General features: G+C 30.6%; 5 protein-coding genes across 9 annotated transcripts; 3 read left to right on the plus strand and 2 right to left on the minus strand.

The window, feature by feature from the left end:
- Nucleotides 1-13,275: 13,275 nt before the first annotated feature.
- LOC148575622 (uncharacterized) lies at nt 13,276-13,671 on the plus strand. The gene is made up of 2 exons (XM_088501674.1): nt 13,276-13,476; nt 13,570-13,671. Exons 1-2 carry the CDS (start codon nt 13,282-13,284, stop codon nt 13,669-13,671), a joined length of 297 nt encoding a protein of 98 aa, XP_088357800.1. The 5' UTR covers nt 13,276-13,281.
- Nucleotides 13,672-14,640: 969 nt separating this feature from the next.
- Nucleotides 14,641-20,146, plus strand: LOC107611237 (uncharacterized). 5 transcript variants are annotated; one of them, XR_015902199.1, is made up of 9 exons: nt 14,641-15,243; nt 15,820-16,539; nt 17,582-17,677; nt 17,755-17,838; nt 18,186-18,420; nt 18,501-18,661; nt 19,059-19,337; nt 19,418-19,598; nt 19,741-20,146. XR_015902199.1 is itself a non-coding variant. In XM_088500928.1 (8 exons), exons 1-8 carry the CDS (start codon nt 14,920-14,922, stop codon nt 19,466-19,468), a joined length of 1,950 nt encoding a protein of 649 aa, XP_088357054.1. In that variant the 5' UTR covers nt 14,753-14,919; the 3' UTR covers nt 19,469-19,614. The 5 variants fall into 5 exon arrangements, 1 of the variants encoding a protein (XP_088357054.1); XR_015902200.1 differs by having other exon boundaries at nt 14,753-15,243; nt 17,809-17,838; XR_015902202.1 differs by having other exon boundaries at nt 15,130-15,265.
- Nucleotides 20,147-22,342: 2,196 nt separating this feature from the next.
- RBCX2 (Chaperonin-like RbcX protein) lies at nt 22,343-27,535 on the minus strand. The gene is made up of 5 exons (XM_016313281.3): nt 26,989-27,535; nt 25,947-26,038; nt 24,211-24,268; nt 23,590-23,655; nt 22,343-22,704 (listed from the first exon to the last, which is right to left on the minus strand). Exons 1-5 carry the CDS (start codon nt 27,268-27,270, stop codon nt 22,582-22,584), a joined length of 621 nt encoding a protein of 206 aa, XP_016168767.1. The 5' UTR covers nt 27,271-27,535; the 3' UTR covers nt 22,343-22,581.
- A 16,359-nt stretch (nt 27,536-43,894) lies between these two features.
- On the plus strand, nt 43,895-44,432 carry LOC148575623 (uncharacterized). Its single transcript, XM_088501656.1, has 2 exons — nt 43,895-44,090; nt 44,164-44,432. Exons 1-2 carry the CDS (start codon nt 43,895-43,897, stop codon nt 44,430-44,432), a joined length of 465 nt encoding a protein of 154 aa, XP_088357782.1.
- Nucleotides 44,433-49,939: 5,507 nt separating this feature from the next.
- Nucleotides 49,940-52,864, minus strand: LOC107645174 (uncharacterized). The gene is made up of 3 exons (XM_016349145.2): nt 52,343-52,864; nt 50,756-52,234; nt 49,940-50,155 (listed from the first exon to the last, which is right to left on the minus strand). The coding sequence occupies exons 1-3, from the start codon at nt 52,862-52,864 to the stop codon at nt 49,940-49,942; spliced, it is 2,217 nt and encodes a 738-aa protein (XP_016204631.2).
- Between the last annotated feature and the right edge of the window lie 19,225 nt (nt 52,865-72,089).

Here is a 72,089-nt window from a genome sequence, read left to right on the forward strand (position 1 = left end):
GACAACATTAATATATTCTATCTAATTACTCTCCTACATCCTTCTGACTGTGTGACAGAAATTGTGTGTGACCATAGTACTCATACGCGTCATTCATTCAATGACGACACATTAGTTCCTTACATGCTAAAAAATTTTGCTTTCAGCACGATAATATTCATAAATGGCTGTATGTATAAAGTAAAATCCGAACGTCCAACACACATAAAATTGCTTCTAATATCAAAAAGAGAAAAGAAGAAAAAGAGTGGGGTGTTTCAATTTTGTCAAAATAGAAAAATAATTTTTAATAAATGAAATACTCAAGGTTTTGAAAATCGGATCGGATCGGTCGATCTGACTGGTTGAACCGCGAATCGGAATTCAATACGGTTTAGTTTAACTTATAAAATCGCTAATTTTAAAATTGCCTAAAAATCGTTGAACCGGCCGAGAATCGGTCGGTCAGACCGAACCGGAATCCGGCCGGTTTTGCTGAAACGGTGCCGTTATGGGTTTCGGATAAAAACAACAAGGGAAAGCATTCGGCGTTCAGTCTCCTCCTCCTCTCAAACTCACTCTCAAACAAAAAACAAAACCCTAGCAGTAGCCTCCACCGCCGCTGCAAGGAAGGAGACACTACCGCCGTCCGTCGCGCCATCGTCTTTCTTGAGCTCTCCAACCTCTGTTCACTCCAACTCCTCTCAACTCTCACTCTCTTAAACGAAGCTATCTTCCCCCAAAAAGAAACCCTAGCTTACAATAGCTTCCGCCGCCGTCCGTCACGCTCAAGAGCTTTTGTCCTTGTCTGGTCATTGTCGTCGTGATCCAAGTCTCCAACTCCTCTCCTCATTCACCAATCACAGCTTCTTCCTCGTTCTTCGCGTCCGTCGTCTGGTCTACCTCTGCTCAGCCACGCTTCTGCCTCCGTCTGTCATCGTGCTTGTCGGCTGGTCACCGTCGTCCATCGCGCTCAACCACTTTTCCTCATACTCTGCCCAGACTGCTCAGATCGAAGAAGGCAATGGCTTCTCTTCTGCTAATGCTTATTTTTATTTTTCGTTCAGATATTATATTGATTATTGAATGTTTAATTGATTATTGATTAGCTTTGCTCAATGCTGTTGTGATATACTCTGCTGTATTTTGTGCTTTGTTATGTTGTGATTCTGTGTTCAATTAAAATTTTGTTTGAGAACTTAGCTTTGCCATGCTTGATAAGTTATGCATTTCTTGAAATCTGATTTTGACAATTTGAGTTGTTTATGAAGCATAGTTCACTGTTATTGAGGAGTGTATGAAGCAGATTACTTGCTATGTTTGGAGCTGTGTATTAACTAAATTAGTTAATTTATACTTGACAAAGGGTACAAAAGATAGTGAAATCACTTAGTAAAATCAAGTTCTGTTAGTTATAGGAAATATATATCTGGTATATCAATTCAGATTAGTTTTGTTAAAAAGGAGTCTTGGAATGAGTCTTGAACATATATGTGCAAACTCAATAACATTGTTACTATATTGATTTTCTAAATAGCAATTACAGTGTTCTAGCATTTCAAGTTTTCCTCTTTTTTTGGTTTTTCATCCTGTTTTTTAGTAGAGTTTGTTCATGATCATCCACTAAAATCACTTCAGGCCATGTTAAAATTGTGAAACTATTACTTGTTCATTATAATCAATCTTATGTTTACTTTTATTAATTTTTGTGTTAACAATTTTGTTATTCAGAACGTTGCTTTGTCCCTGTTAATTAACATACTTACATACATGATGAAAGATCAAAAACAACCAATTGGTTTTTGACTTTGTTATTAGAAAATCACTGCTAATTAGTAGACGAATTGAAACTTGAAAGTGCTATTGGCTAAGCTCAATAAACAGTAGCGGAAAGAGTGCAGTGTGTGATAATTAATGCTTCTAATACTCGGTCCAAAAAATAAAAAATAAACCCATATATAGTATATGTATACGGAATTTAATATCATCTGTAAAGATGAAAAAATAAATGTTATTAGTCTGAAATCCATTAAATTTCTGGTATTTTATCACAAAATTAATCTGAAATTCTTTTTGGTTGATGATTTTTTGTGTAGTATTTTAAATTTGAAATATATTTTAAGATATTTATTTATAATTTATATATTATTTTTTTTAAAACAGTTTTTTAATTAAACTACCGATTAAATCGGTTGGACTAATAAACCAATAAATCAATGACTAAAGCGATTTGATGATCGGTCCGGTTTTCAGAACTTTGGAAATACTGCATTCTAGATTCTACTAAAAATTAACGTATATATATTAAGCGATAGTAATTTTGAATATATTCTTAAGTCTTAACGATAATAATTTGCACCAAGTTTTTAATTAAGCGACAACATGGCATGTATGAATGTGTAGTATGGATCATGGATGTACTTTATAGTACTCAGACAAAAAAGAAATGGTGACAAAAAAATTTTTTGGGCCTTTTCTCTACTTTCTTCAATAAAAAACAACATAAAAGTTTTTTAGAATAATACATAAATTTTGAGGCTAATTTATTTAATAATGAAAAAAAATTATGTATAATCAAGTATCATGGTTAATTGATATGTTTTTTTTAGATATGATTTAAAAAAAAATCGGACTCTCAGATTTTTCAAATGTAAGGGTCATATTTTCACCGTACATAAATTGGACTTTGTAATAAAATAAAAATTTTTTGTTGTAAAATAAATCGGAGAATTCGATTTGCATATTTTAAAAATTTTTCAATACTAAAATTTAAATTTGATCTTTAAATTTGTATATTTAAAAAATTTAAAATAAAATAAAAACTAAATCTAATTTTTAGATTTGTAAATTTTAAAAAATAAAAATAAAAATTACAAATCTAACCTTTAAATTTGTCGTATCTATACCAAAAAGAAAAATACCAAGTTTTTACATTGTTAAAAAATACTACTTGAACTACAACACAAAAAATAAAAAGTAAAATTTTGACAAAAATAACACATTATTAAACAACATAAGAAATTAGTGAAATCAACACTTTAGATATTCAAAATAAAATATATATTATTTTCTCCTAAAATAGAAATATTGTGTAGATGCACTTTATCTGAATCACACTTATTGAATTCCCTACCATAAAAGAAAAAATGAGTAGAATGGGATACAAGTAAATTTGTTTGAATTAATTAAGTCATGATCAGATTCAAAGTAGTATAAGTCGAAGTCCTCCTGATGATTGAGATGAGAAATTTTTAAGCCATATCAAAAGTGAGTGAAAGACTTTTTTTTATTTAAAATAAAAGAACTCAACACAATAAGATAAAGTAATAATAGAATAAAAAAAATTAAACAGTAAGTATCACAAATTAATTTATGATAATTTTTTGTATTGTTGATTTAGGATTAACTTCTCTCTATTTTTTTTTGTAGTTTATAAGCGATCCATTGATAATTTTCGTTATTCTTTTTTCTTAACTTCTAAAAATTCTATTATTTCTTTCTATTTATATATGCTAAATAATAATAAAAAAAATTAATTAACCACATTTTACGCTCTTTATTCTTTACCAGCACTCTTATTCAGTTCTCAAAGAATAGGTGAGTGAAAGCTGATAGCTTTGGATAAGTGAAGATTAAGATATTCCACATCTTAAGCATAGGTTATAATTTAATTAAAGTGGATGTAGGAACAAATGATGTTTAATCATAGGATGAACCTGTGAGGAAAGAGAAAAAGAATCTATGAGGGAAGAGAAAAAGAATCAACTGGAATAATATGGAATAACCAGGTAAAGATATGAATCTAGTAATTGATTTGAATGATTAATCTATCAATTCTGGAAGAGGAAGCCACAACCAATTGAAGAGGAATTAAAAGTTCTAGAAACAGAACAACCTATCTATTTAAACTTGGTTTGAGTAGATGGTCGACCAGAATCTTGCCATATAGGTTGCGTTACACAAAATCATGTTTAATGAGACATAAAAACATTGTGGTTAAAGATATTGATCAGTGTATTTTATATTTATTCTTACAAAAAAATATAAAAATATTAATAAAAAATATAACTTATTTTTTTATTATTTTTATTAATTTTTTATAATTATATTTTTTTATTATTTAAATAAAAAATAGAATAAATCAAATTTTTTTAATTTATTCAAATTTATCACTAAATAAAATAATAAGAATACTAAATTTTGTGTTTCTATCATTTGTATTTTATTCTTAATATCTTATCTTATCTTATTCTTGGAATCAAATATAACTATAAAGCTTACAAATAAGCCAGAGAACTCAAGATATTGTTAGGGGAAAAAAATGGAAGATAAGGGTGATAAACTAAATATTTCTTTTAACAAGAAACATATTAGGAGAGGTGGTTGAAATTGATGAGCCTAAAATCCCTTTAAAAATAAGTGATGATGTGGTAAATCCACTTAAATGATAGAAAGAACTATGAAGAACATGATCTAAACTGCCATCCAAATGAAGCAGTCTAATTATGAAAATTGAAAAATGTGTGGTTGCTTTAAGAATAAGTAGAAACGATAAATCACGCATTTAAGTTAGAGAAAGTTTAGGTGGTCAGTATTTTTATTTTACTTAATCAAAATGAATAATTTTATACTATTAGATATCATCTCATACCATTAAAAATATTAATGATGGTTAATTGATAGTTACACATCACAAATTCTGCTGGATCCATAGCACTCCTCTTTAAGTTATGTTGAGATAATTTGCCTTTTTTTTTTATCAAAGTGAAATAGAAACAGTAAATCATGTATTCTTCGTTTATCAAAATCCTGAGCATATGTGGATGAAAACTATGAGTGAGATATAGAATTTGATAGTATATGTTCTTGACTTCGCTTGCTTGCTCTTGATAGCATTGCTCAAGGGAGTAGTAAGTATAACTTGTGGATTAATTCTATCTTAGAACCTAGAAAGTATAGTTCTATTTTGTCAAGAACTTTTAGAAATTGAGATATTATTTTATGCTTATTAGTTGTGGTATTAAAATGTATTTAGTTATGGGTAAAAATGAGGATCTTGTTCTATGCTCTTGAGACATGGTAGTTGTGGTGTTGGAATGTACATGGTTATATATGTTTTTTTTTTTAAGTACATAGTTATATATGGTTGATCTTTTGTATAAGGTGTTTATTTAACTGTTGATTTATAAATTTTATAGTTCAATGTGTGAAAACAGAGTCGAATTTTTTTGGTTTGAAAACAAGTACAACGTACTAAAAGATGGAAGAATTTTAAAGTGATGGAACTTTGTAAAATTTGTTCATGAATCAATTTATATGAAGTTGATGTTTATCAATTTGATGAATATCAAATCGAAGACTCGTAAAGCATTATGGCATGGTGATTTATATACCACTTGTATGATAAAATTTCTAGTCAAAGAATAATGTTACATTTTGGTCAACTTAAAGATTATATAAATTTTGGCTTATAAAAGCTTCAATTTGGTTAATCATATGGTTACTAAACATGCAGTTTGATAAGTTTAGAAAAAACAAGTTAATAAGATATGATTTGGATAAGTAAGCTAGTTAAGTTATAAATTTTTTTTTAGTCCCGCTAGGAAGACAATGAGGTATCTATACAATATGTACAATGGGCTGTTTATTTGGCCCAATATGTATTAATAATGTAAATTAAATATTATTATCCCTAATTTCTAGTTGCTTTTTGTGATTTCTACCACCAATTTACTTCAAATTCTTTTACATTAACCCTTCATCACCTACCATTACCTACCTTCCAAAAAATCCTATTGTTTGTTCCGCAGAAAAATCCCCTTTCTTCGCCGCCCCGCTGTGTGCGCAGCAACCTGCGTTCTACTGCTCTGTTTCTGTGTGACGTGTAGTTTCCGTTCCTTCCGACCGGAACTGTCGCGCTCTGCCTCCTTGCGCCAACGTCCTCACCGGAAGAACCTCCGTCACTTCTCACGCGGCCGAACATCTGTGACCTGCAACTGTCAGTGTCCTCGACGTGAGTTGCAGCCCAGAACCCCACGCTCACATCATCCCAGCACTGCTGCCTGGGTCTCGTTGAATTACTCGAAGAATAAACATCCACGAAATTTGAGAAAGTGAACATCCAAAATCATACAAAAACGAACATCCAATGTGAACCGTGTATAAATCATAACCAGCAATCATCGTCTACAACTAAGCACCCAAGAATAACCATCCACGTTCACATAGAAAGTGAACATCCGACGACAAGAAGAAGGCACAAATCGGCTGTGATGGAGGCGCTGGACGTCCGGGTTGCTGCGGTGCTGCGAGCTCGACTCACACAATATGCGCGTCCTCCCTACGTACGGTGGCCTGTGCGGACGACGGCACCAGTCGAAAGAGTGTCGGCGCGATGTCCGATGGCGACTGGTAATCGTAGCGGCACTGTACCAGTTTTTGCTTCGAGGAGAGAGTGAGAGAAGAGTTTACACCGTATTGAGAGAGGGAGATAATCCTAATTTGATTCTGACGGGAATCATAATTTGATTCAAAATTTAAATGAAAAACTACTCAAAATTAATTAATTGCTATAACCAAGGTAGTTAAAATCGCGTTTCAACTCGTGAAAACGCACGATTTCACGTTTTTGCATCTTCTCTCCGTGTCGATTTCGCTTCTCGTCCAAAACTCACCTGTATCTTGTGGAATCGCCGTGCAAAAACGAAGAGCCGCCAGAATCGCCGATTTTGCCGCGATGTTGCGTTCAAGATGGAGGAAGCTCTTTTCTTGGCCCTGATTGCAGCCCAATCCAACCCAATAGCCTAATCTGAATAGAAGACTATGGAAGATGGGGAGCCCTAGCAGACTAGCAGTAAATTCCCTAATCTCTTAACCTTCCTCATCACTTTACAGTTTATCTCCATGGCAAAAATTGCAAAATTTCACCTTTCTCAAGTCTCTCAATCTCTGACTCTATCTCTCTATCCCTCTGAAGTTTGAATTTTTCGCGACCAAAATCCCCAATTTGGAGTGTCACCGACTTGCCATAAGGTTTGCTACTGTTGTTGTCGAATCAGACTGGTGGTGGCTAGGCTGTGTGAGCGTCACTTTGCGATTGCGATTTACGAGATTCTCTAGCTCTGCCTCTTTGTCTCTGGTTCTCTGGCCCTACCTCTCTAGCTCTGGAATTTGGATTGCTGCTCATCTTCTCCTCTCCTTCACTGGTAGTTCAGGTAAGTTAAAAGCTCTTTTTTAATTTTTATCCTCTTCAATGCTCAATCTGTTGTTGTGCTTGTTTATTATTGATTATGTTGCAGGTTGAATTGATATTACCTATCTTTGTTGGCTTATCAATTATATTGCAGATTGATTATATTGTTCAATCTGAAATATGGTTTTATGTGAATTATAGTAGGTTTTCAAATTGAGGTTAACCTATGTGTTCATGTTTATTGCAAGCAAGTATTTCATATCAGTATGCTGTATGTATATGATATAGCTTTTGTATTGTTTATTGATTTTTCTTCTTTGAGATATGCAATTTTAATGATTTAGTAATCTAAAGATATTATTATTGTATGCTGTTTTTGTTTTATCTATTAAATAATCTTTGAATTCCTTTTTGTTTAGTTGGTTTATTTTAGATATAGAACATGAAACTCCTATTATGAAAGTTGAGGCTCATTTTTCCTTAATATGCCTCAGTTATTTTTTAGTTAAGGATAGTTCAATCATCTTTATTTTGCATTAAAGAATGAAATCCAATTTAGTATTTTTCTTGTTAAAGGTGCAATTTCATTAAGAGAAATTTTGCTGTTAGAATAGAGTTCTCTATCAAGTATCAACACATAAAAGACATGAGGTGTGAATTAAAAAGAAATGTAAAGGATACTATGTGAATTAAAAAGAAATAATATAACCTGTAAATTAAAAGAGAAGCAATTTTGCCCAGATAGAGGTTCATAATTCAGATTGATTGTGTTTTATTGAAAGAAAAATAAAAAAACAATGAGAATAAGAATAGATAAAAAAAGTACTGCATAAAAAACTTTGAGTACTCAATCTGAAACCTTTCGTTGCACACTTGCACCAATAGAAAAAAAGTGAGAGGTGATAAGATATTGTTCTATTTTGTTGAATTACTTAAAATGCTTTATTGAATTTTATTTGTTGAATTTTTTTTAACTGAATGATTAAATTATTGTTGTGACATTGAAGACAATTCTTGAATTTTTGTTATGCTAATATTTTTTGTTTAAATTGGATTGTTAAATTTTGTTGTTGAACTTTAGAAAAAAATTTGCTTTGCTCTATTTTGTTTTGAATTACTTAAAATTCTTTATTGAATTTTTTTGATGAATTTCTTTTAATTGAATGATTGAATTGTTGTTGTGGTATTGAAGACAATTTTTGAATTTTTGTTATGCTAATAGTTTTTGTTCAGATTGAATTGTTGAACTTTGTTGTTGAACTTAGATGGTTGTAATTGGAATTAAACATAATTTCATAAATTTTGTTGTTGATGAGGATGGAGAAGAAGAAAATTTGGTGCTCTAATTTTAGATCCTGATTTGAATGATGAAGCAAATGGTAATAAAGTTATTGGTGATTCTAAGGATTCCTTAACAATTTCTTATCTTGATGATGATGAGTTTGAAAAACTTCTCCAAGGACCTCTTCCTCCTGCTCCTGAAAATGAAGATGATAATGCGAAAGATTTTATGATTAATGAAGAATAGAAAGATTATTAAATGACTTATTTAGATTTTAGTTAATTAGTTGTTCATTGTTACTAGTTTGGTTAATTTATTGGCTATTTGAGGTTATTTTGGTATCGTATAAATTCGTGAGTTGTGAATTTGTATTTTAATTTGTGAGTTGAGTTGTGAATTTGTGTTATGACTTATGAATTGTGACTTTTAACTTGTTATGGTATAATATTAGTTATAGTCTTTTAGGTAATTTGGTTTATTGAGATTTATTTTATTATTAGTAAAATAAATTTTTGCTATCAAATTTTTCATAATTTTTATATTTTACGAGCCACGTTTACGTTCCGTCTTACGATTCAACGAGTTACAATTCTGAATTAAGTTAACGAGTCGAGATAAAAACTACGAGTTCACTACCTTGGCTATAACTACTCAAAATTAATTAATTGCCATAACTAACGGGAATCATGATTTAATTCAAATTTTAAATTGAAAACTACTCAAAATTGATTAATTGCCTCTAATCTATTCTTAATATATAAAAGTAGATACATAAGCATGCACCACATTACTTTTGAGACATTTTTTTCCTCCTACTAATGTCATGTCAGCAATATTGCTTACTTGGCACAACTTTAGAATCAACCACTCAATTCTTGCCAAATCAACTATTATTTCTAAATCAGCAAAAAAATAAAATATACAAATAAAAAACTAAAAAATAAAATCCAATAAATTTGTAACCTCCAAATACATTGAATTCATATTCTTATATTTATTATATCTTACCGTTATAAACAATACAATAAATTTATAACCGCAACAATTAATTTATAAATTAAAAGTTTAAAAAATGAAAATTATATTTTATTATTATAATTATGTTTATTATAATCATTTTAATTTTTGCTAATGAGTTATACCTCAAATGGCATAGTCTCTCATATTGATCGTGAGTTCGAATTTCTGTATCTTTGGTAAAAAAAAATTATTTTAATTTTTAGAAGTAACACTAGGTACAAAGAACTATTATTGTAGTTTTTACTTATTATTAAAAACAAATTCTATTTTATTTTACCAATATAAATTTTGAAAAGAATATTTGAAAATTAAAAAAAAAAACAAATTTATTAAAAGAGTATCAAAACGAAACCAAAAAATATATGATATTAGACATACATTTTCATATTAGATACATTCGTAGTATATAAGATGCATCATGCATACATGTTTACCTCAAAACACTAATTAACTATTTTCTTTTATTTTACTAAAAATGTTTAACTTTTAGCTTTTGTTGCGTATATTTGTACACAGTAGCGGAACTTGAAACAAAATTTTGGGGGGGGCCAAATAGAAAATAATTGTCAAAATATTTTTTTATATAGACCTCATTTAAGATAAGCTCGTCTAATCTCATCTCTCTGGTTTGGGTGATACTGCCAAATTTAAAGCCCTTTTTCAAGATCTCGTTCCAAAAAGTTAAAGTTAAAGTCATCAGATATAACTTTTTGAACTTTTGAAGGTTATATCTCACTTTCTTCGTGATTCATTAAAGTAGAAGAACTATCTACATGTGTTGATATTGTAAAAGTTATATGTTCTCCTTCTTAAATATTAGTCTTCCTCTTAAAAAATATATCAATTCTTTGATTTTTTTATTATTATTTTATATAAAAATTTGAATATATATCCTGTAAAATATATAAAAAAGAAGTTAGAAGGACAAATATTAAAATTTATAATATTTATTGAATTTTTTTATCAATTTATACAAATACAATAATATTAATACTTATTGAATATTCTATTATTTTTTATCATATAAAAAATTAAATCAAATAAATAGTAAAATATAAAATAATATTAAATTAAATAAATAAAAGATATCTAATTTTTTATATTTGAACCTAAAGATAGAGAGAGTGTTGTTTATTGAACTTATTAGATACTTTAAGTCATAGTAAAGTATTTAAGTTAATTGAACTATTTTTTATCTTTTGAAAAAGTACTACTAAGTTTTTTATAAAAACTTTGGGGGGCCATGGCCACCCCTTGTCTGAACTAAGCTCCACCACTGTTTGTACATATAAGATGCATCATACATGGATATTGGATACAAATCTAAATATATAATTATTACAATAATTATGTTGACCGCAACTCCATAAGTTTAGGCCATTGACTACATCAATTGCATTGCCAACTTTAGAATAATTATTATTTGGTTAGAATCAACCACTAAATTCTTGCCAAATCAACTATTATTTTTAAATCAGCAAAAAAATATATATATACAAAAAAAACTAAAAAATAGAATCCAATAAATTTGTAACCTCCAAATACATTGAATTCATATTCCTATATTTTTTATGTCTTGCCGTTATAAATAATACAATAAATTTATATTCGCAACAATTAATTTATTAATTTTTATAAATAACTCACTAAAGATAATAAACATCCATATTACAAATGTCATAATAATATTATTAATCATAATAAATTTTACGTTATAAATATTTAAATTCTATACCATTTAAACTACATATATAAGTCTCTTATCACTATTCCTTCACATAACATCAAATTTATCACAAAAAATTTATTTCCGAACTGCACATCTCAAACTTACTCAATAGAGCATCATTCCTTCAGAGCAGATCAGCAGAACGATTAGAAATCGAATAACTATCCAAGATCTAATGGCCATACAATGAGAATCTGATGATCAGGTATGACAAAAAAAAATCACAACATGCATCATACATTCATACTTACTCAAATACCATATACCTAATGATAACATAAATTGAATATTGGAATAGGAAAAGATCTTCACAATTTTAGCAACTATAAACAAAATTGATGACAAATTAGGATGGAACTATGTTAAATATAAAAAGTGTCAGAAGAAAGTATATATAAAAAAAAAGAAACAACTACATTTGCGGCACATGTAATCGAACACTACGATAACCAACAATAATGTAACTTTATATACTTTTCATAATCTCATCTATCAAATTATTAGTTGCTAGCCCAATACTTATTTTAGGTTCAGAATTCAATTAAAGGTTTTAGATCAAAGTGTTACAACAACTTTTATACTATTTGATGGCGACGCAAAAAATTTATTGCGCACAACTGCTTCAAATCTAATGACATTTCAGAAAAATAATGACATTGAAGCATCACCCCATCAAGAGATTAAGGAGAAAAAAAACCATACAAATTCAAGACACATCTTCGAAAGAATAACGTACATACAAAGATAGAACCAAATAACACAATATAAAGTGCATCAAACTCAACAATTCATAAAGAACATGTCTTCACAAGAACCTACGACAAAAAGAAGAAAGCACCAACTCTAACAATCAACAAAAAAAAAGGAGGACGAGTGTCACATAAGATGACTAAGTCCATCAACTAAAACAAATGCAAAAATCAAACCACCAAATAAAAATGTCACTTTATACAACTCCAACATCTAAATCTTTTGTACTACAAATTATTTAAAATAAAACACCTTTTAAATTTAACTTCAATTTACACATATTTAATTTATTTCTACAAAATATAACAATTTTTAATATTTATTATACACTATCATTAATTTACCGTCCTGCGCATCGCACGGGTCTCATTCTAGTTTAATTCTAATTTCAATTTAATCTCATTATACACATTGTATAAAATATACATTGGCTCCTCGTACTTTTTTTTTTTATTTGATTAAAATTGGATGAGTTAGCTTAGTTTAAATTTTTGATTTGGTCAAAAAAACAAGTTATTAGCTAATCATGTATTGAAAATAAGCTGTAGAAGATGATAAAATTAAATTCATATTTAATTTTTATAACGAAAAAACAAATCTAATCCCGTTAATGAGTGAAAATAATATGAGTAAAAATTATTAAGATTTCTGATATATCTAATCCCGTTACATAAATTTCTATTATATAATAGAGTATTATAGACGGTTTTATATCTTTTTAGGAATTCTAATTTTACAACTTAATCATATTATTTCTATTATTATTGCATAAACTATTTAGTTTAATTTTATTTATTTTTATCTGTAAATTATAATTGTGTTATTTTATCTCGTTAATTCTCATAACCTAACACAATGTAATTTGTAAGAATTCCCTTACTAATGTTTTATATTTTATAACGAAAAAACAAATAATTAATTCTTTTGTCCCGATTAATAATGAAAAATAGAATTCTAACTAATTGAAAAAAAAAAAACGGAAGTAGAAAATTCTAACCTCTAACTTTAGAGTTAATATTTAAAATCGTCCCCTGAAAGATACCTCGTTCTCCATATAAGTCCCTGAATGATAAACTTAATCAAAATCGTCCCCGAAAGGTGTCGAGCATAACCACGTTAGTCCTTCTGTCAAATCGTCTGCTGAGCTGGCTAACGTCGGGTAACGTGTACCGTGAAGTGCCTGGGTGGCTGAGGTCTACGTGTACCATGGGGTTGCTGACAAGGTAAGTTCGTTTAAAGAAATCAAATCAGTCCCTCAATTTGATGAACCCTAATCCTAAATGCGATGATAAATAAGTCGCATTCTGAAATTGTTGGGTGGCTGGGAGGATGGAGACGGAAAATGGATGTCGTAGTGATGGGATATCTCTTCGGTCACACGAGAGTAACGGTTCCAGTGCTTCGATGCGAATGAGGAGGAAGAGTCATGAGGAAGCATGTTTCTGCGGGTTGAAGGCTGTGATAAAAAAATCTGGGACAGCAGAGAACCCACACAGATTATTCTACGCATGTTCAAGGTACAGGGTACGTTGTTTTGAAAGTGTTGAAGTTTTTCCATCTTCTTCTGTGTTATTGGGTGTGATTCATTGTATTCTTGTCTGATTTTTGAATTTGCAGAAGGACAATCACTGTAATTACTTTAAGTGGGTTGATGGTAATGACTGTGAAGCAGTGGTTGAAGCAGGTGCTAAGGAAGATTCCAAAACTGAAGGAGGGTGAAGAAGGAGGCATGGAGAATAGATAACTTTGAAGCTGAAGTTAGATATTTGAAACTGTTAGTAATGCTGTGTAAATTCTCTTTTTTCTCTGCTTAATGGCCTAAATTGTGCTCACTAGTGCTTTCATTTCTCTGTTTCGTCTCTGAACTTAGTTCAAGATATGCTGAATTGAATCAGAGATTCTGCTCTTTGTTGTTATTGTTTGAATTATGAATGATCGGTTCTTCTATCCTTTTTCATTTTCAGGTTTCAAGAGTCGGAACTAGGATTCTCTTAGCAGAGTTTTAGGCCTCAGAGCTGCAAATAAATTAAGGTATGAGACTATTTTGAACTGTGAATCTGTTGCTGTGCCTTTCAATTGGGAGCATGTCCCCGGAAGGCGCAAGGGTAATAGTGCTAATGGCAATGGCAAGAAAAACGATTCATCCTTACCTATAAAAGTCGAGATGGCTTCCTCCATTACCAATGCTGCTCCAGGAGACGATCACCGCTGTATTCAGTACCAATACCTCTTCCAGGCTACCGGTCTTCCTACGTTGACGAAGGTTAATGGCCTGCTTCAAGTGTTGGGTCGAAGGCTTAGGGCATAGCTTGACGCAAACGACAAGTTTTGGAGCGAAACAAGTGAGATGCTTGTTGGCAGAGGGGGTCATGGGTTGCAACGTTTTGAATCTCTTCTGGAGACCAAACGACGTCGTCTCAGCTTTTGGAGGCCATTGATTCAAAACGGCGTCGTTTTGTTACTGTGCCACGCGGGCACTTAATGGTACACATCACCCGACGTTAGCCAACTCAGCGGACGATTTGACGAAAGGACTAACGTGGTTATCCTCGACATCTTTCGGGGACGATTTTGATTAAGTTTATCATTGAGGGACTCATATGGAGAACGAAGTATCTTTTAGGAACGATTTTGAATATTAACTCTCTAACTTTAACTAACGTGCTTCAAACATTATGCTGCGACTGCGACCACTGAAATGTTCCCCCTCAATCCATTGTTTGTTTCTTTGTATCATATGGAAAATGGAAAATGGAAAATGGAAAATAATAAATATACATTTTTTTTGTTTTCTGATAACATATTAAAATATATATACAAAAATAAAAAATTAAAAAACTCTTTCTCTCTCTCTTTCTGCCATCATACTTTCTTGGCTGTGGAAAGCGCAGAGCCACCACTTCCAACTCCTCCCCCGTGCATGAGCTTCCGCCACCGATACCGCCACCGACCTCCGCCACAGCTTCCATGCCAACTGCATCCGCTTCCTCGTCCGATCACATTCTAGACCGCCTGGCCTCCTCCGATGGAGAGGTAAAGCTTAAGGCTGTCAGAGAGGTGAAGAACCAGATCATCGGAAACCGCACCAAGAAGCTCTCGTACATCAAGCTCGGTGCAGTCCCCGCCGTCACCGCTGCCATCGCCGACGCCGACTCCGATGACAGCCTTATCGTCCAGTCCGCCGCAGCGATTGGAAGCTTCGCCTGCGGCGTCGACGCCGGCGTCCGCGCTGTCCTCGACGCCGGAGCTTTTCCTCATTTGATCAGGCTCCTCTCCGCTTCGGATGTGAAGGTCAATTCCGATGATCGGAACGGTTATTTCTTCAATTTTATTTTTATTTTTATTTTTATTTTTATTCATGAATTTGATTGTTTCATCCGCAATTTGTTCGATCACTATATTTCGTTTCATTCCAGATTTTCAGTCATTTAAGCTCTCTGCCAGAATTACTTATTTAAATTGCAATTTCCTTTTCTGGAGTTTAATTATGGTTTTGGGAATGTAATTAATGCTTCCTAATTCTTCTTGAGTGGTAGAATATATTTTTGGAATTATTTCTCTATTGTGACTGTTTTTCTCTTCCTAATTGTGTGGAGTTGGGCTTTAAAATCTTCCTTGTTATTTGTCACTATCATTTTTTAGTATATTCTCGGATCAATTAAATGCTTGTTAGTGTTGCCACAGTGAAAATTTGTCTTTCTTGGTTAGGGGATGGTAGTTTGGAGTGAAAACGGAAAGGGAGTGAAAATGGAAGGCAATTGAGTGATTCCAGTGCGTTGGGTTGAAAGATAAAAACAGGAAATGCTTGTGGCTTATTGATTGTTGATTTTCTCTTGAATCTTGATAGCCTTGTCCCTCCTGTTTCAGGTTGTAGACGCTGCTGCCCGATCTCTACGAATGATTTATCAATCAAAACTAGCTCCAAAGTATGATTTTTTTAAAGAGGAGAACATCGACTTTCTTCGTTCACTGTTGAAGAGTGAGAATGAAAATCTTACCGTACTTGGTGCAGGCATTGTTATTCATTCTTGTGAGACAAGTGATGAACAAAATAAATTATGTTGTGCTGGCATTTTGGAGAAGCTTATTAGCCTTCTCGATGGCTCTCTGAGTCAACGAGATGCTAGTTTAGAGTCCTTAGCTGCAATCATTAAAAACGACCCAGAAGTTATCTCAAAGTTTGTTGACCTTCATAGTGGAAGAGCATTAAGTTCTGTAATTGAATTAACTAAGGACAGATTTCCTCGGACAAGGTTATTAGCTTGCTTGTGTTTGATTTGTGTAAAGAATTCTTCTTCCTGCTATCTCCAAGACATAGGAACCAAAACCAAATTAGTGTACATTTTGCTCGAGCTCCTTGATGACTCTGGTCAAGTTGGAGATGAAGCTTCTTTTGCTTTCTCAAGTTTGATTGCAGATAAAGAAGATATGCATAAGTTAGCATTTGAGGCAAATGCTATTGATAAGTTCTGTAGTACCTTGCAAAAGCATCCTTTACCTCCAAAGCGCCTTGAAGGTGTATTTCTGGCCTTGGGTAATCTTTGCTCAAAATTAGAGTGTTGCAGGTCAAGTTTTATTTCATTGCAGGTAAGTTGTTTCATTGACACTATTAAGAAAATCTCTTATATTCATTGCTAGTCCCCATTTCCTTTTCTTGCAATGTTTTGTTATCTGCAATGCCTTTGCTGCTGCAAAAGCAAAACTTTAATTACAATGCTTCTGCTAGCAGTTTCCATAGGAACTTGTTTGTCATGTTACTGGTTTTTTCAGTTGGTAAAAAAAAAATTAGCACCATTGGGAGGGTGTATCAAAGGACTAATAATGGGGTAGGAAGCAAATTATTTTTCCAGAAAATGATGTTATTTTTCCTTTATGCACTCCTTTTCCCATGGCATCATTTCATCCTGGAATATGTCACTGTGATATCTATATTTTGTATGTAAGGTGATTAAGATCTCTCTATCGTTTTCATTTTTGGTGCCATGCATTTTCATCCATGTATATATTTTTTTTTTGGGTGACTTTTCATCCATGTATATGTGTACTGCATTTTTTTTCCCAGAACTATTTTTGTACAATGGAAATCATTTTTAAATTTAATTAGCTCATATTATTTTCTTTTTAGCAATAATTTCTTAGGTTATGTATATTAGAGTTTAGATATAAAGTAGTAGTAGTTGTTGTTGTTTTTAGTTTTTATGTTTTTTACTTCTTTTTTTAATTTTTGTTTAAAAAATATTCCTGGCATTGTTGCTGCCTTGCTGGTAAAGACTAAAGAAACTTTTACCCCATTGAGTTAACTACCTTGCAACCATTTTTGGCAAAATACAGTGAAGTCTAACATAAAGATTGGAACTTTTGCATCTTTTAGACAAACTGATGAATTTAATTATTTAGAAGTGATAGTGAGTCTGTATACTTATACTATTGACGTAATATTTTATACCATCCCAAGCTCCCATCTATTTTCTACTAGAACCAATTTTGACGTTTCTTCTCAGGCCATAATAGATGAAGTTATAATGCAGCTTTCACTAGATAACTGTTTATTCATATATTAAGTACACATTTTTAATCATCATTTTCTTTCTTTTTCATTTTTATTTTTTTAAAACAAATCTGAATATAGGTATTGGATCTAGTAGTCGATGCCTTAACCCATGATGACACCATTGTACGTGCTGCAGCTTGTGTTTGCTTAAGAAGTGTCTCTCGTTCAATCAAGGTCTGTAAATGAGATACATTTGGTACTTGAAGTCTTTTATGCTATGTAAAGCTCAAGTCTCATAAAATTTTATTCAGACTCTGAGTGCAGGTCATTTTTTGACTGAAAAGGCTGCCATTTCTCTATTTCAGCTTCTCTCTGATCATTCTACTAATGTCCAGGTATCCTGTTGTATCTATAATGTTTGTTTGTATCTAGGTTAAACTGAATGTTCATCTATTGCTCATTAATCAATATGTGACAGCGTATGCTGTTCTGATGATAATTCAGGTGTTATTTTATTTTGGTTTTAAGTCTGTCAAATACACATTGTATATGTTATCGTATGACCTATTATTAACCATAAATAGGCGTTTGCCTTTAATTAGACTCAAGGTGTCATGTTCTTTTCACAATCCCTATTCTTTGAAGAGAAAAAATTGTTCTCATTTCCCATAACTAAACACATATAGCCTCATTAATGTTGTTTAAGGCCATCAAGGTGGAACATTTCCTTTCTTATCTCCAGGTTGCAGCCCTTGGTGTCATCAGTAACATAGCGATTGGATTTTCATTGCATAAGTCAGTATTCATGCAATATGGAGGCATTAAAGAGCTTGTGCAATTGACAAAGTCTATGGATTCATCTCTAAGGTTAAATGCTATATGGGCCTTGAGGAACATGGTATTCCACGCAGATAAAATATGCAAGGAAGTAATTTTTGTGGAATTGACAGCATCAGCAATCGCTAGCCTTATCTGTGGTATTGACACTCAAGGTCTTCTTTTTCTGATTAATTCATATCTACCGAGTAAGTTGTCCTTGATTATGTGTATTCTGCAGATCCTGAGCCTTCTGTTCAAGAACAAACTATGGGCCTTGTCCGCAATTTTGTTCACGGATGTATATACTCTGTTGAATATGCTTTTGCTGAAGATGGTATCATACTAGATGCTATTTTAAGGCAATTACAAAAATCTTCAAAAGTTGAAATTGGTATACAGGTTGGAGTATCTTTTGTACCTAATTATTTTTGTATAGAGTAGATGATGTAAATTTCCAGATTCTCTTAATATCACTGTGTAGCGATCCACTTAATGGGATAAGGCTGTTTTGTTGTACTGATATCACTATGCTGTAATATTTCAAATATTTTATATCTATACCTTAAGGACTGGGGTTGTGGTCAATTTAGTTACTGGCTTGTTATCTATAATTTGTCATTCTTTCCTAAATGGCATTGTCATTTAATGTCAATACCGTTATAGAATAACACATCAATATGATAACTAAGCACAAGAAAGAATTTCTATTTATTAAAATAACAGGTATGGACTAATTTTATTGAATGGTTCTTTTCCTTTAAGCTGATTATTATGTCTTGGTTCTTTTTCCTTGTAGGGGATGTATGTATTCGTCAATATTGCTAGCGGAAATGAGTTTCATAAGGAATCTGTAATGCAGCTACTTTTTCCTCAAGCAGAGAATGAGTCTCACTCTTTTTTCAACCAGTTTCTGCAGAGCAATAACTGGCATTTACGCTCAGCTTCTATTTGGGTTATAGTTAATCTCACTCTTCCTGAAAGTCCCAATGCATTTGGTCGAATTATGATTTTGCGTAGGCTTGGCATAGTTTCTCAAATACAGAGGATGGCCAATGATTTTCACATGGATGTGAAGGTTCTTTTATTCTTCATCCCAAACTAAATTCGTTTTACACTTTCGTTAAGTATTATGTTAATTTTCTTCTATTGCTGCAGCTTCGTGCAAGACATGCACTTGGGCAGATTATTACTTTTGGTGATAGCTAAATCTAATCAAATCCTTGGATACAATCCCTTTGGCACAGGCAAAGATGGGAGATTTCAATAGAAATTGTTTCCTTTTGTATTCACATCTTATGTATGTTGCATCCTGCATTCAAAATCAGCTTTCAATATGGTATGTTAATTTTTTTCAGCAGATGATGTTCAATAGGGCACTCTGTTTACTGATTATGGGTGTCCCGAGAAGTTTCCTTAGAAGATAATAGTTTTCTATTATGTCATATATCTGATTGCTTCTTTAATGTTTCCCTTTCCAGGTGTATCAAGTTGCATTAGTTTTTCTTTTTTAACCAGTCAGAGTAGTGTGAAAGCTTTCTGATTCCATAAGCACTCCTGACCAGGTTAATTTCAGCATCTCATTTTCTTAACTGCACACAATATTATGTGCTACTTTTTGTAAATCAGAGGATCAATGTAGATTTACAGGCTTAGTGTTGTAAGATATGAGTAGTAAATGTATAGTTTAGAACTCAGCTTCAACTTCATTCTGGTTTAGGCATACTGACAATTAAGGGAGTACTGTATATATAAGCACCATATAAAGGCACCATATATGTAAGCACCATACAATTAAATCCTTGTAAACTTCTGTCTTTCTGATTCTTAAATTATTTGAGCTCTGATCCAAAAGCTGGAAAAGCCCTGAGCCCACTTGGTTTCGACAATGCTTCTTAGTTGTTTCTCATGAATGCTATATTCCAAATAATTTGTTAGGCAGTGTTTTGAGAAAGGAAGCATAGTCTTTTTTTATGTTTTATTTTTTTTTATCAAAATTCTTGGTCAATTTAAATAGAAACGGTTATAAACATATTTGGGAGGACGATCATGACTGATACTCGTGGTGATTGTGGCGAAGAGCCTACTGAAGGGATAAATACATGTAGGGTAAGTATTTTAGTTAGGCCACGTCTATGGTGGCTAAGTTAATAGTGACTACAGGTGACTATAAATTAACTAACAAATAAAAAAGTGATATTTGGACAAATAAAAAAGTGATATTTGGCCATGAAAAAAAGCTGATTAAAATTTCTGTTACATTCAAATCATACTTATAACTAATTGAGGGAATGTATTTTACCTAAATACATGGATAAGACAAATTTCATGTCGGAGCTGACGGAAAGCGGGAAGAGTTAACGGAGTGATGGTGGTGTGGTACAAGATGATGGAGGCGATGGCGGCAAAAAAAAAAAGGAAAAATTGGATATTGGGTAAATGAAAACAGAGCCTCCAATTATGGCAGGGAACGGAGGAAGCAATCTCATCAAGGAAGAGGCGCGGAGGCAGATGGGCGGCGGTGGCCATGGATACCGATTGCTGGAACTGTAGCAAGAAATCCTGTCAAAACAAAGATCACATTCGGTTCCATGTAACTCCAGGTAGAAGAAGACATTTCTCACCGACTTAAGGCTATTACTTGTAGCGGCAAACCAAATCTGATAGCTTGAATCCAAGAAGAGAAATTATATGATTAGATAATGTTTTTTCTTGTTCTGACCCACATTTCTTCTTTACTAGTATATTGTTTCGTTGATGCTGAGAAGCTAAGACCAAAAAAAAAGAAAAAAAATTTACTGCGCCGGTCAAAATTATGGTCAGCAAACATTCTATCTTTCACGTGTTTCATTTTAATTTTTCAGTCACTTATAGCTACCATAGCCATGAGACAAAGATGGCCACCAGAGAACGCACCGGTTAGTTATTGTACTATGTTATTCTTCTAACCTATTCTTGATAATTAGGAAATATTGCTCACATTCTCCTATGAACTATAAGACTTTTCATGTCTTTCTAATTAATTTCCACTATTTGTATGTTATACATATCTTGATCAACTGCAATCACGTACATAAAAATTATTGATTAGAAAACCGTTCATTCAGTTTTTGTCTTGCTTTGCATTGATCCTGTACACTTAACATCAAATATAGCAGAGACTTAATTTAGTCTTTGTCTTCCAGTTTGAATCTCTCAATCTCAATTTCTCATCTAAACGTAGCCTTAAATACTTAAATCTAGCTTCCGGAGGTTGAAAAGAAAATTTATGGGACCTTCAGGTAAAAATGGAATTGTACAAGGTGTACGTTTCTTATTAATATTTAGACCGGGCTCAATGTGGAAAGCTTCCATATTGATAATGGATTATTTTACATGAAAATTTGTTTCAACAATTTCATGTGAAGAGAAGTTCAGAACAATGAATAAAGTTGAAATTAATTTAGATATTTTGGCACATATATAAGATTTTAGTTCCTTATTGTGAAGAGAGTTAGGCAAACCCAGAGATCTTTCTGAGATTTTGGCACATACAATTTGCTTTATATGTGAGATTTTTTTCACTTTGTATTTTTAGTTTTAGTTACTTGCATGCTGAAATTACGTGGTTGTTTAATTATCAGCATCTGTGGTAGAAGCACATCACATTAGATTGTTCAGTTTGATTCTATTTTTGGGTCTCTACACTGCTTTTAGTTTTATAATTAATAATTAGGTCATTCGTAGTGTAAAAAAGGTTAGAATTAACTGAATATTTTTTCGCAAATTAAAGGTATTCATAATTAAAAACCTAACTAGATGTTTGACCGCATATATTTATTTTAATAGAAATATTCTGTTAATTTTAACGTTTTTGACATAAAAAGGACTTAATTATAAAATTAAAAATAATGTAAGGATCTAATTGAAAAGAAAAAAAAACATAGGGACTTAATTAAAAATTTGATAAAATTATAAAGACCAATAGAATAATTAAATCTAAAATAATCTAACATAATCGGATGCTGAAAGTGGCTTATGATCTGGAAATGGCTGCAATGTTGAGGATTTTTTTTTTTTTCGATGAAACATTTGCAAACACTCTTCACAAATGCATATATTTTTAAGCCATTCGTAAATCCTCCTCAAAGTGTCTAAGTAATGATTTGCATATATATTTATATATACAAATTTACAGAACGTATAACACCAATAATCCTATTCTGCGAAAATAATGTAACGGACACATTTGGTATTGAAACAATAGTTATACCTAGGCTAATAAAGAAGCTGAAAAAACAGAAGTGAAAACCGAGGACTGAGATAAGAAAAAAAAAAGGTTATCAGCCAATCATTTCTGTGTTTGAGTCATCTGAGGGCCATATTACTGTCTCCATGAGCCGTTCCCTCATCAACTCTAGATTTTCATCAGAGATTTCTTGATATATCTCGGCATGATTACATTTCTGCATTTACCATCAAGGTAGATAAATTTCATAAATATAATTTCATCAATCCACATTCCATAACACTTTGTTTGGATGTTAGAAAGAAAAGGAAAGGAAAGAAAATAAGAGGAAAGAAAATAAAAAGAAAAGTTGAGTTATTTGTATGTTGTTTGGATGAATAGAAAATAGATGGAAAGAAAATAGAGAGAAAATTTTCCTTTATTTGGATGAAAAGAAAAGTGAGAAGAAAGAAAATCATAATAGCATAAAATTACATTAATACCCTTTTCATAAAATAAAGTATAAATATTTTTATTTATTCATGTTTTATTATATTTTATAAATATTATAAAATATTATAATTTTATATATTTGATTTAAATTATTTATCTAATATATATAAAGTTTAAATATAAATTTTTATTATAATAATATATTAAAACTAAATTTATATTAATATTTGTCAATAATAATATAACTAAGGGTAATACTAGAAATACAAAATTATCACACTTTTCTTCTTATTTTCTTGCTTGTGATGGAAAGAAAATTTTTTTAGTGGGATCCACACAAATTTTCTTTCCTTCCTATTTTCTTTAATAACCAAACAAAGAAAAATATCATTTTTTATCCATTTTCTTTTCATTTATTTTTTTTTTTTCATTCATTTTCCATCAAACCAAACATAGTGTTAAAGATTGCTAAAATAAACTCTCAATCTCATCCCTGACAAAAAAGTTGGAGGATAAAGTTGCTGTCGCTAAGATTTTAAAATGAAAACTTGTTCCTCCCCATTTGAAAAAGATTACTTTTTATTGTTTTTGTGCCAAGGATGAGATTGATATTTTACTCTATTTTTAATATGCTTATGAATGTTTGGGAGTATTTTTTTTATTCCATTACCTTGACCCATTTACCATAGAGGTGAAGCCTAGTAACCATCACTCTTTCAGCGAGATCTTGTTGCTCCTATCAATTGTGACAAAACGATATAAGGCATCATTTACAATTTATTGTAACGTGAAATATTTAATGCAAATCATATGTAGACATGAAACTTGGATATATGGTAGGAATCAATGAAGTTGTAGAGTCAGATCCTTGAGTATGAAATGCATGATATAATTGCTAAAGAAAGTATATATTAGCTCATTTTTATTGTCAATGTTTTCGGTATCAAGAGAAGAGCATATAATACTTTAATCACGTTATATGTTCATAAAAAAATTAGTTATTAAATCAGTTTTTATATTACGGATTAAAATATATATTAAAAATATATAAATAATATATGTAATATATATAAATACTATTTTGATAATTTGATTTTTAATATGTGCATGGCTTTTTAATAACTTTTTGAAGAATATTTTGAGCAAAAGATTAAAAAATCTTTTATATAATTCATGGTACATTTTCATTTTTAATATACTTGGAATCTAAACACAAAATCATTAATCAATCACATGAATTTTTATCAATTATATTCTCTACAAATGAAATGCTAAGGATGCTGAAAAATACCTTTCCGAGGATTCGAATAAAACGTTTCCCATCTCCTGGTTTGTTCGATGCAACAAAACTGCCAACATAGAAAAATTCAGTTAGCATGGCGATTAGTGTATGACTTTATAAATCAATTAGACGTTGTATGTATTATCTCATAACTTCAAGAGAGTATGTAATTTTGTCCACTTTGCTATACCAATCAACTTGTAACTAGGCATCCACAACCACCTTTTACAACTTCTATAACATTCATTTCGTCATTCTAAAAAGTTGGCCAATTATCTGCTTCTATCACTTTGATATCAAATTTTTGTCGAATTTATCTTTTATAGCAAATAAAAAAAATGTTTGTACTTTTAAATTAAATATTAACTATTTAATTATTTTGGGTGATTAGACCCTAAACTTTTAGGTATCATAATAAACACCTCTAAAGTTTTATTAGACTTATGGTTTATTTGAATGAAAAAATACTTTTTATAAAAAAATAAAATATTTTTATTAAGTTTTAAATACATTTAGATATATTTTTTTAAAAAAAATATTTTCATTAAAAAAAATAAATTATTTGTTTTTTATAAAAGCCAACAATACCTCACTTTAAAAAAAATAAAAATAAAAGATATTTTTAATATTTAAAAATTTCTTTCAAAAAATGTATCTAAATGTAAAATGACTATTTTCAAATTAAAAAAAAAAACAAATATTTTTTTCAAAAGTCAATCTAAACTGAGTTTTAATACCTTTATATTTTGTTAAACGTGACATTGACACCACTGAATTATATTTTGTAAAATATAACACTCATCTCTTTTACTCCTAGTAAGGCTAGTATAAACATGATAAATCAAACTATCAAATAACTTGAGGTTGAGGGAATGTCAGTCTAATTTACCATTATTTAAATTGACAAAAAAGACAGGTGCAATGAAATTTTAGCTGACTTGAACTATATTTAGTAGTGTCATGAATCTAATTATGAAATAGTTTTTATTGAGTTACCAGGTTCAAGTTCAATAATCATATTGAACACTGCTTAATTGATCAGGTCACCTACTAGCGGTACAAAAATAATCATTGGTTACAATTTGTATACATAATAGATTAGTATGTATGATAAATTTTCTATTAAGGGTATCATCAATAATAGCTAGGAGGCATCGAAGTTTTGGTTGAAATAATCGACTAAATTCTTAAAGTAACCCTTCAAATTTACAATTTTCATCATTTTATTAATCTCTCAAATTCAAAATTTATTATATTGGTCCTAAGATTCAGTTTTAAGCATTATATTAATCTTTAAACTTTTCTATCATTGAGTTAACGAATAAAATATTAAAGTAGTTAGCTCTGACTTATTATCCTAAATATAAGACTAAATGGTGTCGTTTTATTTTGAGGTCTAAACAAGGCAAAATGAGAATATAAAGAAGAGTGTATATTATGTATAAACTATTTTATCTTTTTTAATTTTCCAAAAGGATTTCGTTTTTGTCTTATTTAAATGTCAAAACCAAAAAAATATTATTTAGCCTTATATCTAGTGTGGCAAATCAATGCTAATTCACCATTTCGTTAGTTTGATTTAACGTGTCGAAAAAGATCCAAGGATCAATATAGTATCTAGAACTAGATCTAATATAATGAATTTTGAATTTGAAGAACTAAAATAGTGAAAATCGTGAATCTCGAAAAACACTACGGGATTGGTCTGAAATCATCTATGTATGGACAATAAAAATTGAACTTACTTGTAGAACCAGGTATATTGAGGAGGGTTCATCTCATACAACTGCTGAAGAACTGTTCTCACAGCCTTATACGTGAAATAGTTGAGCATTTGCTGTGTCCAAAAAATGTAAGTATCAATTAGATCACAAACCACATTTCGTTTATTTAATTCAACTTTGTCAGTTGTTTAATTTTAATTTCTGTGCTACCATTAACTACTCATTTGGTGTCAACATGCTCTGCCTACTTACTACAAAATCATTCATGTATGCTTCTATCTATCTGCTTAATGTTTCAAAATTTAATTTTTATGTTCTGTTAGTATAAAAATTTTACTTAGAAAATTAGTGGTTTGTTGTCATGAGTAAAAATAATTAATTTCCAAAGACATTAATTAAAATATCATTTGAACACATGAAAAATTTAATTGGATGATCGTGTTACATTATCACTACATCAAAATTAAATTTAACTTTTTGACCCAAAAAAATTCTAACAAAATAAAACGAAGAAGGAACACTAAATTATATTACAATATTAAATAAATAAGTTTCTAATTAATTCTTAAGAGTTTTCAGAAAAGTATCAACATAGTATTTCAAAAGAATCCTGTTAGAGAGCCAATGGAATATTTGTATAATGTATACAATAGGCTATGAGTTAAAAAATGAACATTATCCATACTATCTAGAATAATCATCCGGGTACCAGGATAATAAACATCTCATCCACTCATCCCAAAAGTTTAAACTGATTTTGGGGTTCACCAAGAATCAAACTCTTGACTTTTCGGATCTAGAGCTCTGATACCATGTCATGAAATCATTCATCCTAAAAGCTTAAACTGATAGGAAAAGATAACACTAATGGTTATATCTTTAATACTGAATTGGACATCCCTAAACCTCCATTGTACACATTGTACAGATATTCCATTAGCTCTCTATACATAAAATACTAATTTGATTATTAGATGGGACAACAATAATGTAAGTAAATAAATAAAATTTAAATTCTTAATTAATTTAAACAGAAAATAAATGATTTGTATATGTTAATTACCGTTTTAACATCATCAAAAGTCTCCTCATATTGACCACCAAGCTCGTTGAGAATGTTGAATCTCCTATAATGATTTCGCTGCTGCTTCTTGAAACTTCTTCTACTAAGACATAGCCTCCACTCTCTCATTGGATCAATGAAGGAACTTCTCAACTCCATAATATTATTATTGTTGCTCTTTAGACTCACACTTGTTGCATGTGCATGATGATCCACACACAAACATGGACCTGTGTGTGATTCCATCACTGATGAACCCACCACCGATAAAGCACCCATCATCTTAATAACACTACTTTTGCCAAATCAAAGATATTGATATTATTATTAATGTAGAGTTTCAAAGAGAATTGGAGATATGTAATAAGTATACCAAGGAAATTAAAATAAAGAACACAAATTGAAGGGTAATATAATAGTTGGGTGTTCCAAGGAACTTGGGAAAATTTAGAGAAGTTGTATAGTCAAAGACGCATGTAGTTGTTGAATGAAGGTTGAAGAGGAAAAAGAGAGAAAGAAAGAAAGAAAGGAATTGGCTTTTGGGTCCAAGATAGGAAGGTGGGTGGATTTTTTGAAGGGTGTGTGTGAACCTTAACCAGACAACATTTTGAGGTCCTAAATTGTCCAACAAATATATAAAACATTGGAATACCAATAAAAAAGAAAAAAAATTATATTTACATTAATTTTTTTGTGAAAATTCAGTGCAGTCACGTGAAGTTGATAACTGAGAGTCGTCAGATAAAAAATTAGTCAAATCATTCAAATCATTTAACAGCTCTCAACTATCAATTTCACGTAAAATTAATTGCACCTGAGTTTTTACCTAATTTTTTGTGAATAATTCTTTTATATTTGTATAAAAAATTATTTTTTATCTCATTTTTATTAATTACTTTTAATACAAAAATAAAAATATAAAAAAAATACAAAAATATAGATGCCTGAAAATATAAATATTATTTTTTTTTATAATATAAATTATGAACAATACTTCAGATTTAATTTTAATATGCTATTCTTTTTTAGCAAAGCTAGTAGGAAATTAGGAATGTAGGATGAGAGTTGATGACCAGATTTTAGACTTAAACTGGAAATACAACAAATAACTATATTTTAAAATATTCAAGGTTTAATTAAAACTTAGTCCTCATATTTTGTATAAAATAATAATATAATATATTAATTCTTAATAAGTCCAAATTGATCTAACAAACCTAAACCTGACATAAAACGAAATAATTTAAACTAATAAATAAATAAAGAGTTTGAACTAGATTAAAACTCTGAAAAGTCAGGTCTCGATCTCCTAATTCCTGAGAAAGAAAAAAGAACAAGGTATTATATACGTGGTCTGTGGGCCGCTTAATAATATAGGAAAAATAATTTTTAGAAATATATATATATATATATATATATATATATATATATATATATATATATATATATCAGTTAATTTTTTAATACGTAATTTTATAGTATAATATTAGAATTTTTTTAAGTTTAAATTATGAATTTAAGGTTTGGTATTTAATTTTGTTTAAAAAAGTTAATGTAAAACAAATAAAAAAATTATGCCAAAATGTACACAAACTTTAGAAAAAAAGTTCTTACATAACAAGTGGCTGGTAGTTTGAAGAGATGAATCTGTGGCCACGTGGGTGTGAATCTTTGTCATGTTACACAAGAACATGAAGGGACATACCCTAGGAGAAACGTGTATAAAGTTTCGTGTGTAATCATGTATGTGTATTAATGAATGAATGTGTGAGATGTATTAGGCAAAGAATTCATGAGAGATTTATTAATTAGAGGGGTCCCCTCAAAATTAAAACTAACCAAAGCTGTGCACATTTCACATTTGAAGACATCGATCTTCACACGTGTTTTGTTCTTTTCTCGGGTTTCCTTTACCTAACATAGATTGCGTCAACTAACCTTGTTGGGTTATACTCACTCACGTTCTTTATTATTTGTTCTTATTATGTACGCTAATTAATAAGTTTAAGCAGTATTTACTAATGGGTTATGTTAGGTGTACACTAAAATCAGTCACTAAAGTTAGCTACCAGTATAACATATATGTTAGAATATAAATACACATTAAAAATAAATTAAACTATATATATTTAAAGTTTTATACATAATACATTGATGACTGATTTTAGTGACTAATTTTTGTGTACAAATAACATTTCTCATTTCCTAATAGCTCTGTAAAATTATTTTCTCTTATTATGTCTATTAATTCTTTACAAGGCGTGCATTAATCATCAAGACAAGATAATTTTATTTTTGTTTTGGGCTCAGATTTTAGCCCAGTGTTAGATATTGAAGATTGATATAACAAGGAAGAAAAATTAATTATTCTGTTAGTCTTTATAATTTTACTACATTTATAATTAGAGTTAACTATATTTTTTTTATAAATTAAAGATATTCATAATTAAAAATTTAATTAATTTTTTGACTACATATATTTTAAGAGAAATATTCTATTAATTATAATATTTTTAACATGAAAATAATTTAATTATAAAATTAAAAATAATATAAAGATCCAATTAAAAAAAATATAAAAACGTAATTAAAAATTTAACGAAATCATAGGGCGAAGTAATTAAACAAAAAAAATACAAAATTTTTCATACAAAGATTAATGAATGAACGAAGATCAAGTAGTGCTCACTCCCAAAATCAAACAATCCGAATCATTTGAGTGAAGGTCGCAAATACTTGGTACGAGAAGGGGCCTTGACTCATACAAGGCAAATTCATTTTGAAGTGAGAAAACTTTGGATGCTTATCAAGTTATTATATGATAGATTATGAGATCCTTGAAGAACTTCAAATTCAGTCAATGAAGAGTTTGAGGTATTAGCATATCGAGACTAAACATAACTGTACAATTCTTAACTAAAATAATGTAAACCATAAAATAGGAGTTAGAAGTTCAAAAGAAATACACAAATAAAGTTGTATATTAGGTCAGCTAAAATGTTTATATTAGTCTTTAAAAATACTTTAGAATTTTACTTTATTTGTATTAAATATTTTTAAGCTACTACTTTGACTCATGTTATAGTGAAGCACAATCTAAGAATTTTAGATATTATTTCTTTAAGTTTTTATAGGATTATGATAAAGTGACTTAATTCAATACAACACCAACTAAGAACTTTATATATTTCACTGACTTTGTGAGAAAAGATTTAGATTGGGTACTCTACGCCAACTTAAAATTAAAACATTAGATCTTATTATCTCAAATTTTTTTAGGATAAGATGTGATTCAATTAGATATTCCACCAATCAAGAATCTTAGATATTCTCCTAACCTTTTCGGACAAGACTTAAATTGTATATCCACCAATTTAAGAATATTAGATATTATTATCTCAAGCATTTTTAGACTAAGAAATGACTTAATTGGATACTCCACCACCAACTAAAACCCTTATATATTCTCCTAACTTTCTTAAAAAAAAACTCAAATCAAACTGCAGCTTAACCTAAGAACCTTAGATATTTTTTTTTAAAGTAAAAGATGCAGCAAGAAGCTATGATAGCATTATTTCATAGCACACTAGTAACTGAGATGAAACAAACCAAGAATAACAAGGAATCAGAGAGAATTTTTTGACAGAAAAAACATTGATAGTAAAAATAGAGGACAATAAAAATATTTCTTATTTTTTTACCATCGAATGAGATACACGCATCCCATATATATACATACTAACTCTACAACAAAAATGTTGACTAACTAAACTATGTTAGCTCTTGAGTTTTTTCCTGACTCCAACTCACTCTTATCCCTTATACCCCCTCCCCCTCAAACTAAAGTATGGACATGAGAATACCTTTAGTTTGTGCTTGAATCTATCAAATAAGTGCTAGGATAGAGGCTTAGTCAGACAATTAGCAACTTGATCAGAGAATGGAATATGTGTCACAAAAAAAAAGATTTTTGATTGATTAGATCTCTGATAAAGTGAAGATCCAACTCTAGGTGCTTGCATCTACTGTGCAGTATGAGATTAGTAGCTAGAAGACAAACATTTTAATTATCGCAGTAGATGGTAGGTGGTGTAATCTATGGTATATGTAATTCACTCAAGAGTTGTTGGACTGAGATGATTTCAGTTTGTGCTGCACACATAGTTTGGTATTTGGCCTCTGTACTATTTTTACTGACTTTTGTATGCTTACTACTCTTCCATGATATCAAGTTATTGTCCAGGTAAACACAAAACCCAGTGATGGAGTTTCGATCCTCCAAATCGTCTCCCCTGAAATCAGTGAATTTGGTAAACACAATTCCATGTTCTACTGTACCTTGCACATAACAAAGTATTTTCTTCACACTTTTCTAATGTTTAAGGGTTGGATTATGAACAAACTGAGACATCCGATTCACTACAAAAGTAATATCTGGTCTGGTCATTGTTAAGTACTGTAAGGCTCTAACTATAGATATGTACTTTGTTGAATTTTCAAATGGTTCTGAATTAGAGGAGCAGAGTTTCGAATCTGTCGACATTGGCGTTAGCAAAGGCTTTGAATTATTCATTCCAGCTTTGAGTAAGAGTTCCTTAGCATACTTTATTTGAGATATCAGAAGATCTCCATGAGAAAGATAAGTAGCTTCAAGACCTAAAATATAGTTAAATCTGCCAAGATCTTTTAAATTTTTTTTATAATTGAGATATTAAAGTTTCAATTTCCTGTGAATTGTTCCTTGTGACTATGATGTCATCTACATACGCTAACAAATAAGTCACATCAGAAGAATTATGTCTAACAAATAATGACACATCTGATTTAGTACTCTTAAAACCAAACTTGTAGAGAGTATCTGCCAATGTCTTGAATCAATTTCTAGGTGCTTGCTTCAAGCCATATATAATAGCTTTATTTAGCTTGCAAACTAATGAATTGTTATGATGAACATACCCTTGAGGCTGAACCATGTAGACATTCTCTTCGAGTGTGTCATTTAAGAAAGTATTGTCAAAGTCAAATTGCCTTAATGGCCACCCCAAAAAAACTACAATGGTTAACACAACTCTTACTGTGGCTAGTCGAATTACTGGTAAGTAGATCTGTTTATAGTCTACACATTCCTTTTGATGAAAACCCTTACCAATTAGCCTAGCTTTAAACTTAAGAATACCTCTATTTTGATTTTTCTTAATTGCAAAAGCCCATTTGCTTCCTATTACTGTTGCATTAGCAGATGGCTCTGTAAGGATCTAGGTATTACACCTCTCTAGAGCCTGAATTTCTGTGTCTATTGCTCTCTTTCAATGAGAATAGTTAAGAGCCTGTTTAACTGTAGTTGAAATACTGTAAATAAGATCAATCATTTCTGTATTGAAGGCTTTTGGCTTGTGTATTCCAGATTTGGCCCATGTCATCATGGAATAGGTATTTGTAGGTGTTATGGAGGGTAAACCTCTTTCTAAGCCACTAACAAGGATAGGCGAATGAGGTTGAGGTAAAGGTGGGGGGGGGGGAGGGGATCTGATGTTTGTGAAATTGAAGGCCTAATGTAAATAGCTATGAAGCACGGACACTTCGCTGAGTTGTCGTGTCCGCGTGTCGGACACATTTTGGACACGACACTCACCGACACTCGTCCGACACGCGTGTCTGCTGTGTCCAATCGTGTCTTAATAAAAAGTAAAAAGTTATTCTCCGGACATGCTTGGACACACCTAAATACCATCACGTGTCAGTGTGTCCAGTCTTATTCTTAACATATATTCTTGAAATAAATTTAGATATAATATATATTATTATTTATTAAAACAAAAATATTTTAAATACTTGATAGAATTAAAATAAGACATTAAAAATAATTACAAAAATTAATTTATATTTTAATATCAATAAAATATCAAAATATCATTACGATTTATCTAAAAAATAATTTATATTTTATATGTATGCGTGTCATCGTATCTTATAAGATTTTAAAATTTGCGTGTCGGCGTGTCCCGTATCGTGTCGTATCCCGTATTCGTGTCAGTGTCCGTGCATCGTAGGTAAATAGGAAAAATCATTAGAGGTGGTGTCTGTAGAGGTGTGTGGTAGTTCTGACAGTACAGAGGATGCTGGGAGAGGAAGATTTTTTGTAAAAGAGGATAAGGATAAGGACATTTGTATTTCAAACTTGGTGGATTCAGGAATATGATCTTGTGTATCTACGGTAGACTTGATTGCAGAATTAGAAAATATAGAATGATAGGGAAATAGAGTTTCAATAAAGCTAACATGCCTTGCAAGGTAAATCTTACCATTCTTTGTAATGCACTTATAAGTTATAACCTTTATGATCAGGTTCATAGCAAAAAAAAAGACAAATCTTAAATTTATAGTCAAATTTAACATTCTTATATGGTCTTAAGAAAGGAAAGTATACACATCCAAATACTTTAAAGAAAGTAAAATCTAGTGTATGGTGAAATAGTTTCATAAAGATTTTTATATTTCAACACACTAATGGGTAATCTATTAACGATGTAAACAGATATAACAAATGCATCTTCCCAAAATTTCATAGGAAGAGATGTTGTAGCTAATAGGGAAAGTCCCATATTTATAATATGCCTATACTTCTTTTCAACATTACCTTGTTGGTGATGTGTGTAAGGATATGACATTCTATGTTGGATACCCTTGGTAGCAAAAAAGCTAGCAAAAGGTTTAGAAAGAAACTCACTTTCCTTGGCTATTTGTAGGGATTTAATGTTGTGACCAGTTTATTTTTCTATCAGTTTCTTGTAATTTTGAAAGGCTAATAAAGTTTGAGATTTATTCTGTAAAAGAAAAATAATAGTGAATTTTGAAAAGCCATCAACAAAATAGGCATAATATTTATAACTATTTTGAGAAGCCACATGGGATGGTCCTCAGAGATCAGCAAAAACACACTGCAATAGTGTACTATACACAGTTTCAGTTTGGTCAAAGTGTGATGGTAATCAGTGGCTAAGAGAAGGGGGGAGGGGTTAAATCTTAGCCCTTTTTGCTGAGTAATACTTGTTGCCTTTTAAATTAGTTTCAGGAGATTTTTCTGTGTTTTGTCTCACCAGACACGAGACATTTTCTTTTTGTCTCATACCCAGTCAGGAGATATTTTTCAATTTCGTCTCCTTAGCAACAGAGACTGAAATAGAGTAGAAGTGAAAGAGAGAATCACACCAAGAAGTATCCTGGTTCAGCTGCTAAGTACAATGCAGCCTACGTTCAGTTTTCATCACAACAATGATGGAATTTCACTATAATCAAACAGATTACAGACATCAATTCTTCCTAGGAACTACCCTTCCTATCCGGGACAAGTCCAGAATCTATCCCCAATCCTAAACTTGACTTGGTCACCTACTAAGCTTTCAACTGCTAAGTGCTAACCCAACTTGCAAGGAAATTCCCACAGAATCATGATACACAACACAGATGTACAAAGGACCTCTAAGACATCTATGGCTTTTTCTTTAATTTTGTACACTCTATCTTTTTCCACTCACTGCTTTTTCTTACAAACCTCACCCTGTTTGCCTTTTTCACCATGAGACTCAAACATACAAAATTAAAGAAAATACAAAATGAAACACATTGAAGGAGAAGAACTTCTGTTAGCTTGGGTAGCTATGAAAATTTTGTGCTTACTCTCCTTGTCTCAAGCTTTGTCTGTTCACCCTTATTATAGAAGAGGAAGCCTCCAAGATTGAAACGGTTCAACCGAGCCAACTTCTTCTTCTTCAACACCAAAATCGGTTCGAACAGAGAGAAGAAAGAGGGAACCGAAAAGCAAAACCAACATGCAATTACCTCTCTCTCATCCATTCTCATCAAGCTTCATCAATCCGAGCCTTCCATCTTGACTTGGTCTCCAAGAAGGATTTATAACCCTTGATGAACCCTTGATCCTTGACAGCTCCATTTGCTCTATTTTTGCTTCTTCCTCCACGTAGCTACAGTAGCTACCTTCTGTGATGGATGAACAAAAAGTAGAGACGAGCTTCACCTAAGGGATCTTCTTCTCTGACCGAAATGGATTGCTACCATTTTTAGGTATGGAGATCTTGAGACTTCTTCACCACATCTTACCTTTAGTGGTAAAGATCTCAGCCACGCCATACTGTAGATCTTCTTTTTACAAGGGCCATCATCACCTTGGTCGCTTGCCTCTTCATAGCTTCTGTTCTTCTCCCTATAATAGCTTGCATATGCTTCCTTTCCTGTCAATGAAGTGACCGAAACAAAAGAAAGAGAGGAGAGAGAAGAGAGAAAAGCTTTCAATGGAAGTAAAGGAAGAAATTAAAAGTAAGTTAAAATTTTCACTTTCCAAAACCCCATGCTTAGTAACGTGTGTGAGTAATAAAAGCCATCAAATTAATTTTGAATTTTCTCTCTCCTATTACCAATGCAATTAAATCCATTTAATTAAATTTGAATTTCATTCAAAGAGGGGAGTGGGTAACGGAATCAAACATGCACTACTCTTTCCTTCTTTCTTTTCAATTCAGATCAAGCCTTGTTGGTCTTGCAACAAAGATTTAATTGGGCTTGCTCAAGAATTTTCTGACCTAACTAACATATTAATAATTCAGCCATTCATCAAATAAAATTTTGTACAAGACTGAATATTACATTGGGTTTGATGTGATTTTTCGACCCAACAAAAATCTACAAATTAACAAAATTATTAATCAGCTAATTTTGAATTAAAATTTAATTTAATAATTTTGTAATTAATTATTTTTAACAATGTTTGATCATCATCATATTTCAAATTTTCCAAACTCAACAAAGTGCAATCTATGCATCGTTGCCAGAGGACAAATTTCACACTTATATGGTAAAGAAGATGCAGAATTTGTAATATGAAGGAGCATGTATTCATGATGGTAAACACAGTTTTCATGGCACAATGGTCAAGTTTTTGTGCTATAGAACAGTATTACTATTCTCGTTACATTGAGTATTGAAAGCAATAAAATCAATATCATTGGTGACAGTAAAATTACAAAGAACTAAATTGAAATTGTCTAAACCAGGAACAACACCATGATGAAAATTATAATTACAGCCTAAAGCAGTGTCGTGAGTACTAGGCTTAGGAACTTTGAGAGTGTCAAAGGAGTAAACTCCATTTCTAGCTACGCCATGTAGGAGAGAGTCCCTAATAACCTGATAACGGATAACACAAAAATCAGGCCAAAATGCAAAGAAAATCCCATTTTCAGCTATAAATCTGGACACACCTAGCAAATTTTGGGTAATTTGAGAGACATGAAGCAAATTCTTTAGATAGAAAAAGATATTAGCATATTTATCATAAAAAATAGAGGAGCCAAAATTCTTGATTGCAATATCTGTACCATTACCTACAAAGACTTGATTTGCGTCTGTGTTGCTTGTAAAAGAAGAAAGAAGATTTGAAGGGTCTGATGTGAGATGGTGGCTGGCATTAGAATTTGTAAGCTAGGATGCATCACTCGATGATGAGAATGGAATAGTAAGAAAGGTGATGGTTCTATCACGTTGGCACCAATTCTTGAACTCTCTTCAGATTCGGTGATTGTCTTTTTGGCAGCATCTGATGTGAATTGTTCTGGAACTTTTAATGGATTAAGGTGGGTTTTGAATCCCAAACTTTTAATGGTAAGAATTGCAAGATACCTCCAATTTGAGTAATTGTCTTCATTGAGTTTTTCAGCAATAGGTGAAAAGATTTTTTTTATTGAATCTGATTGTGTGATTTTTATTGTGAATCTAATATAATAATAAAATAGTAGCTCTGATACTATAAAGAATGCAACAAAAAACTATGATAATATTATTTTATAGCACGCTAGTAATTGAGATGAAACAAACCAAGAATAACAAGAGGTTAAAGAGGGTTTCTTGACAGAAAAAAAAGTTGAAAGTAGTAATAGAAGATAATGAAAATATTTCTTATTTTTTTATTATAGAATGAGATACACGCATCCCATATATATACGTACTAACCCAACAACAGAAATACTAACTAAACTATGTTAGCTCCTGAGTTTTTTTTCTGACTCCAATTCACTTTTATCCTTTATACAAAGATAATGCAAATTAATAGAAAAATATTCTCAATTTCTACGAACTTAATTAGTTGGTGAATTTTTATTAGATTTTTTGAGACATTTCTAAAATTTTATACAAGAGGGATCAACATATTTCGGGAGTATTCACATACTAATAAGTAATGATACTAGTGATGTTTTATGATTATTATGAAAAATTTTCAGCTTTACAACTTTGGACACACGAGTCCTATTCTATTCTGAGGTGTAGCCTAACCAATTTTCTTTATCCAATAAGATTTTTTCATCTCTACATATATGTAATCTATATTAGATAAGTTATATAAAATTTAGATTAGGAATGTGTTTTCTAATCCTTCATAAGTTTAAAACTTATGACGTGAAGATGAGATGTTGCTCTAAAAATATATTTTTCAATATATAATCTTCTTAAAATTTTTTATTGTCATATAGAAGCCAATTTCAAATCTCTATTTATATACTCTTGAAGTGAAAAGATTATAAATATAGATTTAAAATGAATGACAATCAGTCTAAATAAGTTAACTACTAAAGTATTATTTATACAACACATTAATTTTAATTTAACAAATTAGTATATATGTATTCACATTCTCTATGAGATAATATATAAAAATATATAACATATTTTTTATTTTTTAAATGAAAATATGCATATTTATTTTTGTTATAAAAATTTTATAAAATTAAATAAATTTTAATTTTAATTATTTTTAATATTATAAAAAATAAAATTAGTGAGTAATAATTTTACTTTTTTTAAAGAATAACAATTATTAATTAACAGTATTATATAGTTTGTGATTAAGAACTTATTTAGATGAGTTTTTACGAAAAAATCTTTTTTTAGTGATTTTTTTAAAAGTTTTTTAAAGATCTTTTGTTTAACAATTATGTTGGGTATAACAATATAAAAGTATTTTTTTTGTTTATTTATTATATTAAAAATATATTTTTTTAAATAAAAAATCTTTTAAAAAATATGTAAATTTTAGTTTTTAAAAAAGTTTTTTTTAGTGCTTTTATTTTTTGTACTAAAATTTTGTTAAATACACTAAAAAATAAAAAAAGATATTTTAATAATAAAAAAATCTTTTTCTAATAATTTAATGGTATCCAAACAAGCACTAAATTAAAATATCTACATTAGAATTATATCTTTTTAAAGATTTCTCTTTAAATAAAATTAGTAGTTGAATTTGTAGATATTTTTTCAAGATTTATGAGTAAAATTTTTAAACCTTCTTACTCTTATGTTAAACTGATTTGAGCAAGTACAATCTAACATGAGATAAATCAGATACAATTTGTCCTTAAATTACCTTCATTACTACCATAGTAAAAAAAAACTATTATAGAGAATTATTTTTGTTAAAATATATCTAGAATTATTTTATATTATAGTATCATATTCATTCTTAGAATCAAACTAATATGATCAATGTTGTTACCTATTAAAACGCACCAACATATTTTTGTCTATTCTTGAGTTAAAGTAGCCGTATTTATACCTAAAAATAATTTCATATTATTTTTGTTAGTTTAAACATCTACTAAAATTGCTAAAAATAAGATGAATACAATTAAATGCACAATATCTTGTTTTAACTCTTGTGAAATGATAGAAGAGAAAGAGTACAATAATAATTAACAATATTTTAGGTAGCGTTTGATGAAGAGACAGAGACGGAAAGACTGAGACTGAGAGAGAGAGACAGAGACTAAGAGACAGGAATTGAAATAAATCTCAATATTCTGTTTGGTGCAAAATGGGAGACAGGAATTGAAACACTAATGAAACTCTAATTTAATTTGCACAAATGGTAAAATTGGAATTAATTAATTGAAATGAAATTATTTTAGGTATAAAATGTTATTAAAGTTTCAGTCTCCATCTTTAAAAATTTCAGTCCCCTGTGTCCCTACTTTTTGGAGGTACTGAAATACTGAAATTTTAGAGACAGAGACAGAAATTTTAGTACCAGTCTCTAAACTAACAAACACAATACTGAATCTCAGTCTCTCCGTCTCTGTCTCAGTACCTCAAAATAAACGCTACGTTATAGTTTATAAAAAAATCAAAGAGTAAAAATAATGTATTATAAGAGAAAAAAAATTACTGATAGAAGAACAATTGGTAAAAAAAATCTCTTCTAGCATATATAATTTTTTATAGTGAATAAATTATAAAATATAGAAATAGGTCAAATTAAAAAATATTAATTCACGATCAGATAATTAATGGTGTACATAAAACTATTAGACAATAAATAGCAAAAAAAAATATTAATAGAAATATTTGATTTGATATTAAAATATAAAAAGAAATATTAATAACGAATAAAAATCTAAAAAAATTAAAATAAAAATATTTAAGACAAAAAAAATTAAAAAAAAATTGGTAAACAATGACACAAATATTAACATAACAATAAATTAAATCAATAATATATATATTGATTAAATTAAATAATTAATATAATAAATTAATTATAATTATTTGGCTCAATAAATTAAATTAAATAAATAAAAAATATATTATATATGTCATGTAAAAATTATAATACTTTTAAAACTATTAATCAAAATACGTGAGATAAAAAAATTAATACAAATTAAAAAAAATCAATTCATTTATTTTAATCAAATCAAATAATTAATATAATTAATTAATTATAAATAATATAGTCAAATAAAATATTAAATAATTTAATATTTATCTCCATCAAATTAAATAAATAATTAATTAACGCATTTAAATGAATCAAATAAAATAAAATAAATTAAAAAACATCTTAAAAACATGTCACGTTAGCTATATATTAATTAAAAAATTTTATTTGATAATAAATAATAGTTAATAGATTAAAATTTGCAAATTCCAGTTTGATTACTTTCTTAACAAATGTTTTTCCAAAATTAATAATCTATGATAATCTATTATTTTTATTATTGTATTTCAACCATGTTATATATATATATAAAATCAACTATAATATCTACTATTTGTATATAATTGTCATGAATTATTTTTTTTTAAGTTTAAATTGATAGGAAGAGGTAATATGAATGATTATATATCTAATATGTCTTCTCAAATAAGAGCGTCTTTGAGTTTGATTAATTTTTGTATATACATTTTTTTTCTCATTTTATTTATCTTATACTTTTTTTTTGAGATCACCAAGGATCGAATTTTAAATCTTTTAAACATAAAATTTTGATACTATGCTATGAAACCACTTCTCCCAAAATCTTAGTCTGACAAAAAAAGACTATATATCTAATAATAATAATAATAATATATATTAAAATATAAAATATATATTAAAAATTAACTAAATTGTATATATTTATATATAAATACATGATAACTGAGTTATTAGTTTAATTTATTTTAAATATGTATATACTACATAATATTTTTGTTGATATTTTATATTGTGATTAATTTCTTATATCCTATATATTACCATCTAAAATTAGAGTTGATAATGAGTAAAATAGAATAGAGTTTACACCCAATCTTAACTCTATTTGTGAGTTATATTTTTTTACTAAAATTTAATCATATTTTATTCGCGGGTTTATAACATAATAATTTTAACCCTATTTATCTTTACGGTGGATTTTTAATCCTATCCATATATAGATCATAAAAAGAATATAATCTGATAAAATTTTGGGGTTGTAATTTAGTATTTATATACTACTAAATAAATTTATCTTTTATATAAACCAAAATGATAAAATTTTAATTGAAGATTTGTTTAAATAGTTAAAGATTTTTTTACATAAATGAAAGAATTTTCCTTCGAGAGTCGCTCTTAATATATTTTTAATATAACATGACATAGAGCAATGTTAGAGGACCAGCAACTTTTGTGATTGGTAGTCATTAAATAGCCATCAATGATGATTTAATGGTATGAAATTAGTGTGAAATTTCATCTAATGGTTCATCTTTCTCTGCTGGTTACATGCTGATCAAAATTCAATAAAATTACTGGACCCTAAACTTTTTCTATAACAATATATAGGGTGCGGATTGGCAACTGCCACCCCTATCTATCAAAGATCATTAAAACAATGAAATTCTTGCTGAGTAATGTCCAAGCCAACACAAAATACGCGTTTATGACACATTAAAAATCCCCTTTTCTCCATAAATACACTCATCATTTCAAGTAGCACTACCAAACACACATAAATACCAATATAACATGCATAAACAAGAAGATGAGAGAATCGAATATGGTTGGTTCGGATCAATCCAAATCCAAATATTCCATAGTATGTTGGTTGATGTTGATGGGAATGGTTATTGCAACAACATTTACAGCAGCAGAGGATTGTGAAACCGATCTTCGTGGGCTTGAAATAGAGTGCATGTATTACATGCATAAAGGAGAGCCTCCAACACTTATGAACCCTAATAAACGCTGCTGTGACGTCATTCAACAAGCCAACCTTCCATGCTGCTGCGCTAATCTCAATCGCAAATTATGTCTGTAACCATTCTCTTCTTTTTAGTTTACTTTCTTTAATTACTCATCTTTTCTTCTCTTTCTTCTTTTTATTGAATTAACCAACTTCAAAAGCCCATGAAAAAATTTAAAATTTTTTATAGACTTTTAAAGGTGGTTAATTCAATATTAAATTTTAAATTTTTTTATGAGGTTGTAAAAGTGGTTGATTCAATACTTTTATTTCTTTATTTAATTGCATATTTCTTCTTAGTTTTTGTGGTGTGCCATTGCAATTTAGTTGTGGCATCTTGTTCATTAGATTATATAAGCTCTTCATCCACATTGAAAAAAAAAAAAAGAATCATTTATATATATAGGGTTTCACTATATATGGAGATGATCATCTAGTAAAATATTTGTGCTTATTATATATGTAGCTTTTTAAAATAGTAAATAATTAAGTCGACTAATTTAATTTTGTTGATTTGAAAATATATGAGTGACTTACTGACTTTTGTTTTGGTCCGGGAGATAATTTTTTATGTAGAAAAAGAAACTAATTTAATAGCAACTCCTCGTTTGTAACAAGATATATATGTAGATGAAAGCATGCAAGTTGGTTCATGGTAATTAAAGGAGCACATAATTATCTGTTTTCTTTGCTTTCTGAGTGTTGATAACCCACTAACAAAAATTGTCTTTCACCTAACTAACAATAACTTATCTCTTAAAAAGAAATGTCAAAAACACAAGTGAAAATGTATATAATGATGACTGTGAGTTTTTCACATAAAAAATACACTACACTTTTAAATAACCCACCTAAATATTGTTCGTAATGTTTAATATTTTTAAGGAAAAGTCTAGGAGCCAGCAAATTTGTTAAATTTTGGCCAACATATAAAGTGAACTATTAGATGAAATTTCACACCAATCTCACACCATTAAAACTATCATTGATGGCTATTTGATGGCTATAAATCACAAAAGTTGCTGCCCCTAACATTCTCCTTTTTGAATATTTTATACGGAAAGGTCAAGATTATTATTGTTGCAAAATCAACGGTTGATGATAGCTTACTAATTCCAATATTTTTTTTTTGCATAATAATTGATATTTTTGATAAATAATTAATAGATAGAAATTCACATGCAGTTGTTTTTATGTGAAATTGATTGCTAATAACTGTTAGATGGTAATTTAGTCAAACATATTAAATTATGAAAAAGTATAGAGTACCAATATATTATCTGCCAACTTATTATCAACAATAATTAATTATTATATTTTAAACACATATATAAAAAGACACATCCAAAAAATACATCTATAAAGACATTTCCATTAGACAAGTATAAAAAAAATATATTTTTATTAGACACATCCACAAAAACACTTCCATTAAATACCGTTATAAATCAGAGTTGGCAGAAGTTGACAGAAATATCGTTGATAACGTAGCAAGATTGTCAAATTATTTATCAATTCTTAACTATTAATTTCATGTGACGACACCAGCATATGAGTCTTCATCTAATTAATAATTTATAATTATTCTTTGTGTGTGGAGATGCTTTAATATGTTTATTTTCTGTGTATTAAAAGAATCACATTATTTTCGTTATAGTTTTAATTTGTTAGCATTATATATATATACAGCTTACCCGCCTGGTTTTACAATAGAAGATTTGCTTGATTGGAGGAAAGTGTTGCACACCTTGAACTTTTGTGGCAAACCTCTTGCTGTTGGTACCAAGTGTGGAAGTGAGTTACTCATAATTTTTTATATAAAATATATATATATATATATATATATACTAAAAATTAATTATTAAATTAGTCATTAGGTATATATTAAAAATAATATATATTTATACATATTGATCACAAATTTTTTAACTAAATAATCAATTATCAGAATGATCAAACTTTTTAAAATATTATAATAATTTTGTATGAGATGTTAATATGTATTTTTATGAGATAAGCATCAATGTAGTCCCTGAAGTTGCACTCGAGTCTCAAAATAGTCCCTGAACTTAAAAGTTCCTCAGAGTCATCCCCGAACTTGCACTCCAGGACTCAAAGTTGTCCTTCCGGCAATTTATGGACAGGTGGCGCAATCGGAAAGCTTAGTTGGCAGCGTCGTTGACACGTAGGACTCACAACAGCTAGCTGATGTGGCAGAGTAAACTCTTCCGACTCAATTTGGTCCCTCAGGTGAAGTTAAAACCCTAATCCCCAAATTTGAAGGCCACATTGTTCACTCTGCTCTCTTCTCGTCGGTGCTGTGTTCTTCTCTTTTCCCTCTCTAAAACCCGTCGGTTATGGCTAGCACGAGCAATACAGCTGGGAGCTCGAACAACCCACAATCATTTGGAAGTATCATGAGTAGAATGAACAGAAACAGAGAAGCTCGTTTGCCAGAATGGTGTGCCTGCAGGTCGAGACCGGTGCTGCGGTGGTCAGGGACGGATTCTAATCCAGGGAGACCGTTCCTGGGTTGCCCAAACTACAATGTAAGTATTGTTGTTATTGATTGCTGTATTTATGGATATAAATTTTGCTGATTGAATTTTCTTTGATGTGCATACAGTAGGTAAGAAATGGTGTGGATTGTTTTTCTGGGTTGATAAAATTTTGGAAGATGCCATGCCATGTGATGATAGAACAAGACATTCAGTTGATGATGAGGAATGGAAGATGAAGATGGCTTGGAAATTTGGTAAATTAGAAGCTAAAATTAGGGTTCTCAAAATGGGGAGAATTTTGATGTTTGTGTTCATGCTGCTGATTGTAATTGGTGTTCTTGTATTAAAGCTGGATAGACAGCAGAGTCAACTGTATCTAGCAAAAAACAAATGACATGCATGTTATATGCATTCCTTGTTCATGTAGTTGTTCCTATCCTTTTGTTTGAAAGAAATGGAAATTAACACTACAACATTTTGGGTCTATGGCCACGGTTTTTTTGGTCACAGTAAAAAATCGTGACCATAGAGGGTCTATGGTCACGGTTTTTTACCGTGACAAAAAAAAAAGCTATGGTCACGGTTTTTAGAGAAAGGGTGACCATAGAGCATCTATGGTCACGGTTTTTAAAAAAGGGTTGCCTAAAAGGGTCTATGGTCACGGTTTTGGGGGGTGGCCTAAAGGGGTCTATGGTCACGGTTTTTTACAGTGACTAAAAAAGGTCTATGGTCACGGTTTTTCAAAAAAGGGTGACCTAAAGGGGTCTATGGTCACGGTTTTGTGGAGTGGCCTAAAGGGGTCTATGGTCACGATTTTTGGGGGTGGCCTAAAGGGGTCTATGGTCAAGGTTTTGGGGGTGACCTAAAGGGGTCTATGGTCACGGTTTTTTACAGTGACCAAAAAGGGTCTATGGTCACGATTTTTCAAAAAAGGGTGACCTAAAAGGATTTATGGTCACGGTTTTAGGGGGTGATCTAAAGGTATCTATAGTCACGGTTTTGGGGGGTGACCTAAAAGAGTCTATAGTCACGGTTATTGAGAGTGGCCTAAAGTGGTCTATGATCACAAATTTTTTTTTAATTTCATCCCCAAAACGGCGTCGTTTCTCCTCTCTCAAAATCTCTATTTTTTCATTTTTTTATTATCCCTCCCCGAAACGTGGTCGTTTCCCCATCCTTCCCAAAATCCTCCTCCCTCCCAAAATTCCCATTCCCTCGTAACTTAGAAAAAAAAAGAAGAAGATAACCCTAGCCCGTTTCGTTCTTCTTCTTCTTCTTCTTCTTCTTCTTCTTCTTCTTCTTCTTCCGAGCTCACTTTCCTTCCTCCCAGCCCCCACCATCACCAAAGGCAGAAACCCCCACTCTATTCACTGCGTATCCCAACTCAGTCTCTCTTCACTGTGTGCGCCGTGTCTGCTTCTTCGCTCCTGGTCGTGGGTTGTCGTTGCTCCGCTCCTTGCCGTGGGTCGTCGCTGCTTCTTTGCCTCATCGCCAGGCTTGTTGTTGCTTCCCTTCTTTCGCGTCGTTGCTGTTGCTTCCCTGCTTCACTGCTCGGTGGTCTTTGCTCCTCTGATTTTAAGATTTTGAGTTTGTGTTCTGAGTTTGGAATTGAGAAAAAGAATCCGGGAAGAGTGCGAATGTGTGAATGGATCTTAAGTCATAACCTCATATGAACTCGCCATTTTTTAATAAGAAAAAATGAAGACCACGAACGGCGGCATGGTCATGAACCCTACCGATGCTTATCGAAAGGAGCTTCACAAGAAGGAATTGAAAAGGGTAATTCTTCACTCTTTTCTCATATTTTTTTTTCAATATGTACCCTAATTAGTTGAAAAACTATAATGCAAGTAGCCGCTGTACAAATTGAAGGGGAAGTCATAATGATAGACATAGGGGTATTTCTTTCTAACCCTAGTAGCTGCTTCAATGAAACCCAGCTTTATCTACTGAGATTTTTGTTATTACGAAGTTCTTGCTTACTTATTTATTTTAATTTAGTTATAATTATTTGTTCTTTTGTTTTTGCTTAATAGAATAAGAAGGAAAGGAAGAAGGTGAGGGAAGTGAAAATTCTTAAGAAAGATCCTGAGCTGAAGAAACAGATTGAGAACTTGAAAATGATGAGTATGTCAAGTCTTGAGCTTTCTCACACCACTTTCTTTTATTTATTTGTTGTTGTTGTTATTGTTTTATTATTATTGTTATTGTTGTCATCATGAAAGTATTAATTGATCATGTGTTTTGCTATAGAATGCATGAATCTCTTATCATGTGGAATAGTGAAAACTAATTTGTAGTGACTTGCAATATCTGCTAAGTGCCGAGAATTGAGATTTCTTCAAGAATCATGATCATCTTCTGATAATTAGAACTAGTTAACATGATAAGATTTACATGAAGTTAAAGAAAATAGAGGTCAGTAAGTTTGTGAGCATAAATTCTTTCAAATTGCCTCCAAATTAGTGGTTATCTTGGGAACGTTGTTTGATTCTCAATGGAGGAATTATGTTCACTTGTATATAACTGCACACAATTATTTTCTTTTTATGAAAAACAATAATGGAGAACATATAACTGTGATAGTTGATCTCTGGCACTCTGAGGCCAATTTTCAAGTTGATTTTATCTCTGACCTTAATTAAATTTACACTCAGAAGTCACTCCACACAGTTGTATGCTAATCTTTTTTTATAAATAGTTTCTGTAAATTATTACTTATTATGATGTATTGATCTAAAACCGATTTCTTTCTTAACTAGGAATATGAAGATAAAATGAAGGAGAAGGGTGAGATCCTGTTATGTTCAGGTGAGGGATTTCTCCATTACTTAAAAGCAACCTTTTAACCCACTTTTTTTGTTGTTAGTTTATACATTCTAGAATGCCTTTTCGGCATAAGATGAACATTACAAGAGAAAGCATAATGCTGGGGGCTAATTCTTCATATAGATTTCGTCGCATCCTTCTGTTTTCTTTTTTTTCCTTCTTTCTTTTTAAATTTGTTAACACTTTGTTGGGGGTCAAAACGCATTAATGTCACTTTGTGCTTTGAATTCCTGGAACCTTGAATGTAATAAAATCAAAGAGGACATGGAAAGTAAAGACTTTCACCAAAGGCTTGGAATTCTTCAAGATAGTAACTGACCTTGCTGAAAGTGAAGGTATTTTTCAAACAAAGCGATCAACTGTTTCAGATTTTCCTGATCTTGTGTGTCCAATACTCTAATGTGCTTGTGTGTTTTTTTAATGTAATTTGTCATGTTCTAACTAATTTCTAATCAATTGTTCAATGGTTCAATTTTTTTTTTGGGTTTCAGGTGAAAAATATTACAAGATGAGCGAACAAATTAGAGAAGAATTTTTTTTTTGTTTTCAAAGGATGAGAAGAATATGTACTATATTAGAGAATATTTTTGTTTTCACAGTATAATATTTTGATGTCTTTTGTAATTTTTTTAATAGCTTCTACCTGGTATTACATGTAATGAATAAATTATACCATATTTTGATTTGTCTTGTTTGGACTAAAAACATATATAGTTTATAATGTAAATTTTACAATTTAGATTTATTGAATTTCTTCTTTTTAGACTTATTTTGTGATTATCATAATTTTGGGATCTGATTATGCTTTAAAAAAATAAATCTAAAAAAACAGAATAAATTATGATCACGGTTTTAAAATAGGGTGACTATAGATAAGGCTGTGGTCACGGCGAAAAACCGTGACCATAGATAGGGCTATGGTCACGGTTTTAAGGAGGGGTGACCATAGAGGCTATGGCCACAGTGAAAAACCGTGACCATAGATAGGCTATGGTCACAGTTTTAAGGAGGGTGACCATAGAGTCTATGGCCACGGTGAAAAACTGTGACCATAGATAGGGCTATGGTCACGGTTTTAAGGAGGGGTGACCATAGAGGCTATGGTCACGGTTTTTTACCGTGACCATAGATTAACCTATGGTCACGGTAAAAAAACGTGGCCTAAAGTGTCAGATTTTGAAAATTGAAACCGTGACCATAGCTCAAAAAATCGTGACCATAGACCTATAGCCACGAGAGAATAGACCACGGTAAAAAATCGTGACCATAGGTCCAAAACCGTGACCATAGATCTATAGTCACCCTTTTTACTAGCTATGGTCACGATTTTTTACCGTGGCCATAGGCCTTTTTTTTGTAGTGTAAGGTGTTTGATTATATGCATACTTCTGTTCCTGGACTTCTTTTCAATGAAATAGAAATGGACAGCACTTGAACTAGTCTTAAGTTTGTAACAGAGGATAATATATAAACAAAAGGCTAAGAAAACTCAATTGAATAAAATCATAATTCATAATTCATATTCATATTGGTAATGTTTGATTCAAAAAAGGCAATATAGAGCCAAAACACCAGCAAAATAGATACAAAAAAATAGCCTGCTTTCCCTAAAATCCCCAACACTGGGACAATGTTTTAGACATTATAAACAACATCAGTAAAATAGATACAAAAAGACAGCCTGCTTTCCCTAAACATAATCATCCTAATCTTCATTTTTTGTGCCTGGGTGCCTTGAATCTAGGATTCGGCACAAACTTCATGAAATTTGTAAGCCTTGTAGCAGTTCCCTGTGTTGCACCTTGCATAGAGTTAGGTGGGGGATTCCTTGATGTATGACTACTTCCCGGTGGGATAGCAGCAGGTGGAGTGGTTACTGGTGGATTGCTACTTCCTGAAGCTGGTTTTTCACAACCCTTGGCTAACTTTCTTTTTAGAGGGAGCTTTGGTGGCCTAACAGGTGAGGGTAGAACCTATCAGCCAAAAAAAATGTAACATAGTTAGTAAACTAGGTAAGGATGTGAGTATGATAAATTTAAAATCATATAAGCTCGTGAACCTGTTGAGAGTCATCAGTTGCTTCCAAGGGTGGTTGACTTTGGTCAATATTGATTTCGGTTGGGGTTTCTGGGACAGGGGCAGCAGAGTTGACCTGACCTTCACCACCATTAGCAGCAGTGGGTTGTGCAGCGGCAGCCTCTATAGCAGCAGCTTCTGCAGCTGCAGTAGCCTCTTCGGCAGCAGCCCTCTTTGGACAGTTCCTTCTGGTGTGTGCTGCTTCGCCACAACAACGACATCGACTTTTTTTATATATTATTTTCATCTTCGTCTTCAACTTCTTACTCCCACTTGACTCCTCATCTGCATCTTTTCTTCTTTTTTTCTTAAGTAGTCCGGGCTTGTTTCTAAATTTTGGTGCTTGTGGTCTGTTATATGGTGACTTTTTTCATAGTGCTTAACCTGGAATTGGATTGATATGGAAGACATATGTGTTATTATATGCTTCCATGGTCAACCACTGATGACAGTAGTCCTCCAGTCTCTTACCAGCCCTTTCCAGTGCAGTACACGCATGCACACATGGCATCCCTAAACAGCATTCACACAACAACGAAGACAACAACAGTAAGCCTACAACAAAGGTTGATAATGATAATAAGACTAAGACAATGAATTTAAAAAACATTACCACTCAATTGCCAGAAACTACATGTGCAGAGCCTCTTTCCCAAGTCCACAACCATGTTGGTCGGTCAGCCATGTACTTCGAACTTCTCATAATCTGCTATTCTGCGTCACCAGACCACATCGGGACCCAATTTTTTTATTCCTTCCATATCTTTTCTAACCTACTGCGCTGTATAGGAGGTAGAACTCCAGTGTTTGAATTCAGCTTCACCTTGTTCCTAGCTATCGACCTCATTGCATACATTCTGACTTCTTCTAAGAGTGTGAAATAGGCTTAGCTCTAGCATCTTTGATCCTGGAGTTGAAGACTTCACAGGAATTGTTGCAGATGTTATCTATTTTAGGTGCATTACTGAAGAATACCCGGCTCCAAGAGTCTCTAGGTTACTTATTCAAATACTCCCAGGCTTCCTTATTAACCCTTTCAATCTTTTTGATGATATCAAGGAAGCCATCTTGGCTAGTACACCTTGCACAATCCCAAAGTAACCCTCTAAGCTGGAGATCCTTCCATTTCTTGTTGAAGTTCTTCCACATATGCCAAACACAGAATCTGTGATGGACATCTGGAAAAACCTCCTTAACTGCATTTATAAGGCCCTGTTTCAGATACCAAAGAAGGGGTCAGATAGTTGTTATCGGGCAGCAAATCTGTCCCTACAGTTATATAAGTGACATCAAAATAGTCTCTAGACTTGTTCAAGTGACATCAAACTAGTCCCTACACTTATGTAAGTGACATCAAACTAGTCCCTACACAGCACTATTACAGAACATTATGCAGAACAGGATAAATGAGTAACAACAGATTGACAGAACATTATGCAGCATATAATCAGTCCAGGATTAATTCTGCATATATAGACAGCAGCCCAGTGTATTAACATCATATAGATAACTACAATAGATTGGTTGACACTAAATAACTTAGAATTCTTAAGTCACAACCACTTTATAAATAAGTCACAATAGATTAATTCAGCAAATATAGACAGCAGCCATGTGTATAATCATCATGTTGAAACACACCCAATCGGTAACTAATAAGTAACAACCAGTGACTTGTTATAACTAAGAACTATTAAGTCACAACCAGTGTATAAACATCATTTTAAGTCACAATAGATCAATTCAGCATATATAATCAGCAGCCCAGTGTATAAACATCATTTTAAGTGACAACCTATAAATATTGCATACCTTCTGCATATCTGAGATAAAACGGAGCTTGTTCTTCTTATAATCCCCCAGGTCTTGATGAAGTAATTCCAAGAACCATCTCCAGTTTTCAGTGTTCTCAACAAGGACAATTGCATAGGCAATAACATATATATGATTGTTTGCATCTTGGCCAATTGCAGACAATATCTGACCACCATGCTGGGTCTTCAGAAAAGCCCCATCCAAGCCTATGAGGGGTCTGCAACCAGCCAGAAATCCTTTTTTACATCCCTCCAAACAGATATACATCTTCTCGAAAATTGGATCATCATCAGGGTTGGGCTGAGGTATAACCCCAACTGTGACAGTGGATCCTGGATTGCTCTTCAGCAGTGTCAGCCCATAATCTCTCACCATGCCATATTGGGCAGCTACATCACCGTACACAACAGATCTAGCATCTCCTAAGGTCCTGGTCAGTGAAGACTTGTTTAGTTCCAGATCACATTTAGTCTTAAAATATTGTGCAGCCTCAGAGTGTCTCAGATTCGGATATTTTCTTAGTTTCTTCACCAATTTGCAGGCTAGCCACTTCCTATTAGCTAGTCTGTTTTTGGTCTCTCTTGCACAGGTGTGGTCATCCATGAATGTCTTGATCTGCCAGCAGTTGTTCTCAGTATTGTTAGAGGCATACACAAGCCAGCCACAGCTCGCATCCTTACACACAGCTCTCATCCTCACATTATCGTTCTTCTTAAACCAAATCCTTCTACCCTCTTGTATGCAATACTCACGCACAGCCTCTTTGAACTCCATTTTTGTAGTGAAAGTCATTCCAACCTCTAGCCTAAGCTCTCCAAACCTCCCTCCTTCTCTAAATGCAGGGAATACGTCATCTGAATCAACTTCCTCCAACTCATCCTCAGAGTTTGGAGGAGTCTTCATTTCTTCCGAGTGCCATGAGTCTCCACCATCAGAATCATTATAAGGATCATCCTGCACATCATGATAAGGAGCAACTGATGATCTAAACTTAGGAATCGGTCCAAAAATGATTTCATCATCCTCAAAATTTGAGTCTGCACAAACAGGACCATCTTCTTCAACCATAACAGACTTCTTTCCTTTTATAAGTTTCTTCCCTGGCCTACTTCTCAATTTCACATTACTCTTTCCTGCTGTCCTATCCGGAGGCAAGTCTTCTTCACTGGACACTTCATCACCACCAGGCCTATATGCTTCATCCTCTGTACTATCGTCACTGTCATGGCTGTCTGAGGATCCCTCTGAACTAGACAAAGCAACAAAGGCTGTCTTGGGCTGTTTTTCTTTACCAGTTGTTCTTGCAATATTTCCAGTGGCAGCAGCTCTTGTCAGTGGCCTCCTTCCACATGCTGCTGCTGCTATTTTTACATTTTTATAGCCTCTCTTTGTTTTAGCCTTCTTGGTTTCTTTTCCTTTGGACCAAGGTTTCAAAATTGCTGTGGGTTGGGGCATTTTTTTTTGTGGGATTTTGGGCTTGCTTTTACTGGGTTGGGCCATTGTTTTTGGTGGTGGATTGGGCTTAGGTCCAAGACTTGCAGTGGGTTGGGGGGAAATTTTTCCTGCTTTGTTTCGGTTACCAGCAGCTAATGAGGTAGGTGGCTCCTTTGGTTTTGTGGATTCAGTAGTATTCTTTGGTTCAGAAGTTGGATTGCATGGTGTTGTGCTGGGAATTGGTTCAGCTGTGGCATTGGTGGTGGGTTTTGGGGTGGGGATAATGGTTGGTATCAGCATCAGCTCCTTGCCAGAAACCACTGGTTCTGCTTCCTCAATATACACAGGCTCAGATACTCCATGTTCGTAGTACACATGAATAACCCCCTTGTTCTGCTGAGCCAGGTAACACATCTCCATCAGCTCATTATCATCTGTTATTGCTCTTAAACCAGTTTTCATAGGCCGATTAGGCACCAGCCACCAAGTTTGGCTAACCTTGTCATACCCAATTTTCTTGTGATAGTCTCGGACGAAGAATACATCCAGCGTGTCTGTATCAATATCCGGCAACTCACAAGTCTCTCCACCATTGTAAGACATACTCCCATCAGCCTCTGTGATAAACGACCCTCCATGGTGAAATATAATTGTAATTAACGGATCACCCATCTGCCAATATTTACAAAAAAAATTAATTGATCACACCCATTGTTTGAAATCAGACATCACTGCTAGTAATAGATTGGAAATCTGAAAGTAAAGAATAATCAATTATTGTCCACTAATAAGAAATGAATAAACATTACTGATGTCACACCAAGAAATCACATCTAGCTATGCAGAGAAAGTGTGAAATCAAAAACATTATTTTGGTTTAACTAAAGATAGCAGTTCTCTAGACACTAACTTCAATCTTCATGGATCAAACCATTCAAATTTACATACCCTTTTCCACAACTAATCCACTAGTCCAGACCAAATTCATCTAACAACTTCACTATTCCAATAGCTAAGTTAACTTCATTAGCAATTGCAAAACTTACTTTATATTATTCTAACATATGTATGCAAGAATCCATTATGATCACACATTCAGTTTAACTAAACAGCATTACATATTACATTCAGTTTAACTAAACCAACCCAATACAAAGAAAGGCAATTAGGTAAATCAGTCAAATTCAGAATTTGTTATCAGAGTTACAAAAAATTTCAACTCCCAAAAGATCTTTACTTCTACTGTGATCATGCAAACTCTGTTTAACAAATTCATTGATCAAAGTCATTGTCCTGAAACACATTAACAGTTTGAAAACTCCTCCACTAAGAGCAGTAAACCCTAACACATAAAGAACACATTTTCATATCATCAAAACACAGGAAATACTCCTACTCTACAATTTTCTTGGCCAAACCACTACGAAAGCCAGTAGTGATCAAACCCTAGCACAGAGAACAGAACAGAGGCGTTCATACCCACCAGGACAATCGAAAAAAACGGCCTGAACTTTTGTGAATATTAGATTAACAACAACATCAAAAAACAGAGGAACCACATTTTTTTTTCATTTTTGGCTTACCTCTTTCAGAGCAATCAGGCTTCCCAACTTTGTGTATGAAGGAGAGGAAAGCAGCGATGCTCCAGAGTCAACGTCTTCCACTGAAATCGGTGCGGTTAATGGAGGAGCACATGCGCCATTGGAGATTGAGGGAGGGAGAAGAAGAAACCTCACTCTGTGTTGTGTTTGTTTCGTGTTTAGAGAGGAGGGAGACAATACGTTATTGAAACGTTGAGGGAGGGACGTAATCAGCGTGAAACGACGTCGTTTCATGTCATTTTGGCGCCACAGCCAAAACGACGTCGTTTCTGTGAGTCCCACGTGTCAACGACGCTGCCAGCTAAGTTTTCTGATTGCGCCACCTGTCCATAAATTGCCGGAAGGACCACTTTGAGTCCCGGAGTGCAAGTTCGAGGATGACTCTGAAGAACTTTTAAGTTCAGGGACTACTTTAAGGCTCGAGTGCAACTTCAGGGACTACATTGAGACTTATCTCGTATTTTTATATGTGGTTAATTAACAATTGATTTTAGTATATACATAATATAATTATTTTATATATAATAATTATAACTCAACGTTATATTATTTTCATTTTATATATTAAGTGATTTCTAAAATATTAGAACTTTTTTCCAGGTTTCAGTGTTCCACCAGGTCCACCATAAAAGTAATGGTTGAAGATGGCGTGGCTAGCTATAAAGTGTACGTTCATTCTAGGAAGAGATACATAAAGAGTTTCAAGGTTATGTGTTGTGCTTGATGGGAATTTTGATATATGTTAATGAATTTTATGGGGGTAATGGTTTGATAATAATAAAGTGTTTATTAGTTCTGGAATATATTCAGTTATTTGAAGATTTAGAAATAAAAAAAAAAAAAGCAATGCTACAAGTGAGTATAATTTATTGTTTTTTATTAATAGTTAACCAACAATATTTAAAAGTGTTAGTTAAAAGTATAATGTTAAATTGTTAAACTAAAAGTATTGGATTATTAGCCAAAAATATTGTCCAATATAAATTAATTGAAATATTTAAAATTAAAAAAAATTAATAAAAAATAATTATAATTTATCTTATTTAATATTCATTAATTATTATAACAATTAAATATGAATGCTCAGTCTTCAAAGTTTTCTTAATAAAAAGTATTAATAATGAATTTCAACAGAGTAAAGTCAAGTTAATTTGTCATAACAGTAATGGCATATGCACATCATCATCAATCCCAACATTTGCAAGCTTACAATTACAATTACAGCCTAAAGCAGTGTCCTGAGTACTAAGCTTAGGAACTTTGAAAATGTCAAAGGAGTAAACTCCATTTCTAGCTACGCCATGTAGGAGAGAGTCCCTGATAGCCTGATAACGGATAACACAAAAATCAGGCCAAAATTCAAAGAAAACTCCATTTTCAGCTGCAAATCTGCGCACAACTAGCAAATTCTGGGTAATTTGAGAGACATGAAGCAAATTCTTTAGACAGAAAAAAAATATTAGCATATTTATCATAAAAAATAGAGGAACCAGAATTCTTAATTGCAATACCTGTACCATTACCTACAAAGACTTAATTTGAGTCTGTGTTACTTGTAAAAGAAGAAAGAAGATTTGAAGAGTCTGGTGTGAGATGGTGGCTAGCATCAGAATTTGCAAGCTAGGATGTATCACTCGATGATGAGGATGGAACAATAAGAAAGATGAGGGTTCTATCACGTTGGCACCAATTCTTGAACTCTCTTAAGATTTGGTGACTGTTTTTTTGGTGGCATCTGATGTGAATTGTTCTGGAACCTTTAATGGATTAAGGTGGATTTCGAGTCCCAAACTTTCAATGGTAAGAATTGCAAGATACCTCCAAGTTGAGTAATTGTCTTCATTGAGTTTTTCAGCAATAGGTGAAAAGGTCTTTTTATTGAATCTGATAGTGTGATTTGCATTGTGAATCTAATGATGAAATAATGGCTCTGATACTATAAAGAATGCAGTAAGAAGCTATGATAGCATTATTTTACAGCACGCTAGTAATTGAGATGAAACAAACCAAGAATAACAAGGAGTCAAAGAGGATTTCTTGACAAAGAAAAAGTTGAGAGTAGTAATAGAGGACAACGAAAATATTTTTTATTTTTTTACCATAGAATGAGATACATGCATTCCATATATATACATACTAATTCAACAACAGAAATGCTAACTAACTAAATTATGTTAACTCCTGAGTTTTTTTCCTGACTCCAATTCACTTTTATCTTTTATACAAAGATAATGCAAATTAATAAAAGGATATTCTCAATTTCTACAACTTAATTAGTTGGTGAATTTTTATTAAATTTTCGGAGACATTTTTAAAATTTTATATAAAAGGGATCAACATATCTTGAGAGTACTCATATACTAATGAGTAATGATACTAGTGGTGTTTTATGATTATTATGAAAAATTTTTACATACTAATGAGTAATGATACTAGTGGTGTTTTATGACTATTATGAAAAATTTTCAGCTTTACAACTTTGGGCACACGAGTCCTATTCTATTACACCTAACCAATTTTTTTTATCCTATTTGTAAGATTTTCTCATCTCTACAACATACATGTAATCTATATTAGATAAATTATATAAAATCTAGATTACGAATGTGTTTTCTAATCCTTCATAAGTTTAAAACTTATGACGCGAAGATGAGATGTTGCTCTAAAAATATATTTTTCAATATATAATTTTCTTAAAATTTTTTATTGTCATATAGAGGCCAATTTCAAATCTCTATTTATATACTCTTGAAGTGAAAAAATTATAAATATAAATTTAAAATTAATGACAATCAGTCTAAAAAAGTTAACTACTAAAGTATTATTTATACAACACATTAATTTTAATTTAACAAATTAGTATATATGTATTCGCATTTTCTGTGAGATAATATATAAAAATATATAACATATTTTTTATTTTTTAAATAAAAATACGCATATTTATTTTTGTTATAAAAATTTTATAAAATTAATGAGCAATAATTTTACTTGTTTTTAAAGAATAACAATTATTAATTAATAGTATTATATAGTTTGTGATTAAGAACTTATTTAGATGAGTTTTTACAAAAAGATTTTTTTTAGTGATTTTTTAAAAAAGATTTTTAAAGATCTTTTGTTTAACAATTATGTTGGGTATAATAATATAAAAGTATTTTTTTGTTTATTTATTATATTAAAAATATATTTTTTAAATAAAAAATCTTTTAAAAAATATGTAAATTTTAGTTTTTAAAAAAGATTATTTCTTTCTAATGCTTTTATTTTTAGTACTAAAATTTTGCTAAATACACTAAAAAATAAAAAAGATATTTTTATATTAAAAAAATCTTTTTTTAATAACTTAATAATATCCAAACAAGCACTAAATTAAAATATCTACTTTAGAATTATATTTTTTCAAAGATTTCTCTTTTAATAATATTAGTAGTTGAATTTGTAGATATTTTGTCAAGATTTATGAGAAAAATTTTTAAACCTTCTTACTCTTATGTTAAACCGATTTGACCAAATACAATCTAACATTAGATAAATTAGATACAATTTGTCCTTGAATTACCTTCTTTACTACCATAGTAAAAAAAATATATATTATAGAGAACTATTTTTGTTAAAATATATCTAAAATTATTTTATATTCTGGTATCATATTCATTCTTAGAATCAAAGTAATATGATCAATGTTGTTACCTATTAAAACTTACCAACATATCTATCTACCTACTTAATATACTAAAACTGAGTTTTCTCCCAACTAATGAAAGTGAGGTGTCGATTCCTCATGTGAATGCACTATTTTCCCTTCTAAGTTTATTTTATAAAAATATCTTTATTATAATTATACTATAATTAGCATTTAAGTAATAATGCATAATTATACTAATTTAAGAAAATATATTTATTTTTAGAGAGTACTATTCTCATGTAATGAAGGTACTATTCTCTCTTTTAAAATTATTTTAAGAAATTTTTTTTATTATAATTATATTACAATTAGCATTTAATGAATAATGCATGATTATACTAATTTAGAAAAATATCTTTATTTTTATTTAAAAAATACTATTCTCATGTAATGAAAGTACTATTCTCTCTTCTAAAATTATTTTTAGAAAAATATCTTTATTATAATTATATTACAATTAGCATTTAATGAATAATGCATGATTATACTAATTTAGAAAAATATCTTTATTATAATTATATAAATTAATCTACTTAATATACTAAAATTAGATTTTTCTCCAACTAATGAAAGTAAAGTGTGAATTCCTCATGAATTTATTTTCTTTTCAAAATAAAGCACTATTCTCTCTCCTAAATTTATTTTAAAAAATATCTTTATTAGAATTATATTACAATTAGCATTTTATGAATAATGCTTAATTATACTAATTTAAAAAATATTTTAATTATAATTATATAAAAATTAAACATAAATTTATAATTCTAATTGCTATAAATATGATACTAACATTCATAGTGGTAAATTGATATTGCAATAATTAATTTCTATAATTATTTTTGTACTACTAAAGGCTATATATAGTGTTTCTTTGTGGTTAGTGAGTCTAAATCTAAGAATCAAAGCATTCTTTTTTTCTAATATGTTATTCTTCTTTGATTGGGCAATTGTTCCTAAGGAGCTTTGTAGGTTAAGTTCAAGTAACATTCCCTTCACGTTTTTTATGTTTGTTCGAAAATATTTGAAGTGGAGCATATAATGAGATTGAATTTCCTCAATTTAGGTTCAATTTTAAAAATTCGTGCCAACCTTAAAATGCAATTCAAAGATTGGTACTATATTTAAAATTTCTTCTATTAAAGGTATATCCTTTTATTAATATACTATTGTTAGTTTTATCGTTTAACATAAAATAAATCAGTAAATTATTATATTATAATTATTTACGTTTTATTCCCAAAATTGAAAACATATTATTTATTTTTCATTTAATAGTTTTTTATTTATACTACCAGTATATCTTAATCGATTAGTCAATGATTTTTTTATTCGTAGGATATATTTATTTATTTTATTTAAATAATTTTAAATCTTTTTTATTTAAGTATACATATATTAATTATTTTTTATTTTTTTATTATAAATATTTTTTTAACCTACAATCATTTATTTATTTTATTTAAATAATTTTAAATCTTTTTTATTTAAGTATACATATATTAATTATTTTTTATTTTTTTATTATAAATATTTTTTTAACCTACAATCATTCAATAATTTTGTTATTCCATTAATACCATCATATGCGTAATAATATTCATAAATCATACTAATTTTCGTATATATATATATATATATATATATATATATATATATATCAATTGTTTAATTAATAATTTTTTTATTTTTAGAATATATTTATTTTTTTAAATAATTCTAAATACTTCTTTATATAGTTTATATATATATATTGTATGTAAATATATTTAAATCGCATACATCAATTATTTTTTGATCATGATTAATTTTTTTAAGCCAAAAATTATTCAATAATTTCTTTATTCTTTACTATTAATGTCATCGTATGTGTAATTATCATAAATTATAATAATTTTTTTATTTATCTATAGATATATATTAATTTTATTAAGTAATTCTAAATATTTGTTTATATATATATATATATCATTATTTTTTATTCTACAATCGAATAATAATTTTTTATTTTTTATATCCATGCATATTTTTCAATCTCTTTTTATATGCATAATTAACAATTTTTTTTAAATGATGATATTTTAATTTTTTTTTCACGTATTTTTATATATTAGCAAGAAAGCAAAATCACGTATTGTGACTCTTTTTCCTTTTTCACGCCTTAATTTTAATTAATCAATCTTGTGTTCACACAATATAATTAAACTTTTAATCATTCTAATTTATTGATGAATTACATTTCTCTTAATAATTGCATTACTAATCTGAAATAAAAAAAAAGTGATACATATATCCAAAAAAGAAAACAAACTTAAAAATAAAATAAAAAATTTTATATTAAAAAGTTTAAAAATAACATAACAAAAAAGAATAGTCATAATATATAAATTGAGATAACAATTTAAATTTCTCTAAAACTAATTTAATCAATTACCAATATTAGAACTAAATTATTTAAATAATATTTAATCTATTCTAATCCTTAGAAACGTATAGATTAGAGTCATTCTCGTAACAACCAACCGAAATAACATCATAAGATCGAACACTTAAAATCTGTACAAATTCAGACTATCTTCTTATTAAAATTGTCAAATTAAATTGACTTTTATTCTCCTCAATGGCATTGCATTAATGCACCAGAAGACTTGTAGTTTCTGAAAAAAATCACAATATGTTATAAAATTATTTTTAATACAAAAGGCTTAAGAGAAGAAAATTTAAATATAGTACCAATCTTTGAATTGCATCTTTAAGGTTGGCACATTTTTTAAAACTGAACCTAAATTGAGAAAATTCAATCTCATTATATACTCCACTTCAAATATTTTCGGACAAACGTAGAAAACATGGAAGGAATGTGACTTGAACTTGACCTACAAAGCTCCTTAGAAACAATTGCCCAAACAAAGAAGAATGACAGATTAAAAAAAAAAATAAGAATGCTTTGATTCTTAGATTTAGACTCACTAACCACAAAGAAACACTATATATAGCCTTTAATAGTACAAAAATAATTACAGAAATTAATTATTGCAATACCAATTTACCACTATGAACGTTAGTATCATATTTATAGCAATTAGAATTATAAATTTATGTTTAATTTTTTATATAATTATAATTAAGATATTTTTTTAATTAGTATAATTATGTATTATTCATTAAATGCTAATTATAATATAATTCTAATAAAGATAGTTTTTAAAATAAATTTAGAAGATAGAATAGTACTTTTATTTTGAAAAGAAGATAAATTCATGAAAAATTGACACATTACTTTTATTAGTTGGTAGGAGAAAATTCAATTTTAGTATATTAAGTAGATTATTTTATATAATTATAATAAAGATATTTTCCTAAATTAGTATAATCATGCATTATTCATTAAATGTTAATTATAATATAATTATAATAAAGATATTTTTCTAAAAATAATTTTAAAAGAGAGAATAGTACTTTCTAAAAATAAAGATATTTTCCTAAATTAGTATAATCATGCATTATTCATTAAATGCTAATTGTAATATAATTATAATAAAAAATTTTTTCTTAAAATAATTTTAAAAGAGAGAATAGTACTTTCATTACATGAGAATAGTACTTTCTAAAAATAAATATATTTTTCTAAATTAGTATTATTACTTAAATGCTAATTATAGTATAATTATAATAAAGATATTTTTATAAAATAAATCTAGCTAGAACAGAAAATAGTGCATTTATTTTGACAGAAAAATAGATTCACGAAGATTTGACACCTCACAAATCGGTTTTAGTATATTATTAAGTAGATAGATAGATAAGTAGATTAAGACAATGAAATTGTTGCTGAGTAATGTCCAAGCCAACATAAAATATACGCGTTTATGACACACATTAAAAATCCCTTTTTCTCCATAAATACACTCATCATTTCAAGTATCACTACCAAACACACATAAACAAGAAGATGAGAGAATCGAATATGGTTGGTTCTTGTTGGTTGATCTTGATGATGGGAATGGTTATTGCAACAACATTTACAGCAGCAGAGGATTGTGAAATCGATCTTCGTGGGCTTCAAATAGAGTGCTTGATTTACATGCATATAGGAGAGCCTTCAACAATTATCAACCCTAATAAACGCTGCTGTGACGTCATTCAACAAGCCAACTTACCATGCTGCTGCGCTAATCTCAATCGTAAAATATGTCTGTAACTCATCTTTTCTTCTCTTTTTTCTTTTTAAATTTTTTTATGAGGTTATAAAAGTGGTTGATTCAATACTTTTATTTCTTTATTTAATTGCATATTTCTTCTTAGTTTTTGTGGTGTGCCACTGCAATTTAGTTGTGCCATCTTTTTCGTTAGATTATATAAGCTCTTCATCCACATTGAAAAAAAAAAAAAAAGAATCATTTATATATATAGGGTTTCACTATATATAGAGATAATCATCTAGTAAAATATTTGTGCTTATTATATATATAGCTTTTAAAATAGTAAATAATTAAGTCGACTAATTTAATTTTGTTGATTTGAAAATATATGAGTGACTTACTGACTTTTGTTTTGGTCCGGGAGATAATTTTTTTTGGAAGAAAAATAAACTAGAGAAAAGGACAAATAGGTCCTTAACCTTTTGTCTCGCGGACATTTTTGTTTCTGACCATTAAAAAATATTTTTAAGTCCCTGACCTTCACAAAATTTGGACGGATCAGTCCCTGACGGAGACATTTGAACGGATCAGTCTCTGATGGAGGTATTTGGACAAAGAGACTGATCCGTCCAAATTTTGTGAAGGTCGGAGACTTAAAAGTATTTTTCAATAGTCACAAACGAAAATATTCGCGAAACAAAAGGTTAGGACCTATTTGTCCTTTTGTCAAAAAACTAATTTAATAGCAACTCCTCGTTTGTAACAAGATATATATGTAGATGAAAGCATGCAAGTTGGTTCATGGTAATTAAATTAAAGGAGCACATAATTATCTGTTTTCTTTGCTTTCTGAGTGTTGATAACCCGCTAACAAAAATTGTCTTTCACCTAACTGACAATAACTTATCTCTTAAAAAGAAATCTCAAGAACACAAGTGAAAATGTATATAACGATGACTCTGTGATTTTTTCACCCAAAAAAAAAATTTGTGATTAAAATAAATTACTCATCAAATTTAACTAATTAATAAGTTACTTTTTTGAATATTTTATACGGAAAGGGTCAAGATTATTATTGTTGCAAAATCAACGGTTGATGATAGCTTACTAATTCCAAAGGTTTTTCTTTACATAATAATTGATATTATTTCGTAAATAATTAATAGATAGAAACTCACGTGGAATTTTATTTATATGAAGTTGATTGTTAACAACTGTTAGATAATAATTTAATCAAACATATCAAATTATTTATTGATTCTCAACTATTAATTTCACGTGATGATACCTGTATATGAGTCTTCATCTAATTAATAATTGATAATTATTCTGTGTGTGTGGAGATGCTTTAATATGTTTATTTTCTGTGTATTAAAAGAATCACATTATTTTCGTTATAGTTTTAATTTGTTAGCATTATATATATATATATATATATATATACAGCTTACCCGCCTGGGTCTACAATAGAAGATTTGCTTGATTGGAGGAAAGTGTTGCACGTCTTGAACTTTTGTGGCAAACCTCTTGCTGTTGGTACCAAGTGTGGAAGTGAGTTAACGTTACTCATAATTTTTTAATAAAATGTATTATTAAATTAGTCATTATGTATATATTAAAAATAATATATATTTATATATATTGATCACAAATTCTTTTAACTACTAAATAATCAATTATCAAAATGATCAAACTTTTTAAAATAGTATAATAATTTTTTATGAGATGTTAATATGTATTTTTATATGTGGTGATTAATTAACAATTGATTTTAGTATATACATAATATAATTATTTTATATATAATAATTAATAACTCAACCTTATATTATTTTCATTTTATATATTAAGTGATTTCTAAAATATTATAACTTTTTTCCAGGTTTCACTGTTCCACCAGGTCCACCACCAAAAAAGTAATGGTTGAAGATGGCGTGGCTAGCTATAAAGTGTATGTTCCTTCATTCTAGGAAGAGATACATAAAGAGTTTCAAGGTTATGTATTGTGTTTGATAATAATAAAGTGTTTATTAGTTCTGAAATATATTCCGTTATTTGAAGATTTAGAAATAAAAAAAAGCAATGCTACAAGTGAGTATAATTTATTGTTTTTTATTAATAGTTAACCAATAATATTTAAAAATATTAGTTAAGAGTATAAGGTTGAATTGTTAAACTAAAAGTATTGGATTGTTAGCCAAAAATATTGTCCAATATAAATTAATTGAAATATTTAATAACTAAAAAAATTTAATCAAAAATAGTCATAATTTATCTTATTTATTATTGTAACAATTAAATATGAATGCTCAATCTTCAAAGTTTTCTTAATAAAAAATACTAATAATGAATTTCAACATAATTAAGTCAAATTAATTTGTCATAACAGTAATAGCATATGCACATCATCAATCCCAACATTTGCAAGCTTGAAGGCAGCATTCTACTGTACTTGTTGAATGTAATAATTTGTAAAGAATGTAAAGTTAGTTAATATATATATATATACATTATCGATATTGTAATTGGGGATTAGCTTGGATAGACACCTCAATCTTAAAGAGCCTGATGACATAGATGTGCTCTGTGGAGCAGATTGTATGGATGCATGCATTCGGAAATAAATTCTCTTAATTATTTTTTTAATTAAAAAAATAAAGTAATTTTTAATTTTTTTAATTTTTTTATTTTATTTATAAAATTAATGATAAAAAATTATATTTTATCTTCTCAAAATAAAAAAAATTGAAAAAATCCAATCCTTCTTCATGTTCAATATTACAAAAAGGGAAGCTTGATTATCTTATTCTTAAACTGGACTTGATATATAAGATTCAACAGACTATAAATTACAATTAGAAGATTAGTATTAACACTACCAGAAAAGCGGTGGTTAGCCACGGAAAAAATTATGGCTAACATCAAGAAAATTCGTGGCGACTAAGCGTTAACAACGAATACATTTTTGTGACTAACAAGAGCGATGCCTTTTTCGTTAGCCACAGTTTTTGGCCGGTTAGCTACGGTTTTATGATCCGTGGAGACATCTAAATAGCCACGGTTTTTATGTTATTAGCCACACTCTAAACCGTTGCTAAATAACAACAGTGTAACTAATGAGTATAGTTTTGCCACAATTTTTCCGTGGCTAATATTGATAGGCTGGACTTTTTTTGCCACATTTTTTCTGTGGCTAAACATTGTTGGGTAATTTAGCCACGGTTTTTTCTGTGGCAAAAAAAATCATACACAAAAAATATTTGATAGGCTGGACTTTTTTTCCACGCTTTTTTCCGTGGCCTATTTATGGGCTATTAATCCGTAGCTAATTTTTTTTTCAATTTAAAAAAAAATTCTCAACTATAATTACCAATTGAATATTTTTTTTAAATTAATATTGCATATATTTATATATATATATATATATACACATACTAAAATAATTTTATAACAATATAAACAATCAAAGCAACGATAATAACATTAAAATAAAAAAAATAGCAAACTAAGTAATAAGAGTAAATTAAAGCATATGCATTGTTCATATATATAGTAAAGAAATAACAAAAACCAAGTTTTATAATTCTGTACGACAAAAAATATAACTCTAATAATAGTATAAACTAGACATAAATTAAAATTAAAATAAATATGACATGAGATACATCATTCCGACTCAATGTGTGGCACAGAATCAGAGAAGATAGGTACTTCATCACCATATTTCTGTTGTAGAAATCTGTGGAGAGTTGCCACTTGACCTTTAGCTTCTTGAAGTTGTCTTTCTAAATCTGCAACATGTTGTTGTGATGCACTGCTAGAACCTCTGCATATTGCCCCTCCAAAGATGCGCTTTGACTTACCAAAACCACTGGGACATGCAGCATTACTAAAGCCACGTACTCGCTTACCATTCTCAGGACCGCAAACTTTTCCAATTGCATCATCCGGATGAGCCAAAACCTTTGAATGAATACCTTCAGTGGCAGCACATTCTTGGTCTTCAGACAAATGCTCTGCTATTTTTTCCTACAAACAAATTCACATTGCATTGGAATAGAGTATTGACATAATCAAGGCATATAAAAAAATATACAGCCATATAAAATATAATTGAGACACTCACAGCTAATCGTTGTCCTTCCCCGCTTACATAACTCCCATCTTTCTTTAGCAAAGTTGATACAATAACCTCGCTTCGACATACAGGCCTTCCTAATTTTTTTTTTCTAATACAATAAATAGAATATTAAAGATAATCACAAATTTAATTAAAAGCGCTAATTTTATAATAATAGTATAACAGTACTAGGCTCAATAATAATAAACAAAAATAATACCATTTGAGTTGCTCTTCTAGCATTGCTTTTACTTCCACCGGCATGTGAAACTATAAGCTTTTCACGATTTCTGGCGTTTTGCAAACATTGTTTCTATGATTTTCAAGAACAAAAAACAAGTAAATAAATGATACCAGATATCCATTATAAATATTTAATAAAAATAATAAAAAAGCATAGATTAATTATTTACCTTTGTTTTAGGATCCATATAATGATCCACAAAAGCAGTCCATTCAACAGGCGGTATGTCCGAGGGATTCACAGCCAAAATTTCTGCCTTTCTTTTGTTAGGAAAGAAGTATTCTCCCCGTAAATTATACTTATGGGCCTTCCATCTATCACCTAAGGTCCTCAGAGCCCATTTGTAATTGTTGATATATCTTTAATTAAAAAGGAAATAGATTACTGGTGTTTTCATAAACTCTGTTGTACTAAGGATTCACTTAACTCTTTGATAAGCTTTTGTAAAATGACACTGCCCTTTTTTTTACTCTCAAAAGCAAGGGGAAAGACCAGAAGAGGGAAAAACTAAGTTTTTCAAGGTCACAAAACAATAAAGCGTCTCTTCTGAAGTGGACACTACTATCCTAGATCCCTTACATGAATCCATCATGTATTAGATACATAGTTGAGGCGTTTTATCGAAAAATTTATCCATGTTATCTCTTAGTGTTCTGTAATTATTTTTCTCGTGTCACTAATATTAGGAAATTTTCTCAACAAATTCTGTATAGATGTCTAAATTTTTAGAGTGCTCGTTGGGGGAATAGCCAATTTTGCAGCTTATGCATTTGCACATGCGATTCTTGTAAAACAAAGCATAAAACAACATCGTAAATTGAATTGGAAATTTTAGTACTTCATATAGTGATGATCAAGTACCATGTTCAGCTGAAAATCAAATGTAACATTAAACAGAAACACTAAGCCTAGATAAAATTAGAACAGGAAACTAAGAGAGCTAATAATATAGTGGAGTTATGTTCAATGAAACTAAATTAGAAGCACATCAGACATAATATTTTCCTGGATACCAAATTTCACAAAATTGTCTAGCTTTCTCACGAGCAATAGGATCCAAATCCTCCTTTCAGAATGGCTTCTTGTTGAGATCAAAATCCTTTATCGCAGCCTGGGCTTCTAGTGATTCAGTTGTAGAGCGAATATATCCTTTCTTTTGAAAAAACTTTGAAATGTATTGCTCTATGATGATAAATTGTTTTCGACGTGCCCACTCAAGCTCACATGATGGCTTGGTTTTAACGCTTGTCTACATAGATAAAAAAATGCACTGATTTATCTACAGTGTTATATACAGGTGCTAGCAAACAATTTTGGAAATAGTAAAAAGAAAGTAACAATATATCTTTGTTACCTTTAGATCCATTAATATAACATTTGCATCCCAGTCAGAAGAAATAGTAAAATATGAAAATTCATGCCTATGCAGATACTGCACGCTAAGTGCATATATCTCCTACAAATTTTCAACCAGACCGAATAACTATATAGAATTATTAAATGGTAACATCATGTTAAATTGGATAACAAAGCACAAATAAAATATTTAAGGAAAAAAACCTCTATACTAGAATCCATAGCAGAAGATGGGGCACTAGTGTAGAATGCATGTGAGGAGGGCGACTTTTCACAGATATTGTTATGAGCATTGAGTGCTATCAGCCAAGAATGCACATTAATCTTGTTATACCAAATATCGGAGGCCACATCGAGTGCGTGTTGCAACGAGGAGAATGGAGAAGTAGAAGCCATCTCCGATGCAAACTTGATGCTTCCACAACATTCAAGCAAGTCACGTTCTTCTATAGTAATCCAGGTTGAATCTTTTCTGCAAGGTTGTGTGATTGTCATTTTGTGTGACCTAAATAGTAACAAATACATCAAGATTTAAAAGTATTAGTCATATTTTTTATAATTAGGACAATATATCAGATTCATATACACAAATTAAAAATTGAAAAATCACTGGAATATACTAACAAAAATTAGTTTTCATTCACTTCACTCCCCAATTCAAATCATGCTCTTTATCAAGAGTTAAAAGATGGAATTCAAAAGAGAATGTAAACTTGACCATAAATAAAATTTGCATGTTTTTTTATTATTGGTGTTTCTTACCTTTTTATTTTTTACTATTTATTTATGGAAGAGTTAAATTTTGATTTACATACTTAAAGAACATAGGCACGAGTCATAACAATCATCACCTTCAACGCTACAATAATAATCCATTATATATTTGACAAAAATATAACTAAGATAAAAAATAAATTTTAGTCACAAGTAATTTATAAAATTAGTTTTTTTGGTACTCTTTTTACTCTTTTTATAATTTTAATATGTATAACATGGATCATTATTATTGTAGCATTAAATTCTCTTCTAATAATTTGATGATGATTGTAGTAACTATTGTATCAAGTATGCATCTCAAATAGAATTAAAATTTAACTTTATCATAAATAAATAATAAAGAATAAAAGAATAATAAATACAAATATAACCACCATAAATAAATAGAAAAGAATAAATTGCATTTGATCAGAAAGAACATCAATGATAAAAATGAAAAAAAGAGTGAAATTGCAATTCATGATCCACATCAAATTTTTATACCGCTAATGAACACCATAACCATACAGAAAATTTACTATTTAATCAAGAAGCGATAATTAACCACATTGGCAGAATTATAAATCATGAATTGCATCTAATATTAAATAATTAACATATCTGAGTAATTTTCAGTGGCAGCACTGGAAAAGAGGGAGAAGAAACTAACTATCAAGATTCTGAAAAAAACTGCAACCTACTATTTATCTGAGGTTAATTACGGTTTAATTTTAAAAAAAGATAAACTGCATAAAATTTTTTTTGAAAGAAATGGAGGGAATGACTAAATTAAGCGCGGAATTAGAAGTGGATATCGTTCCATTTTGTAACGGTGATCATTGGGTCTGTGGAAAATGAAATAATTCATCTCAAATTGGTCACGAACAAACAAAAACGTTGAAAAACTCCATAAAATTTGACCGCAGAGATATAATACGTTGCCATTAGTTAACACTGTCATTAAACTTTGCCACTGTTTATCGTTCGTGGGTACCTTTCCGTTGGTAACTCCCGTGTTTTGGTAGTGTAACTTGATTCAAAGAACAACTAAGTATGTAGCTAATCATGCATATGGCTAGAACGGCAAATTCTTACATGACCCAAGCCAATTGATTTGGCTTTGTCTTTTTTTTTTTTTCTTTCAATTCTAGTTATAAAAAAAAAAAAGAAAACCTTAAATAGCCTGAAAATAATATAATATAATAGAAACAAACTCAGCCTGAATGAAGTAGATACCTTAATTCCTCAATTGTAGCACACTTAATTAATAAGCAACAAGCTGGTGTAAATGTAATAAGCATTAAATAGGTTTATTGTTAAACAAGTGTAAACAATCCAAATATTTTTTATGTCAACAATTTTTTTTAAAAGTGTTCATTTGTCAATACTATTATTAATGATAAAATTGTGAAAGAATAAGAAAAAAAGAGATGAAGAATATTATATTTTGTATTTTTTGATTGATTGAATTAAATTGAATTGAAGTGTAAACTATGAAGGTAAAACTAAGTATATATAGAGAATTGGCTTATGAAAGATAAAAGCAAATAAAGATAAGATAAAGATAAAGATAAGATACGATAAAGACTAAAATTGTAATTGAATTTATGTATTCTGTTGGGCTGAATTTGTGGGCCACGAGACTTTTTTATTGTTGTCATGGGATAAGGTGGAAGAGTAGTTTAATACGCCCCCCGCAAGATGGATGAAAGATGTCAATAATCCACAGTTTGGATAAGTTCCGATGAAATTGTTGAGCGTATGACGTGATGACGTGGAGGAAGATGCGTGCGGCGGAGCTTGAGCTGCCGACGGCAAAAATATAAAAGGAGATATTGTGCTTGAGCAGTGATCTTCAAAAAATTACGTGCGGCGGAGCTTGAGCTGCCGGCGACAAAAATATAAAAGGAGATGATGTGTTTGAGCAGCGATCTTCAAAAAAAATGAAAAAAATAAGGGCGTAGAGCGCAATAAGATTGATCTTTATAGGGCGCGTATGGCGCAATAAGAGTGGTCTTCAGAGGGCGCATAGAGCGCAATAAAAGAGGGCGCATAGAGCGCGATAAAAGTGCAAATGGAACTACCAAAATAGAGTGCAGATTGAACTGTTGAAATAGAATACAGACATGACTGCTGAAACAGAATGCAAATAGAACTGCCGGAAGAAGGCGCAAATGGAACTGCTAGAAGAAGGCGCAGACAGGCCATAGTGACTATTCCATGAATGATTGTTGTTTCCTGTTATAACAGGGTAACCAAGATTGATGTTGGATTTTTACTTGGATGGATGTAATAGAGATTGGTTAGATTTTGAACTAAATTAGAAGATTGATGATTTATTGTGGGAGGAGGTTGAAAAAGAATTAGGGTGACTTTTCACCGGAAAGATGATAGCTTATGTATTCTCTTCAAGGAGGATACCAATGTTCTGATACTATGATAATAAATTAAATAAAAATAGAAGTGGTTTTTTAAAAATAAAAAACATGATTAATTAAAAAATTAAAATAATAAAATATTAGATTTAAAGATTGAATGAAGGACAGTATTTAAAGGATGAGTAGCATTTTTCTTGAGAGTGGTATGGAGGATGGTGAGATAACACTCGCAGGTGAAACTCCAACTATTTCCACAGCTGTAACAGAACAAATTTTCGCACCTGCAACAGATTTTATCACACGTGAAACGTTTTTTTCTCAACAAATAACCTGCAGTTTGGGGACCTCATCCACTGGTTCCTGGTCGCTACCTCCATCACTACTCTATATTTATTATTTGTCCTCCCAAATTCCTCGCATGTGATCCCATGATGTCAAACTGCCTCGCACGTGATGCATATCTGCCTATTATAACTAGGGCATTCTGATTCCGTCGGTGAATCATCGTCGATGATATAAGGGTAGAGCAGTCCTTGAAGGGGAAATACATGAATCTCTCGCTCTCGTTCTCAACAACAGCAGCTTCACACAATAACTTAACCCACCGATCGAAAACCATCTTTGGCAGAACCTCGCGGCAACCGTCGAGTTCCAAGAAACCACCACAGCGGGGTACTGGACACCGGATATTAATCACGTTGTCGTCAAGTTTAGAACCAACGTATTTCACCACGCAATCCGTACAATATGAGTGGCTGCAACCGGTTATAGAGAAATTTTCTGCTTCGGTTTTAGTGTCAATGCAGATTTCGCACACGAACGAGAAAATCGAGGATGATTCGCCTCTCCCCTCCTCTTTGTTGATCTTCCTTTGTTTTGTGGCGACGTCGCTGTTCCTGTGATTCTCTACGTCGTTAGAATTCATGTGTGACGGTGGTGATAGTGATGGTGACAACCACAGAGAGTAGTAGTGCCTCAAGAAAAACTCTTTGATCGTCCTCATGTTTTGTAGAAATTTCTAGGGTTTGAAGACGAGGGAGAAGGAGAACCTGGCTCTGATACCATGATATAATTGTGAAAGAATAAGAAAAGAAAAGAAAAGAATGAGAATTTTTATTGATTGATGATTGATTGTTTATGTATCCTTTTCAAGGAGGATATCAAAGTTCTGATACCATGATAAAATTGTGAAAGAATAAAAAAAGAAGAGATGAAGAATATTATACTTTGTATTTTTTGATTGATTGAATTGAATTGAAGTGTAAACTATGAAAGTAAAACTAAGTATATATAGAGCATTGGCTTATGAAAGATAAAAGCAAATAAAGATAAAATAAAAATAAAGATAAGATAAAGATAAGATAAGATAAAGGCTAAAATTATAATTGAATTTATATATTCTGTTGGACTGAATTTGTGTGTCATAAAACTTTTTTATTATTGTCATGGGTTAAGGTGGGAAAGTAATTTAATAATTAACTTATATTTTTAGACAAAAATAATAAGATATATATATATATATATATATAGAATCGGGTCCAAGAAAAAAAAACCTAATTTGGTAGACATTTTCCCGGAAATTAGGAATAACCAAAATAAAGTTAGTAGTTGATAA

The sequence above is a fragment of the Arachis ipaensis genome, chromosome B1 (genome assembly GCF_059453495.1).
Source record: "Arachis ipaensis isolate K30076 ecotype BB chromosome B1, ASM5945349v1, whole genome shotgun sequence".
NCBI classification, from domain to species: domain Eukaryota; kingdom Viridiplantae; phylum Streptophyta; class Magnoliopsida; order Fabales; family Fabaceae; genus Arachis; species Arachis ipaensis.

What these genes read in the sequence shown, in the direction of transcription:
- LOC148575622 (XM_088501674.1), top strand. Translation starts at nt 13,282, where the DNA reads ATGGAGACGGAAAATGGATGTCGTAGTGATGGGATATCTCTTCGGTCA. An exon ending in ACGCATGTTCAAGGTACAGG is followed by an intron (nt 13,477 to 13,569) that starts GTACGTTGTTTT and finishes TTGAATTTGCAG; the next exon opens with AAGGACAATCACTGTAATTA.
- LOC107611237 (XM_088500928.1), top strand. Translation starts at nt 14,920, where the DNA reads ATGCCAACTGCATCCGCTTCCTCGTCCGATCACATTCTAGACCGCCTG. An exon ending in CAAGTTTTATTTCATTGCAG is followed by an intron (nt 16,540 to 17,581) that starts GTAAGTTGTTTC and finishes ATCTGAATATAG; the next exon opens with GTATTGGATCTAGTAGTCGA. An exon ending in ATTTTCACATGGATGTGAAG is followed by an intron (nt 19,338 to 19,417) that starts GTTCTTTTATTC and finishes CTATTGCTGCAG; the next exon opens with CTTCGTGCAAGACATGCACT.
- RBCX2 (XM_016313281.3), bottom strand. Translation starts at nt 27,270, where the DNA reads ATGATGGGTGCTTTATCGGTGGTGGGTTCATCAGTGATGGAATCACAC. An exon ending in TTATTCGAATCCTCGGAAAG is followed by an intron (nt 23,656 to 24,210) that starts GTATTTTTCAGC and finishes CACAATTGATAG; the next exon opens with GAGCAACAAGATCTCGCTGA. An exon ending in TCTATGGTAAATGGGTCAAG is followed by an intron (nt 22,705 to 23,589) that starts GTAATGGAATAA and finishes TGGTAAATGCAG; the next exon opens with AAATGTAATCATGCCGAGAT.
- LOC148575623 (XM_088501656.1), top strand. Translation starts at nt 43,895, where the DNA reads ATGGCTAGCACGAGCAATACAGCTGGGAGCTCGAACAACCCACAATCA. An exon ending in TTGCCCAAACTACAATGTAA is followed by an intron (nt 44,091 to 44,163) that starts GTATTGTTGTTA and finishes ATGTGCATACAG; the next exon opens with TAGGTAAGAAATGGTGTGGA.
- LOC107645174 (XM_016349145.2), bottom strand. Translation starts at nt 52,864, where the DNA reads ATGGGTGATCCGTTAATTACAATTATATTTCACCATGGAGGGTCGTTT. An exon ending in AGCCACCTACCTCATTAGCT is followed by an intron (nt 52,235 to 52,342) that starts GCTGGTAACCGA and finishes AGTAAAAGCAAG; the next exon opens with CCCAAAATCCCACAAAAAAA. An exon ending in TTATCTCAGATATGCAGAAG is followed by an intron (nt 50,156 to 50,755) that starts GTATGCAATATT and finishes TATCTGAAACAG; the next exon opens with GGCCTTATAAATGCAGTTAA.